A 72,089-nucleotide genomic window follows, 5' to 3' on the forward strand; every position below is an offset into this window, starting at 1 on the left:
TGACTGGTAATAGCCTTGCAGAGATGGGAGTCCAGGAAGGGTGGGTATTTCTCAAGGGACTAATCCTGCAGGCACAAAAAAAAGACTATCCCAGTCCACATAAAGGGGGGCAAAAAAGCAAAGAAACCCTTTTGGCTGAGCAGGGAAATCCAGGAGAGCCTGGTGAGGAAAAAAGAGGCCTATAGGTTGTGGAAGCAGGGGGAAGTCATCAAGGAGGAGTTCACCTGCTTGTCTCGAGCCTGTAGGGAAGCAGTGAGGAGAGCCAAAGCGGAGATGGAGCTTAGGCTGGTGACAAAAGTCAAGGATAATAAAAAGGCATTTTTAAGTACATAGGCAGCAAAAAGAAAGTGCAGGATAATTTAGGACCACTTCAGGATGAACAGGGACAACTGGTAACAGATAGGATGGCTAAAGCAGAGATTCTAAATGAATTCTTTGCATCCCTGTTCCTGGACACAAATATGAATATGAATCCCATTAGGACTTTAGACAAGCCCAGGATAGACACCAGCCCACCAGCAGGTCATGCAGACCTCGTAAAGGGGAATCTGGAGGGTCTGAATGTATTTAAGTCAACAGGCCATGATGATCTTCACCTTAGGGTACTTAAGGAATTAGCTGGAGTCATAGTGGACCCACTAGCACAACTGTTTGAGCACTTCTGGTGCTCAGGGCAAGTCCCAGAGGATTACAAAAGGGCCAAAGTGGTCCCTATTGTCAAGAAGGGGAGGAAGGAGGAACCAGGTAACTATAGGCTGGTTATCCTCACCTCTATTCCTGGCAAGACCTTTGAGAAAATAGTTAAAGATCACATTTGCGGGGGACCAGAGGGTAAAATAATGCTAAGGGGCAATCAGCATGGGTTCATAGCAGGCAGATCCTGCCTGACCAACCTAGTTTCATTTTGTGACCGGGTCAAAAAATGCTTGGATGAGGGAACACAGGTTGATGTTGTTTACCTAAACTTTAAAAAGGCATTTGACACAGTGTCACACTCAATTCTTATAAATAAACTAAAAACCTGCAGTGTAGATTATTACACAGTCCAGTGTGTGGAAAATTAGCTTATGGGAAGTACCTAGAGAGTGGTGGTAGACGGGTCAGTTTCTACCTGGAGAAATGTAGGCAGCGGAGTCCCCCAAGGCTCTGTCCTGGGACTGGTACTATTTAATATTTTCATTAGTGACTTGGATGCGGGATTAGTAAGAACCCTGTCCAAGTTTGTTAATGACACAAAACTATGGGGGGAGGTAAACACACTAGAGGGCAGGGAGCAAATCCAAGTGGATTTGGACAGGCTGGAGAAATGGGCAGACCAGAATAGGATGCAATTTAATGAGGATAAGTGTTATGTGTTGCACCTGGGGAGGAAGAAACATCAACACTCCTATAGCCTGGGAGGGACCACTCTAGGTAGCACAATTGCAGAAAGGGATCTTGGAGTCATAGTCGACTCCCAAATGTCACCAATGTGATGAAGTAATAAGTAAAGCTAATTGTACTCTTTCTTGCATAAGTAGGTGCATCACAAACAGGTCTAGGGAGGTGATACTTCCCCTCTATGTGGCATTGGTCAGGCTGTAGCTGGAGTTTTGGTCACGCCACATCAGGAGGGAAGTGGAGAACCTGGAAAGGGTTCAGAGGAGGGCCATCCATCTGGTTAAAGGCCTACAGAAAAAACCCTATGTGGACCAGTTGGGAGACCTGAACCTCTTTAGCCTCCACATCTTGTTGCCACCTACAAACTCATCTGGCGGGGGGGGGGTGTCAGCAGGAAGTGGGGGCTATGATGTTTACCAGGGCGACAGTCGGGGTAACTATAAACAACGGACACAAGTTAAAAGAGAGCAAATTCAGGCTGGACATCAGGAAAAAATTCTTTACAATGAGGGTCATCAAAATATGGAATAGGCTTCCAAGGGAGGTGATGCTATTCAAAAGGAGATTGGACAGACACCTGGCTGGGGTCATCTGACCCCAGTGCTCTTTCCTGCTCAGGGAAGGGGGTCAGACTCAATGATCTAATAGCCTTCTGACCCCAATAACTATGAAACTATGAAACCAAAATCAACAAGAGATCGCAGCTTCTTATAGACCTTTTACCTGTCATTAGAACTGAGTTATAATACCTCACTTATTTAGTTACCTAGCTCATCTTCTCTGAAATATTGTTCTATGATTGTTAGTGTTAGTTGTGAGAAATTAGTATTTAAGTGAGTATTTGCAACCCTAATGTGAGTTGATTTTTTTTTGCTTTGAATTCTACTGCTGATTTATTCTTCTTAGTTTCTGTGCAACATTAAATGGCACAATAAACTCATGGAGTTTTACTGAGTAAGTGTACAGAGGGTTTGCTTTGGTAAATATATCTTCAAAAGAGGGCCTTTTACATAATTAATATTATTGCAGTATCAATGCCATGCTAACATTTATTACTTAGAAAAGGTAATTGTAAATATTTTAATGGAAACCATAGCATGCTTTCACAAACAGTTAACGTAGGTAGCATTATGTTTCATTAATCATTGACGCTTAGGATGAAAAAACATACCTTTTGGCCAAGATTTTGACAAATCCAGTGCTAATTAACCACTCTTGAAATGGCATTGCTGGTTTTTATAGCAATAAATGGCAAAATATTCAGACATAGTTAGGTGTTCTTTACTTTCACATGTTTGACTTGATGTATCTTAAAGGGGCTTTATTTTCAGATTTTTGTAAAATAACATTTCTCAAAAAAACCTGTAAGGTATAGCATGTTGGTCACAGAAAAATAATGAAGTACCCCAAATTGCTTGCCATTTTGAAAGTCCCGAGCCTTTATAAAACCCATTCAACAAGCAATGGCATCTCTGTAATGGCAACTTATCACCGTATAACTTTCAGATATCATTAGTAGAAGGGCAGTGTAGGGGCAAACGTTTCTAGGAGCAAAATAATGTCATTCTAGCAGTTCCATCAAATTTCATAGGGAATGGTGTCCCTTTGGTACAGATTTTAAAATAAGTCATTCTAATTAACTTTTCTTTTTAGGTTGTTAGACTATTATCTTCTGAAGTAACAATTAGAGGAAAGTAAAGTGAAGCTAGTTACATAGAGTGGGTGGAAGTTGATTTGGAAGGAGAACAGGGTTGGATACACTGACTTATCCTGGTATATGACATCTTTTTCATAATTATAGGCTTAAGTGTCCTGTGTATTGTCTGATTGAAAAGTGACCTATTGCAAAGTATTATCTCTTAATAATAATAACAAAATCATATTTTTGAATAATTTGGTTTGCAGCAGTATCCTCTGTCTCATTTAACTCAAATCACTAAGATACAGAACCATGAGTAATAAGCTGGTGTAAACAATAAATCCTTTTAGACAAATGTTACTGCTTTTTTGCTGGCTTTATAAATAAGTGGATGAAAGAAATTCAAGTGATTTAATGTACTGGATTTTAGTAAAACACATGATACTAAACCTCAGGCATTCTGATCTGGAAAATTAAATCCCATTGGCTTCAGTACAAACACTGTAATATGGATTGAGAACTGTCCAAAACAAAAATCAAAGGCCAATGGTAGATGTATTGAATTGTGTTTAGGTGTCTAGTGGGGTACTGCAACTTACTTAACATTTTCAGTGATTATATGGAAGAACTCATAAACAGCATGGTAATGAAACATGTAGATTAAATTGGGACAGCCAGGACAAGAAAGCCACACAAAAGGAACAAGAGAATTACGGACAGGGGCAGAGAATAACAATATGAGGGCCTTGTTATAGGGTACTTTGGGGAAGCTCCTGGAGTTCTTAACCCCTGGATTGTCTGGACATTAACACCTTAAAGTGGTTTTAAGCACTTGGTACAGAGCTCAAATTTATGCCACTCCAGGGCACGATTATCTCTGATCCACGCTACCCAGCTTCTGTTCCACTCCTCGCAATTGTGCCGCTCAGGTTGAAATCCTCCTGTATCCCAGGATCTCTCACACCTCTGCCCATAGAGCAGGGATAGAAGCCTATTCTGGTTTACCAGCCCTCTTGTGGCAACTCACAGGGACAGCTCCTAGTCCTGCCGCTGCTTACCAGGCCTCTAGTGGCAAGTCACAGCTGTGCAGGTGGGGAACAGTCAGAGAAGGTTTCTAGACTAAAAGTGTGACTGCTCCAAACTCCAAACTAACACCAACACTGATCAATATTTGTGCAGCTGACAATGTAAGGTGTAACAAGGCTCGGAGACTCAGCTTTATAATATAAGTTGATATATCTAGGGGAAAAAAATCCTCTGAAGTGCATATCCTTAAGGGTAAGGACAAGTTAGAATACAGGGCAGCAAATAAGTTGGTAACTGCATATGGCAAAAAAAAGATGAAATTCATTTTGGGGTGGTTACACAAACATACAATGGGTTGGGAACAGGGAGCCACTTGCATATTTTTACTTGAATTTTGGCAAAACCACATTGAAAATATTGCATGAAATTCTGTGTACCATATTACCAGGAGTATGAAGAACAGGAATCAGGTTGCTAGAAGAAATCATTAGTAGGGAAAGATTAGACGAAGAAAATATTGATAGTCTATTTAAGAAGTAACAAAGTTTAGGATGTGCCAGCAGATATAGTTGGTAAACAGAAACCTCCAGGGTGAGGAGGAAAAATTGTGTGTATTCCATGGTATTCAGGACATTTTTTTGTTGTCCTCCAGTTGCTGGTATCTGAAGCACCAGCTCTAGACTAAAACATGGATTTACAGTTTAATTTAGAGTTCCAGATAGTTGCAAAATTTAGCAGCCCTTCAGGATCATTTTCATTTTTTTTACAGGTGATCTAGAGGTTTGGAAGAAAATGCTGGATTAAACATTAAAGCGATTCTTTTTCTTTTGTTATATTTGCAGCATATAGTGGTATTTATCTATATATTGATGCCACAGTCCTTTATTGTGCATTTATTTACTTATTTGGATTTAAACTATGCCTATACTGCAAATGAGGAACAGGACTGTAGTGTGAGCTAGGTTTTTAAGCAGGCTTGCTTGAGTAGCAACAGCATTGAAGACACAGTGGGTGTGTCCACACATGCAGACATGTGCACTTGTAGCAGCTCAAATAGGCACGGCACAAATTTGTGGCAGGGATTTTTGCCTCAGCACATGTGCCTAGACATGCACATTGGTGTGGGGCAAGTTGTGCCACTTGGGGCAAAATAACCCTGCCCAGCTCCTCTTGGACCTGCAGCCAGGGGGAGCTAGATCCTGGGGCCAGCACCTGTGCTGGCCCCAGCAGTAAAAATAACTGCCCTGGTAAGTAGCTGAGAGCTACTTGCTCTCAGGAGCTTCTGGGGCCCAGCCAACTGGTACCAGGGGACACTACCCCTTGTGCCAGCTGGACTGCTGAAGCAGCCCTAAGCTAGAGTTCTCTGCACCCTTTATCCACTGCAGTAGTCTGGCAATGGTGGCTGCTGCCTGGTTATGACCTGCTGCCACCTGCGACAGCATGTGGACCCAAGGCTGCATGCCTGCTACACCCAGACGGGGCTGCATGGCCACAGCAGAAGCATCTGGACCTCTGTCCCAGCTGCCAGTGGGCCATGGCTGCACATTTGGCCTTGGTTGGCACTGCTGCCATTTGTGTCCCTGCCCTGCCATCTGGGCAGCTATTGCCAGGAAGATGTTATCAGTGTGGTGGCCTGCTTTGAGCTGTCAAAGCATGTCCTCCTGGTCCCAAATGGCCAGGCATTCAGCCACCTCATTTTCCCTCCAGCTGGGCCCCAGGTGCTAGCCCTGAGCAGGCATCTCTGCCTGGGTCCTGTCATCTGCCTCACTAGTGGCAATCCTGGTGTTCCCTATTTAAAAACTGCAAATTCTCTGATAAAAATATCCCAAATTCACTCCTTAAAATACCCCAAAATTCAGGTTCTTGCAGATTAAAACAAAAGGCCATTTTTAATGCACTGCAGCAATGCATCACTGCCTGACCATCATGGCGAATGCATCTGGCTGCCCCAATGTGACCAGGTCCACCAAGCTAGTGCATGCCTTTAAAGAAGAGTCACGCATCCCAGAGCCATGCCTCCTAGTCCAGGTTGGGTCCATTCAGCATGTACAAAGCCCACATCAGGCAATGAAGGGCCACCAGGGGCTGCCAGCCACAGCCCACCTGGCTGCTGCCTCCATCATGGAAGGAGGTGGGTGGGGGGGCAGGTGTGTGGCATCCCCCACTCACCCCCTCCATAGGCCCACCCACAGACTGCACTTCCCCCCACACCTCCAACACCCCTCACACTCCCCCACACCCACCCACACCCATAACCCCCCACCTCCACATCCCTAATTTACTTGGGACAGCGCCCAGGTTCCAGGCATGCTTCATCCTTGCCCCACTGTTCTGCTTGCCCCATCACACTAAGGGTGCATGCCCCATGTGCTGGGGCAGCAGAAGCACCATAGAGATGCTCTGGCCAGAAACCAGAGTGTCTCTCTGGAGGACTGGCTTCTAGCTTACCTCAGGGCACAGTCCAGGACTGTTCCTTGCCCTGCTTTTTTTCTGCATGTGTTTTTTTTATCCCCGGGTTTCCAGGTATCAAATTTTGATCCCACACTGCAAATACGCACCATGGGGAACATTTTTTTGTTTGCAGCTGGTCTCAAACTGGTTTGGGACGCTGGAAGAGGCATGCACCCACTTGTCTGGATGTGCCCAGCGGCATGGATTCAATGTGAACAGACTACTTAAGTAGGCACCAAGAGATCTAGACAGGCATGTACAACTGATACAACCATGTCTTCATTACTGTTGTCCCACAAGTTATCTAGATTAAAGGTGGTTTAAGAATCTTTAGAAAATTCACTGGAACAATGGTGTACAGCTAGTTTGGAGCATGGGTCTCTTTCACAATGCAGGAACATGACTGTAACTGCATTTAAGGGTAAAAATCAATACACATATAATTAGAACAATATAAATAAAACCCAGAATCAGGAAAAGAGTATTTTTTCCGTACTGGGAAAATGTTTATGATTTCAAGAATTTTTCCTGCCCCAAGCAGGGACCAAAAGTTAAAGGCTCAGAAATTTAGTTTGGTTAGTTAAAGATTTTGTTGTAAAAATTGCAATCTTAGCATTTTTAAACTTAAAAAAACCCTAACAAACATTTCTAAATAAAAAGATTGAATTGCACAACTCCAAAAAATTACTTAAAGAAATGTTGAAATTTGTCACTAAGAGAATTTTGAAATATTTTCCAGTTTTTGAAATACAAAGTTTCATTCAAACTCAAAACAGCTTCCTGTAAGAAGTTTCAGGTTCAGTGAACTTGTATTTCCCAAAGAAACTCACTTCATTAAAAAAAATCCTGACCCAGTTTTTAAGCCACTTTTTAATCAACCTCTTTTTAAAAATGGGACCTATGGCATCATGAGAAACACTATGAGGGCTGCTAACAAGGAAAACAGAAAATTGTGGAAGTGCTGGTATTATACTTCTCTCTCACCATTAAATATTGTATTAGCATTAGAATGAAAGAGAAATGCTAGCATTGTGGCAGACACCCGACTTCCTTTTTCCTACTTTATTCTATTTTTTCCTTTTGATTGTTTTCAAGTGAATGTGTTCCTTGGGAAAGGTGTTGGCAGCCCAGACATTAATTCCATAGAGCAGGGATAGAAATAAGCAACAGCAGTATCAGCTTTCTCACTTAGCTTTGCTAATGTAGGCAAATTTGACTTCTACTGATGAGCAGATAGTTCACTGTCCATGTCCCTCTCAGACATTGGTTTTATGAAATAAGAGAGCATTGCCCTGATGGTTGCATACCAAATGTGCACAATACAAACTGAACATGTAAGTACGAAAGGGCATTTCAACTGATCTTTTATAGCAAGAGACCCATTTCTTAAAATTTGAGTTAGGGTGAGAGAAGAAATTTATAGACCCGCTTTAATGATAAATTAAAGTGGAATGGCAATTTCGTTGCATTAATATCTAAACTGCCAAATCACCAAAATAATATAAGATATAGAGGGTAGACCTTTGGAAGTGGCTATCAGTTTGATTGGATTAAATTTAGCTGTTGGTTCAGTTTATGTTCTCAGTGTTAACAATGGTGATTTTTCATTTGGACATTCCCACTTAGAGTGTGTATTTTAGGGGGACAAGTAGAAGTAGTGAATTGAAATATTAGATCCAATTTTAGATAGATCTGGACCTCCATATGACAACACTGGGATTAATTAACACATAACGTAGGATTAAGAGCTGCCTGGAGAACTGTCCCTCTAAAGGTAGAAAGATATACCTTTTCCTTCTAGCGATAAGATATTTTTCCTTACAATTTTTACCTGACCGCAAACTCTGCCATTACTAATATAAGTGACTGAGATATTTTTGCTCCTGGAATCATCAGTTCACTTTCCTGTTAACTCTGTCTGAGGTGGCAAAGAATACAAATGACTATCATTTGTAAAAATAAAAATAAAAATTTCTTATCTGGTGTAAATTGGATCAGGCCGGTAGTCTTAAATTTCTTACAGTGAAATGTTTAGCAGGAAATTTCAGAACGTTTAGAAAAGACAGAAATGTCCAAAAATCGAGAGTTGGGGTCTATGTGCAAAAAAGGTACCCATGAGAGGTCATCCATTTGCCGCAATGGGGCATGAAAACCAGATAACTTCAAACACAAATGATTCTTTAGAAACCTAAAGATGCATGTTTATTTGCGCAATGAAATAATTTTCACAGGCCATTGAAGTAATGGTTCAGACAGTCCTGGATATACTTTTGCATATACAGGGCCAGCTTCTGTCCCACCCACTAGCAGCTGATTGACTTAGAGTGGGCAAGCAGGGGCAACTTTTTTAAGTCCCTGGAGCAGGTAAGATATTTCTCCTCCCCTCTGTTCTCAACACCTTCTAACTGCAGCAGCATCTCCCCTCCTTTTTCTTTACCTACTAATACCTCTCTGGACTTAGGCTTTCTACTCTATTCATCTTAGCCGTAAGGCTTAGTCACAAAAAATGGACCAAGGGGGAGAAGACCCACACATCTTGTGCAGGAACAATTCTCCAGGAACTTGAGCAAAGTGGAATAAAATTACACATAGGTGCCTAATAGGTGGACTACCATCTATCCCAGGGGTCAGCAACCTCTGGTACACGTACTGAGCATGGCACAGAAGGCCATTTTGCTCAGCACACCACTGCCAGCCAGGTCTCTAAGTAGTTGCTACCAGCCACGGAGCCCAGGCTGCTCCCAGCAGGCAGCTGGGAGGCTGCAAGCCCTGCTGCAAGCAGACTCGGCTCTGTGAGCTGGCTGCAGCTGGGTGGCTGCAAACAGCTGCTCCAGGCTTCGGCATATCAACACTCTGGCACCTTCCAAGGTAGACATTGTGTTTTTTTCAGCACTCCGGCCAAAAAATGTTGCCTACCGTGGTATATCCCATACTTAGTACATTCAGAACTTTAGAAAAGGTTGCCTTACATCTTACAGGCATTTTTGGTTTCTTCTGCTTCTTTATAAGTCTCTTTCTTTGACATGCTGCTGGCAATACAGCTGAGATGGTACAGTATCTGGTATCTTATGAGTAACGCACCTGCAAAATTCAGAATCTAGTCTAAATTAGGCCCACAATTTTTAATGAATTTTGAATCACGTAGTTAATCTGTTTTTGACTTTTACAACTCTTTCATTTTAAAAGAAAAAAAGAAATGCAAACAGACAGTCGAAAAATGATAGCTAGTTATTGGGCCACATGTGGTAGAACGCTGAGATTTTATTTTCTTCTGCAACTACTACCTCTTATAAACCTCATCCATCATATGTAATGAGAGCTGTCAGGAATATTTAGCTGAGAAATAGCTACTTGATATGCTAATGGTGGTCCCTTAGTGAATTCATTTGGTTCTGCTGCCTGACATTAATGGTTTTCATAATCTAATGAATGATGTGTGTAATAGAGGTAAGGCCACAGGGAATGACATTCTGAAGCTAGGGAAGTACTATATATGTATTTTATAAACATACATATTTTACCCACACACACAAACACAGCTACTCACACACACAAAGTTGCTTTTGCAAGGTGGATCGAATTAAATACAAAAAATAAATTAACATCTTTTGATGTTAATGTTTCAGATGATAAATTCCAAAATATATGTATGGAATGGACTGCATAAGATATGTAAAAGTATGATAAATTAGCAGGCAAACTTCTCTTTGTTTTCAAAGCCCTTTGGCCTAGGCTGGCACTACCTAGCATGTTTTATAGGTTACTGAGATGCCAGTAGTTGACTCTGCTCTGTCAATGCTAGTAGCCTTCATTTCCCTCTAGTAAAATTTTGACACAAGCATCTTGATGCTTGCCCCATTCAGCACCCCCTGCTTTGGAGGAGTTTCCTACAAACATCTGCAAAGCTATCTTGTTCTTTTTAAGTCCCTCCTTAAAACCTTTCATTACTGAGATGAAAATGAAGAACTTAACAACAGCTAAGCTAAGGCCACTGTTCATCATGATAACCAATATTGTCTCATTGTTCTCTGTCTATATCCACCAGTTGTCTTTTGTCTTATGTGTAGAGCATAAAGTGTTTGGTGCACAATCTGTCATGATGATCCCTTCATTAAATCTTTTGGTTCTGCTGCCTGACATTAATGGTTCTCTGTTCAGCATAAAGCTCAATGGCATCCTGATTCTCATTCTGGCTCTTCCAGCTACTCCTGCAACACAAATTATTAATAATAATGAAGAGATAGAGAGAGCAATATTCACATTGTTTCAAAGGTTCTGACTATTATCTTGCAATTTAAACAGTTGCAATGGAGAAAAATGTGATATTAGGACTATCAGACAAATCATATCCAAGCCAGTTTTTGATATCTGAACATACATACCAAAAATGGAATGCAGAATCTTTGATGAATAAGAAACACATCAAGAAGCCTGGGACTTAACAAGCAGCTACAAATACAATAGCTGTGAAGGATCAACTTAGTAGGTCATTATAAATAGTTAGAATTGCTTAGGTACAATAAAGAATGAGGTATGGTTTGAAAGGTGAAAAAAACATTTTCAGAATATTTTCCAAATTCATATACTTAAAATGGAAAACTGTTATCCTACGCAATGCCTTCCCAAATCCCATTCTCCATAGTACTATAGCATAGCTGAAGCCTCAAATAACGTAATAGAACTGAATGCCTGCATTTTCTGTCATTCCTCCCTCATATCCATTCTCCATGGCCTTCCACCTCCTTCATACAACTGAACTGCACTGGTAGGCTCACTCTGAGGCAGTATGGATCCTATGAATGAAGCAATTTCCAGGCCTCAGACTTCAGAGTAACCACAAACAAGCAGTAGTATAGATTTAATGCTATATTTTCCAAACTCAACTATTTTTAGGACAGAATTATAAAATTAGGTGCTGAAGGAAACAGCAAATGCAATATATTTGGCTTTTAGTGAACATTTGATGCACCTCAGATTTTCCTCCCAAACAAACTGAAATCAGCTTATATATACAGCACTCTGAAATGGACTAAAACCTGGCTGAAGGCCTGAAGCAAAGGTTAATCCTTAAAAGACAATGTGTGTAATTGCAACAGGATGTATGTTCGATCCCTGCTTCTATAATACCTTCTTTAATGATGGATAAAAGGGGAAAGATGTGCAATTAATGAAATTTGCAGAAAATAGTCACGTGAAGGGATTTTCAAATAACAATGAAGATAGAAACATTGTAGAAATGGTCTAAATAAAGTTATAAGTATGAGCAGAAAATGACACGAGATTGAACTTGAGAAAATAAAAGATAAATAGATCTAGAGGCAATTAATCCAAAAGTGATTCAATAGGAAGGAGCCCTAATATTGTAAATAGCTCAGAGGTGATAACAGGATATTAGAAATGGATCTACAATATGCCTGCGGAAAAGGTAGTGTTCTCAAGTTACAGAACAGCAAAGCAAGGCTGAGTCTCTAGGGTGATTGCTTATAGGTGTGGTGCACCTAACTAGGAAGAAAGATCTTGCTGAGTTGGAGAGACTTCGAAGAAGGCCCACAAAATATTATTAATGGGATGGATGTACTTATATAGAAAGATTAAAATAATGAAATATGCATGGTTTGGCTGAGAGACAAGGGAGGACACTACAAATATTTGATGGGTGTGAACAACAAAGATGGAATTGAATTATTTATTATGCTAGAAGAGGATGTAAGGGAAGATACAGAATGAAATTAGGAAAAGTACATTAGGAAAATCTTCAGGGTGTTGTGATTTATTAGTTGTGAAATGGCTGTCCAATGGAAGTGATGGAAACCACATCATTTGAGAAGTCTAAACCTGGATTGGATAAAGCACTATAAAAGGTTTTGTAGGGAATAATCCTGCTCTGATAGAGAGATTAGAAACTAAATGACCTCATCCCTCTTTCTACCTTTCATACCTTGGATTCTGTGACACTGGATATTTCTTTTGGTTTCCTTTACATCTCCATTTTTGTGTCTGTAGTAGGGCACTAAGGTGCCTGCTACTTGAAAAGCAGTAGTATGGGCTCAGGTGCTGGTTGCTAGGGGCCACCAGGAGGAGCTAAGGGCCCACACCTGGTGAGTCAGCTGACCGGAAGGGGCAGGGCTGACTACTATAAGACCCAGGCTGGAGGCTATGAGTGCTTTCACTCTCTCTCTTTGCTGGCCAATAGGAAAAAGGAGTACTGCTTGAAGGTGGGAAGGAGAATTAAGCCAGAATGTACCTGCCACTAGTTATACGGGTGAGAGGTAGTGGGGTTTGGAGGATGTTTAGCCAGGAGGTTTAACTTTGTGTTAATGTCCAGGGGCTTGTGTTATTGTTTTGTTGTTGTTGTTACACCGGATGACCGGGTGAGGCTATTAGGGGTTGGAGGAGGTCTCATAGGGGGTCTACAGTAGTAGTAGTGTGGGGACCCTGGTGACAGAGAGGGCACAACATTCAGGGGTGCATTGACCCCAACCCCAGTGCAGGCAGTTGTGAGAAGCCCCAAAAAGGGGACAAGCCAGAGGGCGCAGGCTGCCAGACAAGCCAGGGGGCGTCCGTGAGGGCGCAGGCTGCCAGACAAGCCAGAGGGCGTCCGTGGGGCACCCAGAGGGAAATTGACCAGACAACATCTGGTACATCTGCAAGGTTTAGGGCGTGGTGCAGGGATGGTTGGAGCCACACATAGCCCATAAGGCCAGGGTGCACTGAGTCACCCAAGATAGCACTAAGACTGAGACACATTAGAGCACCGTGTCAGACAGGACTAAGGGCAGCCTCCCTTAAACATTATTAACATTAAAGACATGGCAGGCGAGATTGTGAGGGTGCTTTTAATAACACCTTGGCATGGTAGGGGGCACTAGGGGAGTTCACGGCCACCCCTAGGACCCCACTCTGCTACAGTGTCCTTTCTCTTTTTACTTTCTTCATGATGTGGAATCATATTTGTCAGGTTTCATTCTTTGCAGATTTCTTTTACCCAAATGAACTCAGCCTGTTGCTATTTATTAATTGTGGGCCTGGTCTGCAGAGCAGGGGACCTTTGCCCACTCACCTTTCACTGTCTACAAAAATGTTTGTGAGTGCTTAATGCCACATATAGGTGCACAATCTGATGTCTATTAGGGTTTATAAACCCTTCTCTTGTATCCTTAGACTCCAACACTTTAATTTCACCGTGCTGATGAAGGCCACAATCTATAAAATGGATTTAAATCTAATTTAGGTACCTAGATCCCAGTGAAATCTATAGAAGTGCTGTGCCTAAATGCCTCTATGGACCTGACTTGAGGTTTCTTAATTTAATCAGTTCATAAAAACACTGTGGAGTCACATTAAGTATCAGGTATCTCATGCTGAGACTATATTTTGCATGTAAATTATATAATTACAATATGCTCTTTTTTATAAAAAATGTCATGGTAGTAATATCAGTATTTATTGAAAAAATAACTTTCTACTCAAATTATTATTAATAATCTTATTAAAATTACTGTTTCTCCACCTACCTGGCAGATGGACTAGTACAGATGGTTCTGTATTACATCATGAATACTTTTAATAAATTTGAATAATAGTCCTAATTTATATATCACATTTTGTCCCTGTTGGATTCATACTAAGTAGCTTATTATTTAATATTTGATATGGTTCAAAGGAACTGCAATATTCAACGCCTCCTCTTTTAGTCTTTTTGATATAATCTATAATGCTGTTAATTTGTTTAGGTGAGGCCTGATTAGAAGAAATACAAGACACTTTTTACTCTCTGGTCAAGTTCATCGAAGCTATCAGTATTCAATACCTCTCTAGCTCAAGGCCCTGATCCTGTACACTGCAATTAGTGGGAGAAGTGATTTCACAAGGAGTTGGAGTGGGATACAAGTATTTTTCCATAGACTTTAAATGCTTTTGTTTATTTTAGAAATTATTTAAGAATATGTAATATGCACCAGGGAAAACAGACTAAATCTTAGTTCATCTGCAGATGTAACCACTAGAAAATATCTTCAGCATGACCAGAGCAAGAATAGAGGTGGAAAACGGTGGTAATTTTAGCCAATAAGCATAAGAAAAAACCTGGATCAGAAACAATGAAAAGATTTTACATAAGAACGCATATAAACAGCTATGAAACATGTTGAGGTCCTTAGTACCACCCTTAAGGTGGTGCACAACTTTATAACTTGTATGCTCCCTCATGTTAGACCCTCAGTTAAACACTCTTACAATTTATTCTGAAGTTGAATAAGCACACTGACTGTGTGGGAATTTCCTCAGGACAACTCATGCCTAAAATAAACACATGTTCAAGTACTTTGTTGGATCAGGCATGTAAAACAGATGCCGATTAGTTTTAGTGTTCTGCTTTATATATAGTATAGGTCCAACATCTCCACTGGAGTAGCACCGTGCATTTCAATAGTTATGGAATAGAGCATTGGGCCAGATAGAAAAACAGAATGGAAGAAGATGGGGTCACTAGGTGAAGTAAAGTGAGAAACTTGTGTATCATCCTTATGCTTACTCTTACACCCTCTCATACTCTTCTCTGTAACATTTCACTCCCTTCTGGTTCTTTCCTCTTGCAGTGTAAGCATCTCTTTAGACGCACTATATTAAAAGTGAGCCTTAAGTCACTTCTCCAACTACTGCCTTGTCTTCCTTCTCACTTTTATCTCTAAGATTATTGAATGCACTGTTTACAATCACTGTCGTCTAATTATCTAATCTAATTCATCTAATCACTGTCATCACTGTAATCACTCCTCTCTAATTCCACCCTAAATCCTCTCCTTTTTGGCTTCTATCCCTTACACTCCACTAAAACTGTTGCCACTTAAGTCTCAAATGACCTCTCCTGAGATAAATTGCAGAACAATTCAAATGCACCTGCATGACTTTAAGGTGCATTCAACACCATCAGACATGCACTCTTCCTTGAAATACTGTCCTTGTTTTGACTTGATCCTCTCCTCTTCTAGTCATTCCTAAAGTATATCCTTCAGAGACTCCTCCTTAACTTCCCCCCACCTCCAGCTTTCTGTCAGGATGTCCCAGGGCACCTATTGCTTTGTATCCTTCTATTGCTTCCCCACTCTTAACTGCTTCAAATGTAATACTTACCTTCAAGGCTCGTATAATCTATCCTCCAGTCTATCTATTGTCTTTCATTCATTTTGACATGTTGGCTCCCATCTGATCAGGCCAGGAAGCTAGCTGTCACCTACTTGTTGAATTTTCAAGCAAGAATCTTTCAAACAATTATTTCACTCATGCATGGAGTGGTATCCCATACACACTCCCCTCTCTCATTACCAGGCCATCTCATTAATCTTTTTCAAAATTCTTTAAAAAATCTCCTTCCTATGATACTCACAAAATCCCAACCAGACAAATCAAAGAAACAAACGAAAAACCCAAAACAAATTAAACAAAAAAACTTGGCAGCAGATAGGCTGCTCATGCAGCCTACTGTAGTTCAATTATCTTGTTTTTCTTCTATTCTTCCTTTAATGCCTGCTGTCTCATGTTATACTTAGATTGTAAGCTCTTTGCAACTAGGATTGCCACTTTTTCTTCTGTATTTATACAATGCCCAGGCCCTAATCCATGACTAGTTCTCTTAGGGGATATCAATTAGGCAAAGGTCCACCTGAGCCATGCTGGCCCATTAGACTCACTCAAACAAATTATGTTAGTTTCTGTAACCAGTGGTACACAAGGGAGTGATGTGGCTAGCAATGTGCCCCAGTTCTTTGGATTCCTTATCCCAAATGACCAACTACTTATAGCTGGGCTCACTGGATCCTATGTGCTGGCTCACCCTAGAAATTTGACCTTTGAAGAATGATGGAAAAATTGGGTTTGTTTAGTCTAGGGAAGATAAGGCTGAGAGGTGGCATGATAACAGCCAGTAAATGTATAAAAAAAAATTACTGTAAAGAGGAAGGTTATAAACTGTCTGCTATGTCCACTGGGGATAGAACAAGTAGTAATGAGCTTAAATTGTAACAAGGAAGATGTCAGAAAGAATTTTCAAAAGTTCAGAACTGAAAGAGATTATCTTGGGAGGCTGTTTAATCTCTATTTCTAGAGGTTTTTGAGAGCAGGCTAAGCAAACATCTACCAGAAATTATTTGTATAGGACCTAATTGCCACTGTATTACTTAATTTTAAATTGGTTTCAATTCTTTCATAAACCAGCATAAAACTTCAGAGATACAGAGGCAAATTAGCCTATGATTTCATCCATCCACTCACCAGTTTCACCACTCCATTCCTTCTCTTCTGTAGGACTTGAAGCAATTTGTAAGGGGACAGAATTTTGAGACAATTTAGTATATTTTGTATATGACACAATGTTCTCTTAAATGTGGCCTCAACTCCCCAATTCCCATTGTAAAATGAGAAGGCTTGATATGCCTGCATCTTTTAAATGCTGCTACTGCTATGGAGAACTGAGAGGTAAGGCTTGTCCCCCTTTCCAATCCCCACCCCAGTCTCCCTATTTCTTTTCCTGCCTACCACCTCTTCCCACTTTGTCATTTAGCTTTAGCTTGCTGGAAATTCCTTATCTTATCTCTTTGCTAATTCTTCAGTTGCTCAGATACTGCCAACTATACTCAGGAGATGCAAAAACAGGATATTGAAGGTGTGCAAAGCAAGCCCTATTTGATTTGGATTCAGATTTAGCCCAAATCAGGGACATTCATTTGATTAGTTGATTCAGATCTCTGTCTCTGATTTGATTCAGCCGAATCCAAATCTGAAGATTCAATGCTGAACTTGAAAATCAGTGACTTGGACATAGGCACAGCTTTAAAAGTTTTTTCTACCTACCTTGAGGTAGCAGGTGCAGCTCTTGATCTCTGTGATGCTGGGGCACATGAAGCATCCCTCAGGAGTGTGGGGTGGGGGGGTGGCCCTCCACGTGCTTACTTCTGGTCCACTTCTGAGTTTGCCAAGAAGTGCACTTCCCCCCCCCCCACCTTGCACCTCCCCAGCTCAGTGTTTGGCTACAGGGGGACCCTGGATGCAGGAGGCACCAGTGACCAAGTTGGAGGCAGGGGGCCTGTGCACTTCCCAGCAGACCCAGAAGTGGACCGGAAGTGTTTCTGGTCCACGCTGAGCATGCTGGGGAGCCCCCCATGCTTCTGTGGAACACTCCATGTGCCCCAGAATCACAGCATTCATGAGCCCCTGCTACCCAGAGGTATGTAGAAAAAACATGTAAAGCTGTCTCTATGTCTGAATCTCTGAATCTTTCCAAATCTCTCTGAATTGATTCGGAGAGATTAAAAGGTCCTCTGATTTGACTCAGATTCGGAGATGTGGCCACCGAATCAGACTGAATCTCTGAACTGAATCAGGGACTGAAGCTTCACATAGCCCTAGAGGATATGGCTTACAGCAGTGGTGCTCAATATTTTGGTCCGGGGGGGGGGTAGGGTTGGGCCCTGTGTCCCAGATCTGGCTTTGCATGACTCAGATTGGGGCCTATGGATCTGATTTGGCTTCACACTGCCTGGACAGGTCCCGCATGCCCCAATTTTTCCTTGCACTGCCTGGACCAGGCCCCAAACCATCCCAGTCCCATATGCCTGATTAGGGTCCTGTTTTGCCCTGGCCCTCTGCTCCCTATCTAGCATACAGGGCCATACTATCCCCCCCCCCAGAGCTCCCCATGGGCCTGGAAATGTGTCAGTCAGGGAGAAGCAATAAAGACTGCCACAGCTCCCCTGCTGCCAAATGTTCTGGTCTGTGAGGAGCCCTGTAGATGGATGATATGGCTCTGTGGGCTGGATCTGGCCTGCAGGCTGGGAGTTGAGCACCCTTGGCTTACAGGATATGGAAACGCTTATGCTTAAGTTTTCTTATCCTTAGTCTTAACACACAGAGACACTCTGCCTGCGAGCATTGTCTTGTTATGAGTAGCTTATCCTTGTTTTTACTTTGGACAAGAGATTCAAAATAAATATCTAAGATCTATTCAGGTGAAGCCTGAATTCAGTGTACACTTGGCCAGCATTTTTGTAATGTATAGCAAAGACACTTACAGGGATGAGTCAGCCTTGTGCATTCAGGTGTCTTACTCAATCCAATCCCTTGATGCTATGCAATAGCACACCGAGACAGTCATTGAACTTCCAATCACTCCCCACAACAAGCGACGGGCAGGTAAAGGAAGCTTTAATATAATTTCTTATTTTTCCAGGGCCTTAGGAATGATTGACAGCATCCACTGATTGATTCTAATGGATGGGGAATGAAGGGCTGCATGAAACAGAGAAAATTTTCTATAACACACATATAGGGAGCATGTGATGTAAGTAATAGAGGCAATCGGATTTCTCTGTGCACACTAATGGAAGTTGCATACAGGACCAATAGAACAAGCCATTTGTCCTGAGTAGAGGTACTGAAGAACTGCAAGTCCTATTCAACAATTAATGGGAATTGCTGGGATTGTTATCACTCTGGGGATTAAGTCCAGTATTCAAGGTTTTTCATAAATATAATTTTCAGAAAGGTGGTTTGCTTCATTTTGTATTTTGAAACACAGTAAATCAAAACAAGTTGTTATTCTGTGGTCATACATCTGCTGTATACATGACAGTATAGTCTAAGCTAAACCATGCTACATATGTCTACCTCTACATGTGCAAATAAATCTTTTAAAAGGTGCCCAATATTGTTCTATTGCATACACTGTAGAGCAAATTTTCAATACAAGTTGTGGAGATAAAGTCACCCAATTAAATCTCTATGCATTTTGCTAAAATATGCTCCCTGTCATTAGCAGTTAAAGCTAGGAGATATGACAGATAGAAATTTTAAGTAAGTGACTTTAGTCTTCATTGGCTTTTAAAATTGCAGCTGCAATTCATACAATTCAACTCTAATATAAACAAATTAATTTTCACTGGGTTAGATTTTTTGCTGGTGTAAAATCAGCATAATTACATTGAATTCAATACAGAGATGTTGATTTGCATCAGTTGAGAGCCTGACCTGACTTACTTCAATGGAGTTAGTGACTCCTATTATTTCTCCTTTTAATTTTTTTGACGAGTGCCTAGACTGTAGGCATCCTTGATATACATTGATATTCCCTGAAGGATTTTTTTCTAGAATATTATAACACTTCATAAATTAGTGTTGGTACTGAGTTCAAATCCAGTTGTGGAATCATCTTGGAGAGCATTTCAATGCCATGTTGAGGGGATCAGCAGCAGCAGCATTGGAATTTGCCTAGCCACTGTTCGCATCTATTTCTTTAAGAATTAGTTTCTGATTGCCTTCAGGAGAGAATGCAAGAATCATCCTTTCCCACAAGCATTTGAAAATGGGGTTCTGGCTGCTTACAGATAGGGGGGACAACTCTGGGAGCAAGACAGTTACGTGTTCTCTTGATTTGCCTACTTTGTGAGGAGGAAATTATATTAATTTGTACTGTTGGACTGTGCATTCTTTTCGTTGTATTTTATGAATATATCAAGTGTCTACAGAACATGAGCTGACACATTTTTACTATTTGCATAAATTCAAATAATGAGGAATTTGAATGATTAAAGTGTTGTGACCTATTCTTGGCATAAAAAGGGAAAAAATACACATATGTCCTCCAGATTGTCTCCAACTCACTTCTTCCCTCCTGAGAAAAAGAAAGGCAAGCTGAAATCTATAGTGATTATCTCGTACCATAAAACATTCTTTGCCCAACACTACCAGGGCACCTAGTTTGTGACGTATAGGAAGATACAACAGTTATTACAGGTACCTGATGAAATCAGTGGAATACAGAAAGCAGAATGGTCTTTTGATAAAAGGACTAGTAAAAAATTCAGAGTATCTGGGATGAATTACCAATGTATCCATAGCCTTTGCTACGGGATTTTGTGATTTTGTGAGTTGTTGATCCTGGCTGGGGTTTTTAGGCATATTCTATTGATTCTATCATATGCTATTTTACGTGCAGTGGTCCTTGACATTAAAATATTTACAGTACTTAGCTTTTATAGAGAGATTTTATTTTCAAAATATTTAAAAATTTTGTGAGTAAATGGAGAGGAGAAACACACTCTTAAATAGACCAGAGAATTAGCAATTATATTTCAACTCTGGGAAACCAAGTATGAATATATTACAGTAAGGAGAAAAACCTTGCAAAAAGTCTTATGCAAATGAAAGAAGCAAACCAAGCCAAATGCTCTTTCCAGTTATGTTCATTCTGATAGTGTCTTAAAAACAAAATGAAAACAACCAGTCCCTAAGCAAACTGGGAAAATGCTAAGAGCCTGATCTGGTATTCAGAGCTAGCGTGCTGGAACAAATAGGTAAGCACTCTAAGGGATACATTTACAAAGCAATGATTGGGAGGTACGTGCAAAAAAAATCTCATCAACAAATAATGGGACTTTCTTTGGAAATACATGTTTTCTTCGGAAAACAACTCCTAAAATGTACAAGGGACAGATAACCACGTTCTTAGGTCGCTGCAGGCAGGAAGTGAGCTTTTAGCAGTTCTTAATTTGGAGTTGTCCTCTCAGAGCTTAGTGGTCTGCTTTATAAAGCTTTCTGGTTTTCCATAATGGCAGATTTGTCTGTAAGAAGGCCTGCATCATGAGCATTTATATATATATGTCAAATACTAGATGATGCCTTACAGAACAGTGTACTTCTACAACACTTACTACAACCCCCATCTCACTCAGCAGGCTAAAAAATCAAACTCTATGGGAGGGATGAAAAATAAGAGCAATGCCTGATGGTAATAAGGAAATGGAGCTAGTCGAGACATGAACCAATTGTGACACATCTACTGTGAAGAAAATATACTATTACAAAAGAAGTGTCATATATGGTTTTAGAAAGTAAACAGGAAAACAAAACTAGCAGCACAGGCTATGAATTTGTTATTGCAGTGAGAGCATTATTGTATGGCTTCCTAAACTAATTTGTTGTTACCTGATGAAGAGAAAAAAACCCCTATTTCTAGCATGTCACCTTTCATTAAAATTGTGTTTGTCTGAGATTTTGTTATTTGCAGTTGCTCATCTGTTAAATTAGAAGTTTTAATTCTTCACAGTTTGTCACCTTTTTAATTTTGGCCCGTTGACACACATTTTTCTATAATGTAGAAAAGGTTGAAAATGAAATTTAAAAGAAGAATTAGCTGATGTAAAGGTTGCTTAATAAAGCATTAGTCCTTTGCTACCAAAAAACTGCTCTTTAAGGCCATACATAAGGTGAGTTTGGGAGCCTCAGCAAAAAGGAAGCCAACAGTCATTACCACTATGGTATCACAGCTGTTTCTATGTAACACATTTTCTGTTCCAGGGTACCACGTATAACCAAATATGTCTTAGGATTGGATAAAGAACATCAAAGTAGGTTTTACTTTTAGAGTTCATCCTGATAAAAGGCATGCTGTGGATCTGTGCTATTCCACGATGGAGTCGTAATTGAGACTTGTTGTACCTTTAAGAAGTATAGCATACTCCCTTTGTCAGGTCAACCTCTGTACTTGACAGGGCATTTTTAAAACTTTCCACTAACACATTTGCCTAACATTCAATTCATTATATACAAAATGTCTTGTTCCATGGAACAATATGGTATTGTATGTAAACTGGGAGAAACAAACTGCTCGGTGATGTTGTTCAGTGTCCAAAAGGTCATGTTCTTATATTAACCTCCTGAGACAAAAAAAGGAAGATGGAGAAGCCATGACAAAGTTTCTCATGAGGTTTGTGGTATTTCCTGCTTCCAGGATATGAATAACAATATACATTTCTGAAGTAGGGAAATTTGTAAGTTGTTTCTGGTCTAACTTCCTGATATGGCAGACAGGAACAAGGAGCTCCTTGTTGTTTTAGCAAGTACGGTCTGTGCAGAAGATAACATTATTACCAACACAGCATGAAAAATAAATTAAAAAAGAAAAGAGCAAGGTAGGAAAAAATGTAGATAGTTGCTTCTATAGTGAACTGGAAGAAAAAAAGGAGTAAATAGAAACCTAATTCAAAGGGCTTTGTTTATCATAACACTTTCCCACTAATACATTGGATGGAAGACATGAAAAATAGAGCTCTCTTATTAGGGCAATTATTTCAGGAAACAATTTCCTTACAAAGAAGAGCATGTGAGTTATTAAAGGCTTGCTTCCACATATAAGTTGCAATAATGCTTAATCTAAACCAGTGGTGCTCAGATTTTTGGCCCCATGGGGCAAAACAGTAGTGCAGAGCTGGTCCATGGGCCATATCAAATGCTACATGCCAAAATTGGACCCTCTTCTTGCCAGGATTGGGCCCCAGGGCCCTGGACCTGTCTGTCCAGTCCTATATGCCAGGATGTGGCCATAGGACCCTGCACAACTTCTACCTAGTCCTGTGTGCCCAGGTGGAGCTCCAGATCCCTGTGCCACTTGCAATTGGCTTCACATGCTGGATTGGGGTCCCAGGCCCCACACTGCCTCTGCCTGGTCCTGTTTGCCAGGACCAGGGTCCCGAGACTTTGCACTACCTTTCCCAGCCTTGTGTGCTGGGATCAGGGCCCCAGGGCCCTGTGCCACCTCCCCAAGTCCCAGGTACTGGAATCGGGGCCAGAGCCCTGCCTTGTCTCCATCTGGCCTGCTTGCCTGGATTGGACCCCTGTACTCACTTATCATACCCTGTGCATTGGGATGGGGCTCCTTGTTATTGTGCACAGGGCCAGATGACATGGTGTTTTGGCCAGAGCTGGCCTACAGGCTGGCATTTGAACACCTCTGATTTAAAAGGTGTGGCACTATGTTGACTGATCTATAGTAATGCAGCTTCTCTTGTGGATGCACCATTGACTGATGGAAGCATGGATTAACAGGGGCAAACTAAACCATTGTAATCCAGTTTCAAAGTGATGTAAGATGTTTCACATACAAAATTGCATCAATTTCATTAAGTTGGTAAGCAACGCTTTCTTAATCCAAGTGCAGTAACTTTCTGTGTAGATCAGACCTAACTATTCTTAATAATACATCAAAATCTGAACTCTTTAGACCGGAAGCTCTCATTGACTTCAATAGGAATTTTGCTTGGGGAATAAGTTTGATTACTCTGATACTACTCTAATACTAATGTAAGGTTCTTAATATAAGAACCTGAATAGAACAGAGCAGAGCATTTGTCTTGGCTTTAGCATTTAATTATTGTTTTTGAGAGTGTCAGCATTCTGAGGTGGCAGAAGATTGAGTTCTTAATTTCCTTTTGCTATTGTTTGACAAAAGAAAAGGGCACTGACTTTAAAAGAGAGCTGAACATCACTTTACATGTTGGTGTTTCTTTTTTCACAAGAAAATAGAAACTTAATTACAAATTATGAAGAGACCTGGCAGTAAGACTTGATTTTTTTTGTGTTCGTGCTTTTTAAAAATTTCCTGACAGTACTTATGGCAGCAAAGAAAGTTAAAACAGGTGTGTTTATGAAGGAGGAATGATTTTTTTTAAAGGTACTTGTTTTAACATTAGAAATTCTGGACCCCATTGAGACCAGAGCATATATCAAGCCTGAGGTCTAGATGCATACACTCCTGTGTTGCTAAACATTAACATCATTCAACTAAATTAGTCATTCAGTACTGAGAATGGTTAATACGCCCATAGAAATATCCCACACGTGTATTCTGATGGTATAACAATGAAAGTGAGGTGCTCCTTACTTAGTGAATACTTTTTTTTTTCTCTCCTTCATAATGAAGGATTATTTTAGGCATCAATTTGCCTAAGGATATATACAATAGAGAATTTTTCCTGCGGCATGTTCTCTGTCTATATTACAAATTGGCTACAGGCAGCTGTACAGATTTGACCCACAGGTGTTTCAACATATACACAGTTTGTGACAGTAGGTAGCTAGCTATCACCCAGATGTTTTCTGTTCCTGTAAAAAAAAAAAAGGAGAAACATTGTTCATTATAGTAGTAAGAACAGCCTTCTCCCATCACATGTACAGAGTCTGAAAAAAAATAGAAAGTATAAATGTATTTGAAAGGGCTTATTTTTATAGATGGATAGCAAATATTTTCCCTTTTATGGAATTGTTATAAAGTAGTTTGAAGCAAGTAGTCATGATTAAAATACAAAGAAAATAAAAATAATATATTTCAATTGCAGTCTCTCTAAGATCTGTTGTGTAAACAGGGTATAGAATTGTCCATAGAAAAAATATCTGGTAATCAAGGCAAAATGATTATTACATTTGAGATAGCTTAGATCACTCCCTAATATGTTACTAAGCCATTATTCAGTATTTCAGTGTTTAATGTTTGTTTTTTAAATTTGTAGAATACTTAACTGAATTTTCTTGGTGAAAATAATTGTCTGATGAATTTAAGCAAGAAATGTCTGCAACAGATTACTCCTGTTTTTATTTATTTATAGATTTAAAATAATAAATGATGCACATCTAAGCTCCTAGGCACCATGACACAATAATATTACAAAATCCCAGTGGTATTAAAATAATCCCATCAGCAGGAACTCAGGCAGACAGCCTCCTACACAGACTCTTTCCTATGGTACATAAAGCAAACCTTAAGTATTTGCAATCACTGTGGTTTATCTTATGTGTCAGGAATTCTACTGGTCACCTATAGAGGCCAAGAAGGAATTATTTTTCTCTGCAAATCCTTTATTATTTTGTGGTAGTTGTAAAGGGGTACTGTCTTTCTCTAAAGCATTTGACATAGCTCAATTATTTTCTTGAAGTCTACAAAGCACCCAGACCTCCTAAATTGCTTGCCTGTTCACATTCTCTTTGGATTCTCCCCAGCTTTCAGGTCATCATCTTTCCTTGTTTGCTCCACCCATTGTCATGCTTATCTCCCTCAGCTTCCCAGGAAGTCTCCTGGGTATTGCTGTCATCCCCACCTGTTGATGTGTTAAATACCTGTAGATGGATGTCTCTTCTGTTACATAGGCTAGCAACTCTGGCTTCACCGGGTGCATTTACACAAGATGCTTTACTGTGGAGCTGGCTAATAAGTGCCACTGTCTACACATGTGGAACTGTTATGCCACAATAAATGAATTAACATTGCTGTAGGATAGTACTGCCCAACAGAAGTACTGTCCTACAGTGGAGTAGTTATGTGAAGTGAAATGCATGTATAGACAGTGATGGGGCTGGCTGGGGCATGAGGATGCTACAGTGAGGGGCTGCCTGCCAGCTAGCCCTACACTGTAGCACCCTTGTACCCCAGCCAGCCCCTCTGCAGCATGCTGAGCTGGGTCGGCGCAGCCCTGGGCTGGCAGGCTGACCTCCTAGGTCTCCTGGAGCCCGGAGCTGCAGTGCCCTGGCTCAGTGTGTTGCAATCTGAGACGCACATGTAAATGCTGCACCCAGGAGTAATAAACTCCAATGAACTGCGCCAGAGTTTATTACATTGCATTAATATCACTTGTAGAAGTGCCCACTGTCTCTTAACATATTCTTGTCTCCTTGTACAAGTTAGCCAGGGAAAGCAAGTGCATAACATAATGACATGAACACCTTTAAAAAAGAAATATTACAACAAACCCCATAGCTTATCACACTTTGTATTTAGAAACATCTCAGACCCTGGCTACAGTCTTGCTCCTCTGTCAGTTTTAGGTCAGATAGAGTTTTTGCTCAGTCAGATTGTCAAAGATTGTCTTTGCTTTCTACTGAAGAATGAGGTGTAGGCTTCTGCCTAGGATCCTTGGAGCATATATTAACTCTCTGCTAGTGCAGTGGCAGGTCACTGGCAATATCCTTGTCTTCCCTGCTTTTAAAATATAGTACATTGAAGGGAATTTTGGTTCTGTTCTCACAAACAAGCACACACTATGGTGGCAGTGTGTGAAGGACTGGAGTAGAAAAATTTTAGTGGTTCCCTGAGAATGTCAGGGACTGAACTCAGTGATCTAGTATCTCTTCAGATATAACATTTTAAAAAGTTGTGCTTAAGGATTTCTGTCATTTGATTGTACAGTATTTGTGTTTCAGTAATAGAGAGATACCAATAATAGCATTTGTAAAGCTAGAGCTAGACAAATTGATAGCTATGTAAAGACCATGCAATGGCACAGTGCTTTCGCCTAGAATAGAAACTTCTGAACTCATTTTTTAAATACTTATTATTGAAACTAGCATAGGCCCCTGATAGTCCAGTTAGTTCATTATAGTCACAAAAAGATGATCAGAAGGTTGGGATTAGGGGATGGAATGTGAAATACTGTATGTAGACAAAGTTATCATGTCGATTTAGTACCCTAAGTGTGTCAAAGAAAGGATGAAACATGCCAGTGATATAAATGCAATCGAATGAGCTTATTAGCTATTTGATTGCTGCTTTATGGCCTTCCAGATGCTTAGCTAGAAAAGAAAAGAACAGTCTGCCAAACTGAGTAGAATTTTGGTTGCAATTTTGTCAAACATTTGGATAGCTTGTTAAAGCGAGGAGCAATGCATCACTTCATGAAAGCATTTTTTCATTTTATTTTAATGAAGTGCTTATGCAAAACCTTTTTTTCCTTCATTAGTAGTTCAACATCAAAGTTGTTCATAGGAGGTCAGTCTGTATTTTCACTGAGTTTACCTTTTTAACTGTACTTATTATAACTTTACACGAGTGCAGAGCTACACTACTGTTGATTTATCATATTCATTTCCTTGAATGACAAAACTTAAATTTCTTTGTAAAATATATGTAATAAGCCAACTTGTTTTAATGAAACATCAGTAATGGTTGCAAAAAAGAAAATTCTGCAATACTTTTAAAAGTTTCAGATAAGCATTTCAGCATTTCTAATAAATATGACCCTATCAGAATAGGGTTATTTTTTTTATGGTCAAAGCACTGTAGAGGCATTGACTGATCAGTTTTCACAAGGGAGGTGCATCTATGTTTTTATTCCCATATTACAGGTGATTTAAATGAAATGGGGATGTAGGATTTTCTCAGTGCCACATATATGTTAATAAACAGGGCTAGGATTGGCACTCATTTTTTCTTGCTTTTCATCTATATTCCTCCAGGTCACACTGTCCTTGTGCTACCAAGTTAATGAATTATTGTTAAAGCAACATACGATCAAGGTTCCATGTTAGTTTATAGCATTTCCATTGATTTCAATGAAACTTCCATTGGGCCTCAGATAAACAAATGTTGGTCATTTTCTTTATGAATTTTATTCAGGGAGGTTGGAGACTGATGATAAGTTTCTTAGTGTTAGTCTTGGAAAAAGGAGAGGCAGAAAATCTAGAATAAAATGACTTTGTCAGATGCATTTTCTCCTTCATTTCATCAGCATTTCCCTGCCCTCCCATCCTACTCTGAGAAAAACTGCAGCAAGTTAACCTCAGCATAGTGCTCACATTTCAGTTTCCTTCTACTGTACTTCTAGCACTTGCCTAATTTTTACTGTCTTCTCTCACTGTAGGCTAAACCACAACTGTTTTGTTAATCATCATTGTTCATTTAACGTCCTGCTGATCACTAGATGGTGGTTTTGCTGCTACCTCTCTACAGTAATAAAGCGTCATCATTACAAAATGTGGTGCAAAATATAGCAGAATTAAACAGTTGGGGGACAAACAATTTTCTTAGTTACATCAGTTCAATGTCATGGACTAACCAAGAGGAAAATTTTCCATCTTCTCACAGATGGTCTTGTTTGCTGAGAACTTTGTAAGGAGTTACTAATACAGTTTTTTAATTCTGACCAAGTTGGTCTTTCTAAAGTGGTTTTCATATGCTCTTCGTAATTGTTTGCCCTTTTATATAAACTTTGCTAATGTCTCCTTTTGTATTTGGCCAAATTCAGTTTTGAGACTAAAAACAATCCATGTATGTTAACAAAGACTGATGGCAAACTCCATGGATGAAGAAGAAAAGGAACACAAGGAAGGGAATATATCCTGAACCATTATTTCCTTTCTAAACTCTTCCTAATGTGCCTTAGCCCCCAATCTGTGCTGAACCTAATGTCTCAGTTGAGCCCTTGGTGAGTAATTCTAGTTAACAGATGAATTCAAGGAAACCACAATCTGCTTATGGAAAACTGGTGCACAGAAAAAAGAGAAAAAAGAAATAAAAGAAATGATCTGTTGTGAATTCACTGAACTCTAACTATGGTCCTGGTAATGATTATCCATCCCATCTCAAATGATTTCCCAAGGTATTTAATTCTTGAAGGAGCTCTGGCTTCCATTCATGGTATTAGTAATGTTTTAGGGAGGGGGGAGGAAGTGCTACACAGTACTTCTATCATAGTCAGCACAGCCTAGAAGCATTTCAAGTGAATTTCAAGTGCTGGATCATCATGACACCTGTGGGAATAATACACCAGGGGATTCCATTTCCTCAGCAATATAACTTGGTAGATTCTGAGTAGAGAACTCCTCTAATGGTAGTGTGGAAGCCTCCTGGGCCACTTTATGGAGCCATTGCACTCAATCTATGCCTAGAAAAATATTGCTCTCTTGCAAAGCAAATAAAATGAGAGAAAAGCTTATAGTGAGACAATAGATCATTTTTTTCAATTTGCAATGCAGATCAATACAAACGATCCAAGTTGACTGTACATTGTAATACTTTTTGCCCAACCCAAATCAAAAGTTTAAAACCTAATCGTGAGACAGTCATCCAATCTTTCTGTAAATATCAGCTTTTTTTCTTTTACTACATTATTTAATCATACAACCTAGTTAGTTGATGGGAACCGTCTTTTAGATTTCCATTTCCAAAATATGTGACAGTTTGTTGGCTCAATATATACTTGGTGAATTTTTTAAGTGACATTTTGATGACAGCACTGGATGAGATTTTATCCTGAAAATCTTTCTTAGTTTAAGTGTATAGACCCCAGAGAAAACATTCGATCTTGTAGAAATGCTGAGGTTAGTAGTGAACAAGCAGTTGTGTGTATATTATAGGACCCAGGAAGAAAGGGCCCTTGCCCTAAAAATATTATTGAAAATAGAACAAAATGTTTATATGCCAAGAACCATATCACTCACAGAAGATTTCATTTACTTTACATATTCATCTCTGATGCTTCTGATATACCATTGGTTCCTGAATAAGAGAGGGTTGCAGCCTGAAAAATAAAAATGTAACTGTTTAATTTGAAAAAAAACTGTGGAAAACACTTATATAATTTTTCTGACATTTTGGGGGAATCTCTCAATACGAGTATTTATCTATGATTTGTCATCATGCACTTGTATAATGGGAAAGTAATTTGCAAAGATAGAAAGAAAGAGAAGTTACTGAGCAGTTAGGAAACATGGGGCCATGCTTTGCACAGGATTGCAGTACTACTAGAGGTGTAGCAAGATATTTCAGTGCTTGAGGTTGGGGGGAGGGTGGTAGGAGAATGATGCTGACCATTGGAGAGCAGGGGAGAGAGTTGGGGAAGGGAAGCAGAATCTTGAGCCCCTGCTTCCTGTGCTCCAACAGCAGCTGCTATGGACATGAATGACTGGTGCCTCCTGAGATGGGGTGGGGCACAAACTGTGGGTGACAGCATCAGCAGTGTCCCAGTGGGGTGGTGAGTGGTGACCACCCACAGAAGCTGCTGGCAGTAGTGGCGGGGGTTGTGAGTGGTGATTGGCAGCCACCCACAGAAGCTAGCAGTGGCATTGGCGAGTGGCAACCACCTGCAAAAGTCAGAGGCAGCAGCAGCGATCAGTGACTGCCTGAAGAAGCCGTTGGCAGTGGCAGCCAGTCTCAGAGGGGGGGACACAATATGCTCCTCCTGACCCCCACCTATGTGTTGCCTATGGTTTCAGATCCTGTTGTAACAGCATGAGCTTGGCAGCTCTAGGTGATGGATAGGCTTGATGCACACTGGTGCAGCAGCCTGGCCAGTACACACTTCTTGGGGTTGCTCCTCATGCCCCATTCACTCCCTCTCCCTCCCCACAGATATACTTTTGGGTACACTTCTGCATATCCCCTGGCAAAACACTGTGGGGCATGGGGTTGAACCTGCCCAGCTCACTATGCCAGGCTGCGCCTGCCATGGGAAAGACTCCTGTGGGTGTGCCCTCTAAGTTGGTGCCTGTACTGCAGTCTGCTGTTTGCTGCCATGTGTCCTGATCCAAAGCAAATGAAATTTGGTTAGAATCTTTCCATTGACTTGAATGGACTAGGTCCACAGTTAAAAGAGAGTGGCTATGAGTTATGTAAGCTTGCCACACTTTCAAATTTTGAAATTGTTTTAGTTAAATGTTAGTGACTGGCAACAATGAAAGAAAAGGCTCTCTCTCTCCCCCACCAATTGTATCGCAACAAGAAATCCTGTCTTCAAGTTACCTGACCTTCTCTCTCATTCCACCTGTCTAATCCTCCCAAACACATGCAAGTCTGGTTCAGCTATATTTTTATAGCTTTCCTGTTCGGGTAAGCTATAAACTACACTTAATAAACTGGAATGTTTCTGTATCTTTAGAAGATGCACAGGTCACTCAGGGACAAGGGCCTAGAAACAGATCCAGAAGGATCTCAGCGTTTTATCTACTGAGGTTCAGCAGAGCAGAAAAGGAAACATCTCTTCCAGTTGCCTGAGGGGGAGTTGGAGTGAGGATGAGACTTTCAGGCCCCTTGGAAGAGACAGCAAAGAATGCTAGGACCCATATTACATAAAGAGAGATGACCTTACTTGATTTCTCTAATATTTTATTTTAGCATCCTGATATTTTTAGCTACTATATTAATATATTAATTCCGTCTTATTACATACCTCTTATAATAGATAGGCACACATGGATCTGATATTCAGAGATCTTTGCTTCTTATTTCTTCAGCTGGAATTGTGGGTATTCCTGTCAGCAACTCAAAGTCAAGCATTTCTTTGAATGGTGAAACCCCAAACCCTCCCAGTCTTGCTGAGGAAGATTTATGTCATTAACAGTTGAGGAACTGCCCAGCTTCCCTATAAAAAAAATCTCATTAAAAACCTTATTTAAAAGCCTCAATTAAAAGCTTTCAGGAACAAACTTGCCTTTCATGGCACCCTGTTGCCTGATGAAGTACCCACCAGAGAAATTTGTGGCTCAAGGGCTGCAGAAGCACACTACAGCTGATGTTAATTGTCATAATGGCAAATCCTTATCTTTTTTCTGGTTTACATTTTATGGGCAATGAACACTGGGAAATAGCTGCAGCTGATTATAATGGAAATGCTAAAACCTCTTAAATTATAGTATCAGGCAGGAGCAGCACTGCTGTAATTACTATGCTAATGACCAAGTAATATTTAAGTACTCCTAAGTGATTTCCTAGTATTTTTAATACCTATCTCTAATATCCTGCAGAGGGTTTAAGAACTGTTGCCACTCTCCTGCTGTGTGCCCATGCAGAGAATTTGAGAGCTGTCACTAATTCTCTTCTTGGTCACACTACAGGGGCCTAGAATCCTGCAGAATTCCTCTCTCCCTGTATGTTCCCATGCATAGTGGTGAACCGTTGCCTTTAATCCCTTCCTTGGGCCTATTATAGGCACAATGGAAAATTGAATTCTTAGGCTTTGGGTCCCTTGCAGGAGACAAAAAATCTGGTGCTGATCCCTCCTTCCAAGTCTTACTGTGTTGACGGTAGGCCAGGAAACAGCGTGGGACAGAGGAGTTGGTGCTGACATTCTTACAAAGGTATGAGTGACCAGACAAATTCAAATGTATGAACATTTGCCAGCAGATCAGCTTTGTCAGAAGTTGCAATGACAAACCAGCAGTCTTTAACTAATAAGTAATCTATTTGTAATGTGCAATATCAATATGCCTGTGTATTTTTTTGTGGGGGAAGGGATATAATCTAATTTTCATTTGAGTCTGGCAGCTAATTCCCCAAAGCTGCCCACATAAAATTTCCAATGGTCCTTCACCTAGCTGACAACTTTGACCCAGAGGCTAACAGTCATTTACTGGAAAAAACAGGGATAATAATCATTGTGCTGGAAATTTCAACTTTATTTTTTTTTCCAAACAGTGTTTATGAGAAGTGAAAGGTTGCAGATGCTGCAGTCCTACTTAAAATGAAACGAGGAACAGAAAACAACATACCAGAAAATCACTTCTCTTCAGGCATGTTGTTAAAATAAAGAGACAAGATGTGTTTCTAATTCCAGAGAGTGAATTTACACTTTCAATGAATTTGAAATGGATGAAAAGGCAAATCACCTTTAAAATAATGTTCTCTGAAATCTTGAGATTTGCTTCACTATTGCATTATATTTAGTGCTTATGAACACTATCAAGGTGACAGGGTGACAAAATCCTTTATGTCACCATAAGCACAGTACAAGTATTTTATGGTCAGTGGCAGGGTATTATGCCTCCCATGTATATATCAGTATGCCCAAGGCCTGAACTGGCAGAATCATGTAAAGCAGGGACAGCATATATCATTTTTCACACTATTAAATCCTTGGCCATTTTGCTGAGGTTGTCAAGCAGCCTTTTAATGCCAGTTGTGAGGATGGGTTCTGTCACAGAAGGTCTCTAAAACTATTCTGCATGGCCAACCCAACAATTGGCAGTTATGACATTTTGCTATTATTAGCCTGCACCCCACTTTCATTAGCCACCAGGAGTTGAATAATATGTATTCAGATGAGCTTTCACTTGCCTTCGAATGTATTTTTACAATGCTGTGTAGAACAGCCAGATTTTTATATTTTTATTATGACTATCCAATCTAGAACCAACACAGAAAGGGGTAGGAGAGGAGACTGGGGTACAAACCCTGGACACCTACTTAGAGGGGCTCAAGAAGGCAGCTACTGCTGCAGTTTACCCAGGCTCTGCCATTGCCTCTGCCGCCATTGCTGTCCAGGGCACAGATCAGTAGATAAGCTTCTGCAATCTGGGGTAAATCCACTGGTTAGCAACCTCATCCAACAGGGGCAGAATCCAGCACTTCAGACCAAGGGCTGCTGTACAGGCTGTGAGTTAATAAGTTGAGAAAAGGTGGCATTCTGTACATATTCCTAGTACAAGGCCCATTTACCTGAAATTTGTGAAACAACCCAAAATTGGGTCTCTACAATTCTTGCTCTATGGTCAAAAAGAGAGAAGCTAAATGCTGAGTTCTAAGGTTTTCTTACCCAGTCTTCTTATATGTTATAACTTGTGTTGCAGAATTATTTACAGGCCATAGGCCATTCAATTAACATGTTATGGAGCTTTCCTGGCCAGGATGTTACCAAGTGACCCACTCACTTTACACACTTCAAATCTGGAAATTCACCAGTGAGTCCACTCAATGGTCTTCCCCAGTGGCTGTTCATTTAAGCTTGACAGGAACCAAGGACTCAAGAGAGGCAAAGAGGCTGTTTAAACTTGCCCTGAAGTTGCCTTACCAGCAATTTCTGAGCTTGGAGTGTAAAAGTGGGAGCAAGTAGATGAGACATTGTGTACAGTGATGTAGGTTTACTCTTAGTCATGAACCAGGAACCAGGTGTTCTATGCTTTGTTCAAACATAGACAAAAAGATAGTCCCTGCCTCAAAAAGCTTACAGTGTAAGTACAAGAGAAGAGACAACAAATAAATATAGACAAGGAAAAAATTAGACAATATTAAGTGGTGGTATCAGCATATTGGCATTCTAACCTTTGTCAAGTTTATGTAGGCATTATGGCAAAAAAAAGAAAAAAGATATTAAGAAACCAAACCAAGCCATCACCTTTGATTAAGAAAGAGACACATAAGGTCTGCATGAGATCTTTGTGTTAATGAACATTACCATGGAAATATTCCTGCAGGGTGCCCCAAGGCCTGTCTGCCCTAACTTGCTTGGTTTTATTCTTTGTAATGTATCTGCCTGAGACAAAAAGAATATTAACAGAAGTAGAAATATTACTTTATCACTAAAATTAAACTGAATCAGTCAAAGGAATGGCGGAGACCCCCTGTGTGAAATAAGGAATAGCAAGGAAAGGAAGAAGACAAAGTAACAGAATTATACTTAGAGGCAGAAAGATCAATAACATTAGCACTAATGTGAGAAAGGAGGAGAGAAAGAAAAAAATCAATAATAATAATACTTAGGCTTAAAACTTAACTGAGGGGAAAGTTAACTGAGACAGTTTAGGGGTTTAGTAAGAAAAGAATCTAAGTGGCTTTCTTAATACCCTGCATCTATGAAAGACTGAAATTTGGCTTTAATCTCCCTGCAGAAGTATGTTTTATATGTCCTACCCATGGGGCTGGCCACACCCCCTTGCCCACAGGTCCAGGCTAATTCCCCTTGCATCGCAGCCCATGCCCCCTCCCCACCAGGGGCCAGGCTACACCCCTTAACTTCAACTGTGGGGCTGGGTTGTACCCCCGAATCTCTCTGCATGGCTGGATGGTGCCCGCAACACCCATCCTGGGTGCTGGATTGGGACCACCAGCTGGATCTGGCCCACAGATAGACCAGGTACTGCCCACCCGGCCCACAGGGGGAAAAAATTTGAGCACCACTGGGCTAGGAATAAGGACAGAAACTGTTTTGAGTCAAGGAAGAGTAGTTCAGGGACAGCTGTGTTTGTTCCTGATAAAGTTGCGGAAACTAAGTAGATGCATTGTATTTTACTTTTCTTTTTGGTTAAAATTCCTGAAAAACCACAAAATTCTTGTCTTAAAAATACTTGCTACCTCCACACTTAGGGAACCCCATGACTTGACAGCCTGTTCTCTCCCTTGCCAGTAGTAGCTCTGCATTTTAAATTGGTTTATGCCCAGCCCAGATAGGCTGCATGCAGGGTGATGAAAAGCCAGAGGCACAGGGAAACAGGGAAGCGGACAGCCTCCCTGACACTGGGTCCTGACTCCCCAGCTTTTCAATTGCCATGTGTGCTGTCCAACTAGGCAACACACATGGCATTTAAAGACTGTGGTGTGTATGTGAGTTTGGGGCGGGGGGTGTGGCATTTAAAGCCTGGGAGTTGTGATCTGGGAGCAGGGGATGGGGGCAATTATCCTGGGTCTGGAACCTTTCTGGGGATCTGGGAGGAGTCCAGCTCTGGGCATATGTGCCTCCCATCAACTGACTTGTCCCACTGCAGAAATTCCCCCATGGCTCTGGGAGAGTTCCCACTGCACAAGAACACCCCTCTCAGCCATCCTGTCAATCAGCTGATTGGTAGGATGGGAGGTATGAGAGGACATTTTGCTGGGGCTTGAACCCAGGAAGTCTCTAGCCTTGGGCACACGTGCCTCCCACCATGTGAATCAGAGAAAATAGGGCTGGAAGGGATCTCAGGAGGTCATCTAGTCCAACTCTCCTTCAGAGGCAGGATCATCCCTATCCGAACCATCCTATAAAAATCCATTGCCTAACATATTATTAAAACTACACAGACAACCCTGGCACAACCACAAGTCATAATACCTTAAATTGCCACAGGCAAAGTAGGGGACAATGGTGGCCAATGTCCTGCCGCTGTGAAGGTTGTTAAAATATGCTTGAGAGATCTAGGCAAAAGGGCCTCACCCCCATTACAAAGGAAGACAAAACCATGCATAATCTATATCATTCTGACCTGGGGTAAAATTTCTTCCTGACCCCAAATATTGCTGTCAGTCTGACTCTAATCTGAGGGGTAAGACATGCTAGTCAGAAACCTCCACGTTTGAGTCCCAGCAGGAAAGTTGTTGGCATGTCCCCGTCACAACCCCCAGCCTTGGTTGCAGTTGATAACCGATGCTTCTGGGGAAGGCAACGCTTCACCAGCCTCCCTCCTCAGGACTTGTAGGGGGCACGCTGAGCTTAAAGTCAAGCACTGTTTTTTTCTTCATGTCTGTAAGTATCTATCATTTCTTTTCAAGTGATGAAAATATGCATGGATTTATTGATTCTTATAGGACATATAACTCATTATTTGAAAAAAAAAGTACTCCCTGCCTTTTACAGTTTAATATTTGCAGTTAAGAATGATTTGGTACAGCAGTAGTCCTTTCAATCTTCAAATGTTTTTGGGACTTGGACCTTGCATTACTACTTTAAACAGGAATTGCTTCTTTTCTTTTTCTTCAAATTATGTTGTTTGAGAGTTCAGGCTGCACAATCCACAATTGCCTCAGTCTGCATCCCAAGTGGAGTTTGAGCTTGTTATTTAAACTAGCATTTTTGAGCTTGCTATGTAAAGTAGTGTTTGAGCTGTCTGAGCCCAGAGCTCTGCAAGGTGAATGACTTGAAGAAGGATTCACTGAGGCTCATTTCAATTTACCTCCAGTCTCCCTTTACCAACAAAAATCAGTTTCACTATCAGAATAGTTTAGTCTTTAACACAGTCCCCCAAAACTCGGCCAATTGAACAACAACAAGAAGAAGAAAGAATAATTTTTTTACTAGGTCTCTAAATTGGTGCTTCTGTCCAGTCTTAAACTGGCGATTTGAATCCACCAGGTAATACAAACACAGGTCATGCAGATTGGACAATGTGAGTTGTGAACTGTAGTTCCACTGTGAGTTTGTATCTTCCAAGACTGGTTAAAAAAAGAAGGGTTTTGGGCATGCGGAGCGCAGGTGTGGAGGGATGAGGAAAATAGACTTTATAAATAACAGCTGTCAGCCTTAATTTGGTGTGCACAAGAGATGTCAATGAGTTGATTTCAGCGGGCTTTGGCAAGATTCCACTGACAACAGTGGGGCCAGCACTTCATTCTACTAGGTTACTTGATTTAGAGAATGGGCTTAGTTTCATTTCATAAGTCTCCCAGGATGGTACAGAAGAGAAACACTGGCTTACAGTAGAACAGTCTGCAGTAATGGAGACAATGGACGTGTATACATGTTCATCAATGTGCTGTAACTATAGCGCATTAAGTTTAATACTTGTAATGACAGATACTAACTTAATGTGCCATAACTGGTGTTACTGTGCATTAAACCAAATCTACAGTGCATTAGCATGTTCCCGTCACACTAATGCACAGTAGAATTAATCTTCTGTGCATTGTCTCATGAGGACCTGCCGAGCAAGTTCTAACTATTCTCAACAAGTGATTTAACATCTTAGCTCCTCAGATGGAAGCCAAAGAAGAACCCAGTGATAGGGTCTCCATTTTGAGACTGGCATACTGAGGAGGAGAAAATATTTTAAATTCTTGTAGAGTTAGCAGAGCTTCTTGTTTGTTGCTGGATGCCATCCATGGAGTCTCAGGCAATGAAAATGCATGCAAATGGCCTGGTGAACCTGCACAGGCATCATTTGAAAGGGATGAAAATATCTCACCGTGGAAAGATTTTGAATGCATATATGGCTGATGCAGTTATCTCTGAAGAAAGGCACAGCCACTCTTGCAAGATTAAATCCTGTGCAAGATACAAATGCTAAGTCAGCTCTGGTTGAGTTTTGCTCATTTTCACTTATGAGGGGGTTAGATGTTTTGGAGGAGCTCTGGATTGTCTTTGTGAGCTGAAAAGAACATGAAAACACCTGGATCTTACAAAGTAGATCAGTGGATACAAAACCATTTTACAAAAGGAAGTCATTTTCATTAGCCTCATTTTTGATGGTGAAACTGAGGCAGACACTGGCAAAATAGGCTCAAATAGGATGTTGGCTAATCCAGAAATGGAACTGAGGTCTCCTGAATCACAGTACACTATGCATTCAGTATTCACTATGCATGTTGCCTCTACAGTCTGCCTACAGTTCCTTACATATTAGGAATATAGTTAAAATACTGTGGCTGTGATGCTGAAATGTGCAGTGAAGTCAATGTAGTTTACTGGACAAAGGAAAGAACTGAAGGCTTTCAGTCATTCCAGTGTTCTCTCTGGGTCCACAGCTGGGTCAACAGTTCTGCTCAGAAATGTTTAAGAAGATGAAATCTATCTGGAATAAATACAGAAAAGGGATACAGTGGAATATAGAACATATCACACAAGAAAAAATTCAGAGTTTGGATTGTTTAACCCAGAAGAATGAAGGCTCAGAGGAGATACATTTGCTTTCTCTAATAGCAGCAGGAAGGGAGAAGGACCATTTGAGATAAAAGATAATGCTGACACAAAATAAATGGATATAAACAAGTTATGATTAACTCTGGACTATCAATGGAAAGGGTTTTAACTGGAGTACTTGGGTTCTAGAGCCACCTTTCAACAGGAGTGAAATACAACACCTCATTAGTTTTAAGATGGAGCGTGATACTTCCATAAAACTGATTATACAGTTTCATTGCTGTAATTGTAGAGAACAGTATTCCATGACTCAGGGATCCCTTCCAATCCTTGGTTCCAGGATTGAAAGTGCTATATAGAGTTTTCAGGTGTACATAGGGTTGTGCATTTGCTAGTAGATGGGACTTGAACCCAGAAGAATCCCAGAATCCCTACCTATTTGTACAAATGTCATTTACAACACTTTTTTGTACATTGACAAATGTGCACAGAGCTAAGTGCAAACTGCTGGGCTTGTACTTATCCACGCATCAGGGGACTTTGATCATGAGAAACTACATCAGATGTTTTTCATTTACAGATACAGTCATTACACAAAAGAAATCTGTTAAATTTTGGCTCAATGGCAAATGGTTATCTGGTCAATTCTCACAAAAATCATGAGGATAGTCCTGCAAATATGGGGAGGGAGGGGTCCATGAGGGAAATTAATTCATTTTAGCTCAAAGAAGTTGCTGAAAAATGTAGAAATGATGAATGAGACTGGTTCTGCACAGGAGAGGTCGTTAGCTATGTTAGTCTGAAGTCAGGCAGAAGGCAGGGTAGTGTTGCAGCTTCTAGACTAAATCACACGTGCATAAGTTTTCATAATTTCATCTGATGCTATGACGGGACTTGTATAGAAAGCCTCAAAAATATACTGCAAAGAATGATTCTCAACCAGGGTGCTATGGCAGATAACGACAGGCTCCAGTTTGTCCGGGCCTGGTTGATCCTCTAGACCCACTGCCTGGCTCCCCTGCAAGGAAGTAAGCACTGTCATATATACGTTAATTTTTTTAACCTGGGTGCCACTCAATTCACAAAAGTTTTGGAGGGGTGCCTTGAGACCAGAGAGCCTTTCTTCAGTCCAGAAAGGTTAAAAACCACTGGCATAGAACATTAAACTAATATGACTGGCAAGAATGTGCCCATCTCTGAATATGATTTTCTGGTATTTGAGGTAATTGAGATTATTAGATGTGAATGTCTAAGATCTGTTGCTGAAGGCTGTTCTCAAATGTGGGATCCCATCTCTGGAATTTTTTTCAAGCCCTGTTTTATCAAATTTGGAAAGTGCTAGCCTTCAGTACACAGGTCATTAGTTTATGGAAGCTTTTGACTGAAGCTGTATTTGGGCAAGTTTATAATTTGACTTGTTATATTTTGTTCATTTCTTATTATTTTAGAATTTGCCTGCTGCTTTGTGTGCAGAAGAAGATGTGATCCCTGCTCCATTCATTAACCATTTTGTTATTTCATTTAAGTTATGCAACACAAGATAAAGTGAGGGGGATATTTTTAGCCACAGAAAAGGAAATAAATCACATCTTGAGGGTTAAAATGTTATTTTCTAAAAGTTTAAAAATATCCCACTACAAACTTCCTCAGGATGAAATTTGAATAGAGACTTAACTATCCTTCAGTTCTAGAGTGGCCACTTCTGATCAGACTTCAAGGTGCTGGCAATCAGGCAGCTTTGGAGAGAATGTAGTGTTTTTGTACACTGTGCTTGTGGGTGAAGACTAGGAGATTCCAGATGTGCAGTGCTTCAGATTTATGCATAAATTATCTCTTAGGATTATAGAGCTATTAAGAGCAAAGAATTAAAAAGCAAGAAAAATACGTCTATTAAGTGTCTTTGAATTTCACTATTCTGAGCCTTCCCTTTTGTGTGAATGTTTTGCATTTCATCATACTGCCAGATAAATGTCCAAAAAAAGGCAAAAGTCATTTGACAACTCTGAGAACAATAAATTAACAACCAGTTATTGCAAAGTTAAACAATCCATTGTGAAAAAGCAGGTTTTTAAAAAGGCTTTACCCTTTTCCCCAACACAAGATATGAATATATTGAATCTATGCTTCCAACAATCTCTGTATGACCTATACATACTGCTTTACTTAGTGGGCACTTTCAGTTCAAGTAACTGGCTACAATTGTTAGCAAAAGGGATGTGGATAGTGAAGACACAGTCTGGGTGGCTATGGGGAAAGTTCACAGGGAACCCAGGCAAAGCAAAAAACATTCTCTCTGGGGCATTCATTGTGTCTGCACACTTCTTGTTTGTTCAGAATAATACAAAGCATCACAATCCCTAGCCATATTCCCTACATGTAGTGTAAAAGTCTGTAATCTTAAAGCAAAAACAGCCCATAATCTATGCTGCTTTTCTGTTGCTAGGCTCCCTGACCTGATCTTAACCAACAAAAACAACCTATCAGCTTGCAGCAACCCACAGTAAAATCCTATCAGTCTTCACAATGAGAAGAAACCCTTCTATCACCCTTCCTTTTTATAAGTTTCTGAGCTCAATCAGATTCAGATGAACCCAATTACTCCAATGAAAGAGAGTCTCTTAGCTGCAAATCTGAAATCTCTGCTAGGATTATCACCCCCCTACCCCATACAATCTCTTAACACAGCTTCTTCCTAGTGGCAAAAGTGGAGGTGGTGCAGTAGGGCTGCAACACTCCATACACGGAGCTACCTTTATGATATGACACCCAGGGATGAATGCAAACAAATTATGAAGAAAGATTTGGATGGAAGCTAGAGCATAAAAAAGTATTTTTTGTACGTCTGAATTTACCAGACTGTGTCTAGCCTACACCTTGGAGCATTACCAGACTATAACTTGCTATAAGAGAAGGGTTCAGAAAACCCACCTTCACTTGAGAATACTCATTTGAGTCAAAGTTTTGGTAGCTTGTACAGTCTTCCTGGCAAGTTTTGAGTTACAACATCAAATAACACGTGTCTAATGTATTGAAGGTTAGCGAGGGAAATAATAAAGGCCTTTTATTGATTAGGTATGTGTTTTGTAATGACTATTTGCAGTCATCTAAGTAGCAATGATAGTAGCAAGGGAATTGCCAGATACATAATGCCAATGATTTCTAATATTTACTGCTCCCTATGGGAGGACAGATATACTAATATTACTGGAATTTGCAGCTTAATGCTTCACCAGCAAAGCAGTCCAGAGTCCCAGATCAATTCTTATCTGTCTAGTTAGAATCGGGAATATATCTGATTGCATTTAAAAGACTATGAAAGACTATACTACTTCTTTCTGTAATAAGAATTGTGAGAGGTCTTTAATAAAAATTATCCAAAATCTCTTCTTTTGCCTTCATGTTCTGGAGAGTCTTATTAAATTTTGAAGTCTTAAGAGGGACTTCTGAGCAAGAAATGGTACATATTATAATAGTAAACAACAGGATTCTTACATTAAACATTAGGGCCCAAGTCTACACTCAGTGAAGCATAAATCTAGTATAGCCTCATTTAAAACAATAAGGGTTATTCTGGATTTTCACCGGTGTAACTGAGAGTAAAGTTTACCTTGAATAATTGATGTCAGCGGCAACCATAATTGCAAAAGCTCTCCTGCAGTAGTAAAGTATCTCTGACTAACACTTCCGATCAAAGAGGTGGGGATGTATATGTGACTGACTTTTTAAGAATCTACAGTTAGAAAGGAATGATGCCTGCCATCATTTACTTCCACTAAGAGTCAAACAATCTTGTGTTTAATGCACAGGAAAAAGGTTTGGGATATTGTGGCAATTTGATCAGTTCCTCAGTTTCCATATAAGCAAAGAAGGAAAATAATATATATTCACCAAACATGTGCAACTCATAAATTAGTGGCTGTTACTCCAGTTATGTTTCATGGCCAGTGAGGAAAGGCCTTTCCCTGCTTGGATTTCCCTTTTCCTACAAGGAAGGGGCTTGTACTAACTTCAAAACAGCTGTGAGCTTTCCTACATGAAGTCACTTGTGCTGGACCACTGTGAAGGTTGAGCAATGTGTGAGTTTGATATTTGATGAGTATGGCATGTCTCAGAAATTTTGTAATAGGTGATGCAGATAAACATTCAGTCAATGGCAACATTAATCCTAGCAGAGCTATGAGTTAAAGGAGTCAAAGGGAAAGTAGTTGGGCAACAGTGGGGCAGCTGTCCCAACCGAATGCCTCCTGACTCTTCACAGTCCCTTTTTATCAGTAGTTTCCACAGTATAGTCTCCACGGTCTCCACAGTATTCACACGATGGAGGTTGTGTAGCCTTTATGACCTTTGTCTTTCCACCACTGGAGGGTGTTATTAGCTTTCTTCGGAGAATGTTTTTCTACTCCTTCATGACCTGCTGACAAATCTTTCTTTGGGTGGTCTGATTTGATCTGGAAGATCATTGGGTCATAGACAAGAAAGGATATAGGTGCTTTAAATCAGGGTGTCAAATTCACCTTCTGCCCCAGGCTGGATACAGACGGCAGGGCTCCTTGGGGTGGGATCCAGCATGGAACACAAAGAAGCAGTGCCGGTAGCAGTGGACCATGCAGTGGCAGTAGAAGCAGCAGAACATGTGGCAGCAATGGCAGCAGAGCTTGTGGTGGCATTGGTGGTGGCAGCAGAGCACACAGCAGTGGCCCCAGCCCCTGCCACAGGCCTTGTGCTGGAGGTGGAACTGCTGCCACTGCATGTCTTGTGCTACAGTGGCAGCTGTAACTCCAGATCCAGCAAGGGGGGACATGGCAGGGACTGAAGGCACCACTGCACCCTCTGTTGCTTCCACCACTGGCACCACATGCTCTGCTGCTTCCACTGTCATCACCACATGCTCTGTTGCCTTTACTGCCACTGCCACCACATGCCCCAAACTTCTAGTACCCTGTGGATAATCCAATGGGCTGAATACTGTGGTTTCACAGGCAAGGTCCACCCTGTAGCCTGTACATTCAATACCCATGCTTTAAAAATAGCTTAGGTAGACTGCAGGTGTGTATAATCCAAATTTACAATCCAAAAAAACCTTGCTGCATGGTTGAATTTGCAGGGTGGCTGTCTAACCCTGTCTAGCTCCTTCTTAAGCCAAATTGGGCTGTGCTTTAATCAGAATGGCTCAAGAGCCACTCTAATTAAATTGCTACTGCATCTCCTGTATCAGTGTCCTCACACTTAAAAATGGTGATGGGGCACTTAAACTAAAGCTGGTTTAACAAGGTTTAGTTCAAGTGGCCCTACTACCATTTTTAAGTGCAGGGACATTGATTCACAAGATGCAGGAGGCTGGTGGAGTGCAACAATTGCTTGATTAATCACGTCTGCTCATTCCAGTGTATTGGAGCAGCCTCAGCACTTACATATAGGCACCCTCCAATGTGAGCTACTAAAGAAATGCATGTTAGGCTGCCTAAATGCACAGTAATGAATGTGCATGGTTTTAAAGTGATCCTTAATGCACAGTAGCCTATTTTACTATGCATTGGCATAATCACACTTTTTATGTGATGCTTTAATGCACAGTAAAATAGGTTACTGCACAATAAAGCATACATGTAGACATGAACATGGTGTGCTAGAACCTAGTGGGCTAAGCCTTTCACAAAATAGAGAGAGTCATGTTTCCTTTTAAAATAAAATAGTGTTGCTGCTGTTCACTTTTCCCTAATGTTCTAGTGTTTCAAGCACATGTCCAGGAAGTGGTTTTTAGGTCCCTCCTTCATATTGAAGGAGTCCTGGTTTCTAGTCCCTGCTCCCATTACCATTTAGGCATTTGGCATTTAACAATCATTGGATGAAAACATTGAGAAATTATCTTGGGAGCTAGACTGCCTTCTCACATCACTGTATCCTAACAGTTTGAAGTACATTCAGGCTTGCTCCTCTGCTTTCTTTTTCTGGCCCCATTAATCTTGCATTCCCTGCTAGACTGTAGCCCAGTTGTACCAGGAAAGCTGGAGAGAGGTTAGGGATGCTCTATAGGAGGTGGGAAATGTGGGTTCAAACTTAGGTTTTTTATTTCTTGGGCAAGTACTCTAACCAATAGCTAATCTATAAGAAGTGAATAGCAGTGATGCTACTATCATTGTTATGTTTTCAAAAAATACTGAGTTTTGAGATCTTTGAAAGAATAAGAGTACATGCCCAACTCCAGGAGAAAATTTGGGGTGGGAATTCAGACACCTCTTTGTCTTCACGTATCCTATTGATAAACTCTAAATAGTTCCCCACTCAGCATGCAGATTTTTTGGATCACCTTCCTAAAGCACCAAACTCTTTCCATGCACTGTATATGGAGCTGAGGTGCTTAAACCTGGCGACCAAAGGCACCTATATATGAGCTTGGAGGCTGCTCCAACATACTGGAATTTCAGTGCATTGAAGCAGACTCAATTAATCAAGTCCGCTGGAGTGCGGCAATTATTGTGCTCTAGCACAGTGTCTTGCATATCACTGTCTCTGCACTTAAAAATGATGGTTTGGGGTGGGGGGTGTTTGAACTAAAGCTTGTTGAATGATACAGGCACTGATACATGAAATGGGATGGCACTTTAATTAGAGTGGCTCTTGGAGTTGATCTAAATAAATCACCGCCCCCTCCACCTCCCTCCCCCCAACCCTAGACCATGTGTAAAAGTGCCTAAAAGATAAGTATTGCAGTATTATCTTGTAGTCACCTATATCCTTTAGTGGACCCAGCCCATTATCTGATCCTATTCTTTCAAGTCTTTTCACAAAGATCATTAAACAATTAAAACTCATTTCTTCCTGAAGAACATTTTAATTATTTTTCCGAGATTACAAATGCTCATAAAATTTTTCTAATATATTTTATTTACAGTAAAATCATACTCCCTTATTTCAACTCAGGTTTCCATTCAGTCTTGCAATTCCAAAAAATGATGAAGAATTAAAATAAAAATAGATCAATCATAATGATATACCATAAACATAACTATTAAATTGACTGTGCATGCATCAGTAATGCTGATAAACAGCTCTTATCCACCATGAAGCAACTATGGCAAATTAATGACCCAACTACTGCATTACAATATTTTGGTTGAGGCATTTCTGATCAACCGAGTCAAATAGTTTATCTAATTTTAAATGACTTAATAAAGGCAAAATTCTTTAATACATAGATGACTCACATAATGCGTTTTCTTTCTTAGAAAATAATATGATTTTCATTTCAGAATCTATTCATGGAAGGAAATTAATACAAATGTGACAACTATGGGTATATTTTACAGCAAGATGATAATATAAAATGTCTAATGAAAATTATTAATATTAATACTATTTTTCTCAAAATATTGTTAGAATTATATGCCTTTTAGTATTGTATGCATTATGAATGTGTGTGTGACAGGCACATAAAAAACTAAATTCATTAAGCTGACCCTAATTTTACCCAAATAATATATTTTCTGAAATTGACATACGCATGCTCATTTATCTAATCTATCTTTATTATTTATTGTATATTTAATGCAACTATCCCTATGGGATTAAGACAGCAGTATTCTCCAAGTATTATGCTTTGACAAGCAGAAATCAACTTTATCTAAAGCAGTTTTTTAAAGCCCTATAAGATATGAAAACTTTTCATTAATTTTGTCATATATATACAATTCTATATATATGACAAAATTAATGAAAAGTATATATATGACAACGTTAAAAGACTGAATATATATTCAGTCTTTAAATTGTGAGGCCTAGACAGAACTGTCACCTTTAGATTTGCTTAGTATCTGTAAAATGGTTATATATATATATAGCCATTTTACAGGTACTATGCATTTTGCTAATTTACTCTGCAGTACTCTCAGATTATCACTGAAGCCAAACTTTGATATTTAAGAACAGTTTGTGGCAAGACAAAGTGGGGAGTTATAAATTGCCTTGGAGGTACACAGGAAACCAGTCTGCCTACCAGAGCTCCCAAGCATATTTGTTATAAGTGGTGTGTTGCTATATAGTTAACAGACTACACTTGATTGATAGAGGGGGCTGAGTACATGGAGCTCAATGAATACACAGCACCAATGGAACGGACCAACAGAACTTTTTTAATACACTGAAAATAGCTTCCTTTCTTCAGTTGTTTACACCAGCTCTTGCCATGGAAGTAAAGTGTTGCCCCATTTTAGGGCACTGTAGATTCATCTACATGTGTGCTCTACTGTGTGGTAGAGTAATTTACTGTGCAGTAAACCGTCACCATCTACATGTGTACGGCATATAGGTTGGTGTAGATTAATTTACTGCACCGTTGGATAGTCCCATCAGACACAAGTATTATTTGATATTGCTGTAAGTTTGATATTGCACTTAAATGCAGATGTAGCTGGGGATGGGACTGACTGGAGCATGAGGGTGCTTCACTGTGGGACTGGCTGGCAGGCAGCTCCCACACTGGAGCTCCCTTGTGCCCAGCCAGCTGCTCCACAGCACATGGAGCCCCAGGGCTGCGGATCTCCATATGCTGCAGAGGGGCTGACAGAGGCATGAGGGTGCTTCAGTGAAGGGCTAGCTGGCAGGCAGCCTATTAGCCCAGGGCTGCTGATCTTGCCTCATTCAGCCACCCCCATGTGCAGCAGGGAGGTGGCTGAGGCATCAGGGTTGCTCACTCACAGCCAGCGATTCAACAGCATATGGGGCCTCATTGGAGCAGCTGCTCTGACAAGGCTCCCCATGCTGTGGAGGGGCTGGCTGGGGCATGAGGCTGCTAACTGGCAGGCATCCCCCATGCTGAAGCACCCTCATGTCACAGCTAGCCCCTCTGCAGTACATGGAGCCCAGTTGGAGCAGCTCTGGGGTGACAGACTGATCTACTGAATAAACAGTGGAGCTAATTGCTCTGGAGTTTTTTGATCCAGGGTGAATGTTCAAACCATGCCCAGAAGCAAAAGAATTCCAGAGAAATAAGCTCTGGAGTTTATTTGTATGCATTAATTGCATGTGTAGACACACCCAGTAAAAGTAGTGAGGAGAGTAGTTCCTAATGCTTGCACAAAACTTTCTCTCATGCGTGATTGACTGGCTTAATAATAATAATAATAATAATAATAATAAAATTTGGCTATCAATAAATCACAGTTGACAGAGATTTAAACTGAACTCCCCCCAAACTTCTGGTTATATTTATTGCTTATCCCTTTCTTTTTATTGTGGCTTTTATTGGGAGAGAATAGCTTCCTTTACATTACCCCTGAAATTTTTTTTAACTGTTTCACTGTCAGAGGAAAATCACTGGGAGATGAAAGAGGGGAATAAAAACCTTGCAGAAAGCCTGGGTAAATGTCCTTAGAAAATGTTCCAATGTATTCCAAAGGGAAATGTTTCCTCCTCAGGAGCATTTTTGTGATGGATAGAGGCATAACTAGCAAGGTTTGTGGCCTGGACAAAACCTGATGGGAAGAAAGGAGGTGTTCAGCCTGGCACAGGGTGCCAAGCATAGGAGAGGGGGATGAGGGCAGGAATCGTACCTGCCCTGAGAATTCAAAAGGCCTGACTGCTACTGTTGCAGCATGGTCTACTCATCCTGGATGTGGGTGCTGTTGCTGCTACAGCAGCAATGCAGTGTCCTTGTACTTGGTTGTTGTTGCTATGGTAGCAGTACCAGGCAGCTGCTGTTGCCATGGCATAGACTCTCCAAGGAAGCTACTATTCTGGCAACCCCTCTAAGTCACCAGCCAGGGCTGGTACCCTATTCATCCATTCCTTGTTTTACTACTGCTGATGAGTAAATCAATCCATACAGGGATGGTTGAACTCTAAATTTGGTAGGGAAATCACTCAAATCTTCTTGTCAGACGCATAGAAATTACAGCGAGGCAAGAATTAGCAGATAATCCCAAAATGACTGTGCTATACAGTACACAATTAATACCACATTCAGTGTAGTTTTAAAAATATAATGTTTTAGGGCTTCCAATTTTCCTTCAGAGACCACTCTGTAACTTTCTCTTCTCCTTCTCTTTTTCCCCATATAACCTGCATTTTCTTTCTGTTGTTCCACTTCACAAAGCTGTTCTGGGGGTTTGGTGTTAGATATTTCCCGGCTGTAGTAATCACTGGACTAGGTCATTTTTAGGAGCATATACTCAATAAAAGTTATATTTTCAGGGAGAGATTTTCTGAAGTACTTAGGGAATTAAGAAATACAAGTTATATTGACTCTCACAGTTAGGTGCTTGTGAACATCTCCCACTTTCAAATACGACAAAGACTAAAACAAGTGTTCTTATTATATACTATAGGAAAGAATAAATAATAGCTCAGATTTTATATTTTATTCTATCAAACTACCAAATTGTGACATAACTATTATATTTATTGTAATATGGGTGCATCTACACGAGACACTTAACTTCACATTTCCACGTGCACATGCTTACTTCTCAGTAAACTTCGCTAATCCCAAGAAAATCTGCTACCTGCAAATGCTAGTAGCAAATTGACTCAGGATTAGTAATGGTGCTATAGTGCTTGTGTAGATGCCTGACCTGGAGCAAAATCTGCTCCTGGTCAGCTGTCCACTAGGAGGTGGGAGATAGTTCCCTGCCCCTGGCAGCTGCCTGCTGCCAGGGTAGACTCCATCCCAGGAGCTTGGGTGGGGACTATGTCCTTCTGCCCCAGAAGCAGGGAGCTCCAAGCTCCCTGCTCCCCAATTGCAGTCAGGGAGCAGGAACTAGGAGATCCTTATCTCACATCCCCTGCTCTGCCATTGCAATCAGGGAGCAAGGGGTTGGGGTTGGGAGACCCACAGTTGTGGGGCTCAGGCTCGGAGACCCTTATTTCCCAGCTTGATCTCTGCAGTCATGGTCTCCCAGAGATAAGGGTCTCTTAGCCTGAGCCCCATGACTGCAGAGCTCAGGCTGGGAGACAGGGATCTCCTAGCAGCAGCCCCATGGTCACAGAGCTGGTGCTGGGAGCTCCCTGCTGTCGGGGGCTCAGGAGCTTATTCCCTGTCCAGCTTCATGAGTGTAGAGCTGCGGGGATTGGGGAGGAGGAAGCCCCCCATTATGTTCCATCTCCCAGCTCTGCACTCACAGAGTTGAGTGGGGAACAAGCTCCCCAGCCCCTATCCTGTGTGCCTGGGTGGGGACAATGTCTCCCTGCCCCAGAAGCAAGGAGCTTCCAGCTCCTAGTCTCCAATCATGATTGTGGAGCTGGGGCTGGGAACAGGCTGAGAGCTGGTTCCCAGCCCCCACTCTATCAACTAGCTCCCCACCCCCCACTTTGTGGTTGCAGAGCAGGGGCTGGGAGTTCCCTGCATAGAGACAGTTCTCCACCTAGCCTGGAACTGGCTGGGACCTGGCCCTGACCAGGACAGTTCCCAGCTAGCCCCAGGCTGCTCAAAAAAGTACATGCAACCTGGAGGTGGCTGGTGACTGTTCTGTTCTGGGCAGTCCCCAGCCAGCTCAGGGCTGCACATGCAGACTTTCCCACACAGCCCTGGACTGTGTGGAACTGTCCCTGTCACCAATTGGGTTATTGAGGGATGGGGCTTGGAAAGAGCTGCAGGGGTGGGGTAAGATAGCTGCCAGATACCCCATTGGCAGATCAGAGAAGGGGCTAGGACCTGCCTTTCCCCTGAAGCTCTTTCCACACCCTGTGTCCCTGATCAGGGAGCCAGGGCCAAGAGATCCCTGCTGCCTGGGCAGGGGAATACTGTTCCTGCCCCAGCAGCAGACAGCACCCCAGGGCCAGGAGACAGCTGTGGGTGCTCCCTTTCAACCCCTGGGCTAGCAAGCAGGGGGAGCCTGAACCTCCCCCTGGTGGTGGCAGGGGCCCATGGCAGGGCTTCAGGAAATAGTGGGTAAATCTGCTTCCTAATCTCTGCAGGTGTAGAGACCTCTCCAAAAGGTTTACACCAGATTATCATATACCAGTGGAAAATTTAGGCTGGAGTAAATGCATGTGTAGAGGCACCCTGTACTATATTCTATTTACTGTAGAATAGCTTATTCTAGTGACACACTTTTGACATAGTTAATATATGAAAAACAATTATGAACTATCCAGGAATATTCCTTGATATTTTTAGAGCTAGGTCTGAGAATGGGTCACCTTTTTCTCCTGCATAATTGTGACTTTCAATAGGGTAATCTGACTGAATGGGAGTCACTATACTTACTTAAGTAAGGAAACATAATTTAAGCATTTTATTAGGGAAGGGGAAGAGAGCCATACACCTGTCTTGCAATCTGAATGGTTATCTGTTTTTATATCAATGATTCTCCCATAAGGTTTTCCATTGGTATCCAATATTAAGGTATGTACCACATCCAATACTAATGGATGTATCACACATTGAATGAGGCATCCTACTTTAAAGACGATGGGGTCGGGGGGGAAGAAAAGGAGAATAACCCCAGAATATAAGCTATAACATTTTAATGAAATGTTTGAAATAGGATATTGTAAAACAATTTAAATCCGCCTGTCCAGCTGATCAGTATTGCACAAAGCATCATTGTAAGCTTAACATTTCTTTTACATACATATTTTTACTGCAGTAAGTCTGATCAGCCTTTTAACGTTTTCCTAAATTTGACGTGGAGGCCTCTTTTTTTTTGGCTTTTGTTCATATGATCTACTAAAACAAACAGATTTTCTCATTTCTGAAATGTACTAGTGGAATTTCACTAGTGGAAGCAGTGGGGGTGGAGATGGTGAGGAATAGAAGTGGGATAGAAGCAGTAGAGGGCAGGTGATGGGGAAGACACAGAGGGGTGGCCAATGGGGGTAAGTGGGAGAAGCAGGAAGCTTGCCCCCTGCTGCCTGTCCCCCTCTATTTACCCCCTACTTGTGCCTTTTCCTCTGCAGTCTTAAGCTTCTGCATCCCCCTTTCCCCATCTCTCCCTCCCCCTTCCCCCACAGCCTATTTCCCTCCCATGCCACTCCCCATGGGTGACTGGTGCCACCTTAGTTGTGGGAGGCATGTGCCCCCCCCAGAAATCAATCAGCAACACAGGAGGGGGGGGGTCCACCTGTGCCCAATCGTGTTGATGGGGGGGGTCTCCCCATGGCACTCCTGGAAGCACCTGAAGTGCTTCCACTCCCCAGTCGGCACTCACAGGAGGGTACCTTCACTCCCATCTGCCCCACCCTGCCCATCTTCTGAGCAGGCAGCGTCACCTGTCACAGGGTGCACATTGCTCTCAGAGGGTGCACGTGCACCCCTGTGCACCCCCTGCGCGTCGCCACTCCCCCACCTTATCCTAGCTCTGCACCTACAGACATCATCCCCACTGCAGCCTGGGATACAGAGCTCAGCCCCAGTCTGGCCCTGTAACAGCCTACTTCATATTTGATACTATGATACATTTTGTAAGTGGACCACAAATAATCTGAGACACATAACATGGACCAGATCTTTAAATAGAGGATCAAGAAGTTTATGGAAACATATAAAAAGACCTGATGCTTTGTCTAAAATGTACTTAGCAGACTTGGCATGACAAGGCCTAAGGTTAGGAGTCATATAAAATTAATTCTTGTCAAGTGAAACATTTTTTTTTTACATCAGCAGAAGCTGCTCTGTCAGAAATATTTTGTGCTTCTTAGATGGTGTCATAGGAACACTACTGCAGCTACAGGACCGTGTAGTCTCTGTTTCTCTCAGAAAACTGTTGTCATGGCTTCAGAAGCCATGAAACACTTGGCAGCCTGCTACAACTAACAGCCACAGGTTCTTCTATATATTCTAAATAAGTAGTGACATTTCAAAGGTGGTTACATAATTCATTGGTTCCACTATTCTGGGTGCTGGTGGTAGAGATGAAGGGTGAACACAAAGAGTCTCTCATTGCCAGCTACATGGGGACCTTCTGTGAACAATGCATAGACATTTGTATATGGTAACAAGGTGTTGGAATAAATGAAATGGGACAGCTTGGCAAATCAACTCTCTGTGGAGGATACAGGAACCAAAGATATAACTGAAATCTTCAGGTTAAAGTAAGGCTGTCCAACTGGTGGCCTGCTGGCTGCATGTGGCCTGCAAGGAGTTAAATTTTAGCCCCCAGGCTCCTAGTGGGTTGATAGTCTTCCCATTGCTGTGACTGCAATAAGACTTCCCTCTCCCTCCTCCAGCTGCTGCTTTCTGCCCTCGCCACATGGGTAGGGGTAGTGTGGCAGTGCAGGGAGCTGAGGGTAAGCCTGGGCCATGCAGGGTAGCAGGGTATGGGGGAGCTGGAGGGCATGCAATGCAGACAAGGATGGAGGGAATTGAGAGAATCTCAGGTGCACAGTGCAGTGAGGGGCAAAGGGGCTGAGGGGATTGTAGGTGCTTAGTGAAGCATGGGAACACCCAAAACTTTGTGTGGCATAGCAGTGGCTATAATTCATGTGTACGCAGTACAATAGTGGGGGGGGAAGGTCACAGGCACATGGTGTTGTGGTGGGGAAGGGTTGCAGGCATGTAGTGTATCGATGGACAGTGGGGATGGGAAGGGTTGTGGGCACACGATGGGGGCTAAGAGAACATCCATGTGGTGTGCAGCCTAGAGAAGAATTGTGGCTTGCCCTGGCGCAGCCCACAGGGTGTATACTCCCCGGGAGTGCAGCCCATGAGGTATGTGGCCCTTGGCTGCTTGAAAGTTGGATAACCCTGAGTTAAAGGATAGGATTCTGCTCCACATGACCCATTAAGAATGTTGTGTTGTGGTATTAGACTTATTTTAGGTAAAGAAAACAGCTGAAAGATAAGGAAAGTGAATGGATTTGGGATGTAGGCCTGCTTTACAAAGAAGTCACTCCAGTGAAAATGTTCCTTCAGTCTCATTTGACCAAATAATTTTAAATTAATTTTTGTTAGCGTTCTTTTTAAATGCATTATTAATTAGCCATTTTTATTGTAATGCTTTCCACCTGATTAATTCTCATAAAGACAGGAAATTGAAAGCAACTTTGTTTTTAAATAGCCTTAAAATAATTCTATTTCAAACTATGAGCTAAACAAGCATGTACACTTGATTGGTATCCAGAGAAACATTTCTATTGATTAAATTAGATTAATCAGAAGTAATGAACATTTTCAATTTAATGATTTTTCCAGAAATTATTATTCTTATTAAATGGCTTGCTTTTACTGTGTCTTGGCTCTTTTGAGCTCATTTTCCTAGTGTATTCCATGAACAAGTGTGCATGAAACTTAACCAAGGGGGAAGCGTACAAGAAAATATTGAAAAATATCTGCAGAATTCATAAAACAGAACAAAAATTAGATTTTCTCTAGAAAGCTAATTCTAAGCTGTAATCAAGGGCCAAAACATATCAAATTATACATGCAAATTTGCAAAACTGCTAGAATTTTAATTGGGTAATACTTTACTCAAAGCAATAAATAGTTTGTAATAAATATATTAGCTGAGACATTGCATAAAAATGGTTACAGCAAATTTAGGGCAGGACCTGAGAATATTCAAAAAATCAAACTGCTTCATTGGGAAAGTGTTAAATTCAAGAAGGATGTTGAGAAGCTTGAGAGAGAGTCCAGAGGAGACTTTCACCACACACATGATCAGAAGGCTAGAGAATAGGCCCTATGAAGAGAGGCTGAGAGCCATGGGATTCTTCAGTCTGGAAAAGTATAGGCTCAGGTGGGACCTGGTGGGCTTCCTATAAGTAAGTACACAAGTGGTGTTCATCGGTATCTGGGAGAACATCTGTTCACCAGAGTGCCCCAAGGTAAAACAAGGACCAATGGTCATAAACTCCTACAAGACCATTTTAGACTGTACTTAAGAGAAAATTTCTTTGTGGTCTGAGCCCCCAAGACCTTGAAGAAACTCTCTTCAGGGACCTACTCTAGACTCATTCAAGAGAACGCTTGGATGCTTATCTTGCTGGGGTCCTTTGACCCTAGCTGACTTCCTGCCCCTGGGGAAGGGGGCTGGACTTGATGATCTTTGAGGTCCCTTCTAGGCCTAACATCTATGAAATGTTGAAGATCTTTGCAGAGAAATTCCAAAATGTTGTTCTCTGTGGAACTTGAAGTTCAGAGGTATATGACTAACCTGATTGCCATCAGTAAAAGCATTAAACACTGCTATCATCTCAGTTTCCACATAAAGAATTGCTATAGGTGCAGCAGATACACTATGTAGTTATGCATAGGAACATACAGGCATACCTCGTTTTATTGTGCTTCGCTTTATTGCGCTTCGCAGATATTACGTTTTTTACAGATTGAAGGTTTGTGGCAACCCTGCGTCGAGCAAGTCTATCGGCGCCATTTTTCCAACAGCATTTGCTCACTTGGTGTCTCTGTATCACATTTTGGTAATTCTCTCAATATTTCAAACTTTTTCATTATTATTATATTTGTTATGGTGATCTGTGATCAGTAATCTTTGATGTTACTATTGTAATTGTTTTGGGGTGCCACGAACCGCGCCCATATAAGACGGTGAACTTAATTGGTAAATGTTGTGCGTGTTCTGACTGCTCCACCGACATAATGCTATTGCACACGTAATAGACTACCGTATAGTGTAAACATAACTTTTATATTCACTGGGAAACCAAAAAATTCGTGTGACTCACTTTATTGCGATATTCGCTTTATTGCGGTGGTCTGGAACCGAACCCGCAATATCTCTGAGGTATGCCTGTACATGATTATGAATGGGTATATGATTGTGAGTCTACACAATCATAAATGGCCCATAAGCAAAATCTTTGCATCAAAATGTTGCCTGCAATGCAAAAACATGAGAATCCTTGTTTCTAAGTGGTAACAGGATCATAGAAAATTCTGGTTTTACTCCTAGAGAAACATTGTTGTTCTTTATAGCAGTTGCCTGTTAGTGGGTACTGTAATCCAGACTGAAAACACTTTGTATTGCCTTCACACCTTCATGAAGCACATTTCTTTCACGCTGCAATTTCCATTCTCCATCCATGCTGATATTGATCTTTTTAGGTATGAACAAAAATAACTTATCTGTATTTTGACTATCAGGAGAATGGAAATGCAGACTTACACCCATTGTAAAATATTCATGTAACTATTTCTGAACGCCTGTTCACCAGAGCGCCTCAAGGGATGACAAAGTCCAGGAGTCATAAACTCCTTCAAGACTGTTTTAGGCTGGACATAAAAGAAAAACTTCTTTACTGTCCAAGCACCAAGGCCTGGAATAGGCTCTCTCCAGAGGTGGTGTAAGCACCTACTCTGGACTCCTTTAAGAAGCATTTGGACACTTATCTTGCTGGGATCCTTTGACCCTAGCTGACTTCCTGCTCTTGGGGCTGGACTCCAGCGCCTGAGGTCCCTTCCAGCCCTAATGTCTATAAAATCTATGAATAGTTCTGTATTCAGAATGGCTGCAGGTTGAAACTAACAATTTGACAAGGAAATAGACTTTGCCCAGTAGCAGTGCATGGTTTTGCTGTGAAAGTAATTAATTCTGATTAAATCAATATGGATAATGAATATCAGATCTTGAAAATACACAGTACACTTATTGCTCAACTCATTTGGTACTTACTATACATACACACACAGTTAAGTACATGCTTAACTCTCAGTTATTCCCAGTTAGCCACAACACATTTAGCAAATATTGTGGGAGATTTTGATCTGATAAAAAGGATTTTCTTATGCTTCATTTTCCAGAAGAAGAAACTCCTGCTTTAGGGAAATAGAGACAGAGTTAAAAGCTAGAAGGGTCGAAATTCCATTGTTTTTTTCTCCTTACTGGACTTAATGGTTGCTTCGCACATCAGTCTTAGTAACTGATGTCTTATCTGAAAATTGGTTGATGTAAGAAAATATAGCAAGAAAAACTTATTTATCAGGAAAAGGTCTAATGTTTTCATCCAAGTTTAAATGCAGTCAAAAGTCAGGACTGGAAAAAGAAAAGCAAGGGTGGCCACTGTGTTATTAATTATTTAAGGAGGGTAGAATTTGCAGTTTTAACAAACACATTTATAACTGCAGACATATCAATATTTTCAAAGGTCAAGTAGGATTCTTTATATTCTGTGTAATTACAGTCATTATTTTATAGGGATCATAACTTTTGGTGATTTCACTTAGTAGCCTTAAAATTGAAGATCAGTTTCTTGATACAACATGCTGGAAAGACCCTCTCAAAAGATAAATTACTATATAATTTCAGCTGATCAGCTATTTAATTTAAAGTGTTATTATTAAGGACAGCAAAAAGCTGTTTCACAGGCAAGTGGGATACAAATAGCTGCTTCTTTTTCTTTTAGTAACTTAAGTATTTTTTCTGTAGGCCTATAGCCTCTCTTTCTCTTCTGGAAGTGGGAAGGGAAGTCATGTGTGTTCAGAAGGAGGAAACTGCTCAAGAACCAGTGATATTTCATACTACCTAAATTTTCTTCCTTCTGTAACCCAGAATCATTGATATGATTTCTGAATATGGATGGTTTCCATTTGCTTTAAGTTCTCATGTATCCTATAAGGATCCAGTTCTGTTTAGCCCATGGTGGGCAACAAATCTGTGGTGGGTCTTTGTCTAGTCCACAGCTGGTCCCTGGGTCCCCTGGTCCAGGCACAGTCCAGCCGTGGCATGTCCTGCTGCCCCCTGGGCATGCAGTGGGGTTGCAGCAGCTTCACAGCTGGACTGCCTTTCTAGGCATCCCAGGTGGCAGGCAGCTTCTTTCACCTGCCACAGAGCTGCCAGCCTCAGCCCTGCAGTGACATGGGGGCAGGAGTGGGTGCTGACTGGTTCAGGGGAGCATGTGCAGGGGGTTCCATGCACACCCCACCATACCCACAACTACACCCTCCCCCACAAACAATCGCACATCTCACAAACACTGCATCTACCCACACTCTCCCCAGCACCTCCCAACCCCACCCCCCACACCCCCCGTGTGCCTCTGGGGGGAACCCCACTCACTACTACATGCACACACTCCACTACACATGCACCAACACCACCCTATGCACACCCCCCCACACAGCCACCCTCCCCCTCCACAGCCCCCCCATGAACCCCATACCCACACACACCCATATAACCCCACAAAAACTCCCCCCCAAGAACTGTCCATACCCACCCATCCACATCCATACCCTGCCCCCACACATACCCATAGGCCCCCACATACGCCACACGCACTCCTCCATACTGCAACCCCTCCACATTCCCCTGCAATATACCAGAGCAAGACTTCATTTCAGCTAATGCAGTCACTTCTATACACCACACAAACACACACAAATCAGGACAAAAATATTTTTTAATAAAATTAAAATGTGTTATTGTCAGTGTTTGATTTTTAGTATATAATTTTTTTTCTGGTTCCAAGATGGCAAAAACCCTTCCCAAAAGTAATACTCTTGGGGGCAAGGGGAGGGACTTCCAGTGGCAAAGGTCAGGGGTTAGACAGTGGGACTTCTGGTCCCAAGGTGGTGACCAGGGGGAAGGACACCTGTCAAAGGCCAGGGCTATCTTTGTGGCCCTCAACAGCTTGCTAAAACTTGTTCAGCGCTCCTCCACCTGAAATAATTGCCTGCCCCGGGACTAATGTCTAATGAATAGTTGCTGAGTGAAGCAAGAATAGTGGCTGATTGCTGTGCAGAATCCTTGCTAGAACAACAAAGTATGAAAATATAACTAGGAACTGGACTGAAGTCTTCCAAATTGCTTGGTCCGGTGAAATACCAGGACTGGGGTATCTACCTCCTAATGTAAATCTCCAGGAAGAGAAAAACTTTTTGGTAAACTAGAAGACTTTTAAAGTTAGAATCAAGAGATTCAGAACCCTGAACATATTGCATGATATAGAACATATCCTAATGGTAGGAAACATGAATCTGTGGAATTAAATGACAATGTCTGGGAAGATTATATGTCAGCTGTTTCAAATTGATTTTACCCAGAGGTGAAGCCAAAGGCTAAACTTAGCTCTGTGGAGCTAGAAGTCAGGTACATATGGCTCACATTTGTGGTCTCTAATTACTGTGATTAGATTACAATTTATGCCAGTTTCTCTTTGTAGACTTTTTCTGATAGAGATGTAAGAAAAAGAAAGTACTACTTTTAAATTATTCCTTTTTGTAATGCTTTTGTTGTTATTGGTCGGCAATGTGAATGGTTGTCTGAGAGCCATTTCAGTGTTTGAATAGAGACAAAAGTGAAAACATACATGATAAAAAATTAAAGAAGGACATTTTAAGGATAAAAATTGAAAATAATTAGCAAGTTCTGATATTGCTACTCACACTGGAAAAATACTCTATTCCATTTTCAGTACTACTGATGTCAGGGACTTTTAATGGGCTCCCAACAGCATTAGGTGCCGAATTCAGCAAGCATATTACAGTCTGGTGAATACAAAATTTGTCATCATATTGGCATGTTTACAGTTTAGTCTCTGATTTTCACACCAATCTGAGAATATTAGTAGTACTTGTAAACTTCACTGATGTTTTGAGATGGGGATATTATTATTATTCACTGCAATTAGTTTGATGTCTGATTATTTTCTCCAAGTGCACTTCTTGGCTTTGTAACTTTTCTGGATACAGTCAGTACCAGTAAGTGGTACCTGGCTGAACAAAAAACATTTGCAAGCTTTTCTTTCTTTAAAGTGTATGCTTCCATCTTTGTTAGGGTGGTAGCATATATATCTTCATGCAAAATTAAGGCTAGCTCATTTAGCATTAGGTTAGTATACAACTGAGCATAATGCCATCTGTAAATGTGTGTGTGTGTGTGTGTGTGTGTGTGTGTGTGTGTGTGTGTGCAATCTACATCTCACTGTCTGTCTTGTATGCATACCAGCCCAGCCTCTGGCTTCTTTACTATTCATTCCATCCAGGAAGAGCACACACCAACTGCTGAAACTTCCTCAGCCTGATGAAGGGTTTTTGAACCCGAAAATTTGCTTAAAAATTGTTTTCCAACAATTTAAGTTGGCCTAATAAAAAATATCAGATTCACCCAAAGAACCTTGTCTGCCTATGTCTATATTCAAATCTTATTCCTTCAGTTATAGGAAAGCTAGATCCAGTTCTCAACCAGCATGTTGCTTAAGCTCCCTATTAGTAAAATGTCTGAGCACCTCAAAAGAAGAGGTTGGTGTGCACTATGATAAAAAAATGGTAGAGCTGCATCTTCCTGTGTCCCAATGACATAAAACCACAATATTTTTCCACTTGTCAGACAAACAAAACATAATGCTCTAATAATGGGCAGTAATCAAACTCTACCATAATAGGCAGTAAAGTCGCTCTTCTGCAGTTCCATGTTCACCGGAGGCGATTTCTTGACAGGTTAAGTCTGATGGCTTCCAGTTGCTCCAAAGTGCATCTCCTGCCATTATTGTACATGGCTTATTAAGTTTTATAAAGATGATTTGCAAGTGATTTGTGAGAGAGAGGTATTTTATAGCTTGCACTTCATGTCTGGAGCCAAAATTCATTTATCTCACATACAGTATTTTCAAAAGTCAGGAACTAAAAATATAAACAGGAGTAGCTTTGGCAAGTTAAATGCTACAAGTTCTACTAAGTGAAAATGTAAAAATAAACTTAGATTTTTTTCAAGGTCATTATAGTCCTCATGGATCCAATTATAACTTCTTTACCTAATGTTGTAGAAGATTGAGTTAAGGAGGCTGGTTTAGGCTGATCTCAGAAGAAATGCATAAAAACACTAATGTTATAACCATAAGTACAAAATGCTTTAAAAATGACAGCATAAACCCACAGCATCAAATACTTTCAGAGCTAAGGTTAAAACACCCCCGATGGTAGCTTGTGCAAAAGATGCAATTACAAGTTATCCTGAGACGCCCTAATAGAGAAGAAGTAAAGCACATTGTGGTGGGGTTAATGATGATATGGTCCTTAACTGTGTGGGTTATTTCTTATATAAATATCAGCAAGTTTTCTAGCAACTCCACCCATGACTGGACCACGGGTATAGAGGGCTATACCCTGTACAGGAGGGATCGTGTTGACAAAAGGGGCAGGGGTGTAGCTCTCTATGTGAAGGAAAGCTATATGTCCCTGCAAGCTGATGTTGGTGACCGGCATGGACAGCTAGAGACCCTCTGGGTAAAAATTCATGGGAAAAATGGCACAGGGGACACAACGGTGGGAGTCTACTACAGACCTCCCACTCAAAGTCCTGAGCTTGACCAGGAGTTCGCCCGGGAACTGACTGAGGCCGCTTGCTCCAGAACCTTGGTTGTCATGGGCGACTTCAATTACCCGGACATCTCCTGGGAAGATCACTCAGCAAAATCTGAGTGGTCACAAAGCTTTCTCTCGTGCGTGGATGACCTCTACCTGACTCAAGAAGTCTATGGGCCAACGAGAGGCAAAGCGCTGCTCGACTTGGTACTGGCTATGGGGGAAGACCTAATCAGCGACCTAGTGACTGATGGGAAGCTGGGTGACAGCGACCACGAGCTGATCACCTTCACCATCCGCCATAAAGCTGGCAAGTCAGTCAGCAACACAGAAGTCCTTGACTTCAGAAAAGCCGACTTTGACAAGCTCAAGAGGCTTGTCAGTCAGGCCCTCAGGGACCGTGACCCCAGGGAGATGGGAATTCAAGAAGAGTGGTTGCTTCTCAAGGAAGCGATCCTCAATGCACGGCTAAATCTATTCCAACACGGAGGAAAGGCAGCAAGAAGGCACAGCAGCCCTCCTGGCTCTCTAGGGACCTAGCGGACCTCCTGCGGCTAAAAAGGAAAGCCTACAAAGGATGGAGGATGGGATTTACCTCCAAGGAGGATTATTCTGCGCTGGTCCGGTCCTGCAGGGAGCAAACCAGGAAAGCCAAGGCTGCAACTGAACTCCAACTAGCTTCAAGCATCAAGGACAACAAAAAGTCCTTTTTCAGATATGTGGGGAGCCGGAGGAAAAGCAAGGGCAATGTTGGACCCCTGCTAAACCAGATGGGGCAACTGACAACTGACGCCCAGGAAAAAGGTACCTATTAAATAGGTACTTTGTGTCAGTCTTTCATCAGTCCCGTGGGACGCCCATGCCTGCTATGGGACAGAGAGATCCGGGTGATGGGGATCCCCTACCCTCCATAAATGCTGACCTTGTGAAGGAACACCTTGAGAAGCTGGACACCTTCAAGTCAGTTGGCCCTGACAATCTGCACCCCAGGGTACTCAAGGAGCTGGTGAGCGTCATAGCCCAGCCCCTGGCACGGATCTTTGAAAACTCCTGGCGCTCTGGTGTAGTGCCCGAAGACTGGAAGAAGGCCAATGTGGTGCTGATCTTCAAGAAAGGGAGGAGAATAGATCCGGCTAACTACAGGCCCATCAGCCTGACTTCTATCCTGGGGATCTTAGAAAAGTTTATTAAGGAGGCCATTCTTGATGGACTGGCCCAGGCTAACATCCTAAGGGATAGCCAGCACAGGTTTGTTGCGGGTAGGTCTTGTTTGACCAAACTCATTTCCTTCTATGACCAGGTGACCTATCACCTGGACAAGGGAGAAGAGATTGATGTCATATATCTTGACTTCAAAAAAGCTTTTGATCTGGTATCTCACGATCACCTCTTGGCCAAACTGGCCGGTTGTGGCCTTGGCTCCACCACGATCCGCTGGCTGGGAAACTGGCTCCGTGGTCAGACCCAAAGGGTTATAATCGATGGCAGTCACTCATCGTGGTGCCCTGTGACCAGTGGGGTCCCTCAAGGCTCTGTCTTGGGACCCATACTGTTCAACATCTTCATTAATGATGTGGACATTGGAGTCAGAAGCAGACTGGGCAAGTTCGCCGATGACACCAAACTTTGGGGCAAAGCATCCACGCCAGAAGATAGGCGGGTGATCCAGGCTGACCTAGACAAGCTCAGCAAATGGGAGGATGAGAACCTGATGGTGTTTAACTCCGAAAAATGCAAGGTGCTCCACCGTGGGAGGAAAAACCTGCAGCATCCTTATAGGCTCGGCAGTGCTACGTTGGATAGCACTACAGAAGAAAGAGACTTGGGGATCATCATTGACCACAGGATGAACATGAGCCTCCAATGCGATGCTGCAGCTAGTAAAGCAACCAAAATGCTGGCTTGCATCCATAGATGCTTCTCGAGTAAATCCTGGGACGTCATTCTCCCCTTGTACTCGGCCTTGGTGAGGCTGCAACTGGAGTACTGCGTCCAGTTTTGGGTTCCACAATTCAAAAAGGATGTGGAGGAGCTTGAGGGAGTCCAGAGGAGAGCCACACACATGATCAGAGGTCAGGAAAACAGATCTTATGATGACAGGCTGAGAGCCATAGGACTCTTTAGCCTGGAAAAGCGTAGGCTCAGGGGTGATCTGATGGCCACCTATAAGTTTATCAGGGGTGACCACCAGGATCTGGGGGAATGTTTGTTCACCAGAGCGCCCCAAGGGATGACGAGGTTGAACGGTCACAAACTCCTGCAAGACCGTTTCAGGCTGGACATAAGGAAGAATTTCTTTACTGTCCGAGCCCCCAAGGTCTGGAACAGTCTGCCAGCGGAGGTGGTTCAAGCACCTAGATTGAACACCTTCAAGAGTAAATTGGATGCTTATCTTGCTGGGATCCTATGACCCCAGCTGACTTCCTGCCCTTTGGGCAGGGGGCTGGACTCGATGATCTCCCGAGGTCCCTTCCAGCCCTAATGTCTGTGAAATCTATGAAATCTATGAAACATTTAAGATGTTGTGTCAGCTTAATATATTAGCTCTTTCATTACATTTTAAAAAAAGCATAGAGGTAAGTAATATAATATCATGCCAAGTCTACAGATCTTTCTTCAGGAAAACTAACTGGAGTTTCATCTGCGCATGAGGATTGGGCCCGAGATTAGCAATGAAGCCTGTTTTGTTTAGTACCAAGGCACTTTAAAAAAGTTAGGCTTCATCAGTAGAATTTGGTGAATATTTATCCTCAGTACTAAACAAGCATAACTGTTCTAATGAGTGGTGGTCAGGGGGAGTGTAAATATATTGGCAAACAGATGCTGAGAAGACTAAACAACTTTCTGCACTATAATCACATATATCAATTGCTTCCAGTCCTGTACATTGTTGGTTCTAACCTTAAAACCTCAGAAATCTGTATATTGTAGTACTCTGTAACAAAAATGCGGTATCCTGATTTTGAATAAATTTGAATAATTATAAACAACCAGTCCCTATTGATTTCACTGAAGCCAAGCTGACCTTACTAGCTAAGAATCCAGTCCATTTTTATTTAGGCTGAAAAATGTACAAGTTTCAGCTTGCTGTGATTTGAAATGGCTGAGAAATGACACTTCCTTAAATGAGGGCTGTAGCGAAAATGGCTGCAGGTCCTCAACTGTAACAGCCCTAGCCTGCATTCAGTGCATCTAGTATACTGCTTTCAAATCAAAATGACTGTTTAATTACTCTATTTAAATATAAAAGCAATTCAGATTTTATAATGAGCTGCATGCCTGGGACTTTATTTAAAACCCCTACATTCTCCTTTCAAAGGCAATGGTGGAGGCTACAAAAACATTCCTAAAAGTTTAGCAGTCACAGCAGGAATATGCATTTGGTACTCAGCACAGGCACTCTTATTCTTTGATGAACTAAAGAGTTCTACCTGTCACAGCAACTGTGAGGGATAAGGCAAAGGTCTAATAAATACAGTAGATGAAATGAAAGATATGAGTATTAAGCATCAAGGACAAACCTAACCATTTACATTTTTCTCTAATGCATTTTTTATATTCCTAACCCATTGCATTTTACTATATTTACTCTCTGAACTAAGAACTTCTGTGTGTCAAAGTAAATGTGAGGGATAAGGTGAAAGTCTAATAAATAAAGCTGATGAACTGAAAGATATGAGTATTAAACATCAAGGACAAAATCAAGCATTTACATTTTTCACTAAAGCCTTTTTGTATATTACAAACTCAAAGGTTCTTTCTATTTTTTCAGTCTAGTATTTGTGGACTACCTCCTGATTGGTGAACTGTCATTGGATGCCTCACATGTTGCCACACCTATAAGAGAAGTACTAAATATTTCAACAAACTTACAGAAATATTTTAAAAATAAATCTTTCTCTGAGTTTTCATGAATAATACTTTTTATGGTATAAAGAAAGAAAAAGTTTAGGATCTAGATATAAAACTCCACTGAGAATTTAGAGTTGTTCAGGTTTGAAGTTCCAGTTCTGATTTCCAGTCTAGACTCTATGTACTGAAAATATGTTGAAAAGACAACCAAAAGGGAGAACTGACAAAATATGCATCTAACATTAAGTTCATTGCACAGTCTTTCATTGTTAGAGCCTTCCTTATTGGATTTGCTTCCCTTTTCTTTGCCAGTGTGTGCACCATAAAAAGTAACACATTAAATAATAATGAGCCTTGGGAGGTGTTGAACCTTGAAATTGACACTTAAAATAAATGGCAATTGTAACTAGTGATGTCTTTTAATAATGGCCACTGTGACTTAAAAAAAAGCACAAATGGAAGATTTAGTAATAATCCAATATCGTCTATGGGAGAAGGAAAAGATGAATGTACAACACAGCCAATAGATTATCATCATGGGTTGTCACTTGGAATTGAATCTGGGACTTCTAGTGCTAAAATAATGAGTCTTTAGTGCAGGAAATGTAGGAGGTGGCTCTCTAGCAGACTTATTTCTGTCTTATATATGGACCAGGTATTTAAGTACCCAGGCTAGGGACAGACATTCAAAAAGCCTGAGCCTGAATTGATTCAATCTTTGCAGGTTAGTCTAACCTGGCTTGGCTAAATCAGTTTTGTAAGTGGACAGACATCCCAGAAATGCAGGCACATGTCTGCAGTGACTCAGGCTAGAAGCCGGAGGTGGGGGGAGGGGGCACTAGAGCAGCCCTCCCTTCCTTCCACAGCATGGAGCTGAGGGGGGCCAGGCTCTGGCAGAATGCTGTGATTAGCTCAGTAGGGAATTGATAACAGTGTTTATTCCCCAAGTAAGAAAACAACAGAGGGACATTACTAGCTACTTGCTGATTCTGCCTGTTGATTCAGCATGGATGTAGCCAACATGTGGTCTGCTAGCTAATCCACAAGCACCTCCTCAGCAAGGCAGCGGGAGGGGGAAATTCCTGCTTAACAGGGAATGGTGAGGAGGAGTGGGGGGAGCTGCAGCCGGGGAGCAGAGGGGAGGGGCCAGCCCTGCTGTGGAGCAGAGAGCCATGCCCAGCCCAGAGAGCATGCCGAGATGCTGAGGGTGCCTGGTTTTTCTGAAACCAGCAAGGGGTCGAGACAGACATTACATAAACCGGATTGAACTAAATTGGTTAAGTCTGACACTACATTCAACCAGGTTTTTCTCAAACTGGTTTACGTGCACTGAACATCTGTTCTGTTACAGGTTTAAACCAGCTTCTGATCACTTAAAACAGTTTGTGTGTAATGTCTGTCCCTAGCCCCGGTATGTGAGAAGACATTTACAGGCTAATTACGAGAGGCAAGGATTTGTGTGGATGGTATCTTTTATTGGATTAACTGCAGGGTTGGGGTAGACTTAGGTTGGCAAATGGAACACATTCTTCTTCAGGCTAAATGATGTTTATATATAGCAAACACTACCCAACTGTGATACCCTTGATTCATTTTAGTAATACCTTATACCTTGAGTAGTCTTACTGATGCCAGTGCCAATCCCTTGTTGGGGAAAATATTAGTCAGTTTGAATGAAACCCCTCCTCCCCCCTGACAATCCATTCCAGTAAAATTAAGTTAAATTTTAAATAGTGCACTATTTGCAAAGTGATTTCTTTGCATTTTTCTTAGCATTTTATTTACTCACAAATTATAATCAGTTTCTCCTGGATTCATTCAGTACACATGCAGTGTAAACTATAAAGAACTGCGGTTTATATATAACTGTTGGTGAAGAAACTTCTTGGGAAATTTGCCAGACTGGTAAAGGAAAAAGATACTGTAGCAGGATATAAAAATAGATAAATAATAAATTGCAACTTTGCCTAGACTGTGGACTGTGATAGTATTTACTGTTTTGAAAGGTTTTATGGTAAAAATGTTTTATTTTTTATGTTTTGAAATATACAGCAACATAAAAATGTAATGGTTGGCTTAACCTATAAAGAGTTTTCTAATCAGTTAGTTCCTGACAGAAGGTAAAATTTGTATCTCAGTGGAAGATTTATTTTTTTTCTTTCCCTTTTAATTTTCTAAGTCTGGGATGCCTTGAAGTTGCTTGACATTATGGGATACATTTTCAAAGCTTCATGCAGAAGAGACACCAGGACAAAAAAAAATAAACCCCAAAAAACCACACCAAGCATACACTGAATTATATGCATTCATCTCCTGTGCTGTGTTTTGATATATCTGCATGAAGACAGGAGTTGCAAATAGAATGAAATTATGGGCTGAGTGGGTTATTTTCCTTCTTTCGTGATATGTGGAAATTAATAAAGTCATTAAATATTACATTTACTGTTCATTGAATTACTTGGTTGTTTGGTAATAATTAGTGTGATTACAAAGTGACATAAACAACTGTGTGGCTTGACTCTGCAATTATGTTCAGTATATCCCAAGCTGACACGTACTGAACACATTTTGCTGATTTTGCAGGCAATTAATAAATACTCTTACAATGCGACTTTTATAAAAAGCTATAAATAATGTATCAGAGTCTATTTTCTGTTCAGCATGCACTTGTGCTTGCACTGAAGCACACAGTTACAGCTCATTAGTGAAGTCAAACAGAAACAATTTAACTAGTTTGCTGCAAAGGTAATTTAAAAGGAAGATAAGGACAGCTTTGCTCATTCCTGTCTTACTGATCTGCTATTTTTTCCTTTTGTATTGTACTTGCTAATAAAATCATAGTTAAAGAACTGAGAAAGTTTAATTACAGCTTTCTGAAAATTCTGAATAACCACAACATTCTGAAATATCAGAAGCACATCTTTATTTCATTGCTGTGCCCTATAACGCTCTTGCATGAATGCATTACTTTTGTTCTTTCTTATTTAATTATTTTCCTACTATAAAATAAAACTAACTGCGAGTGACTGTAACAGGGGGCTACCAGGGCTGATCTCCATGAGGCCCGCCCACCTGTTCTTGGGCTAACCGCCCACCTTCTCTCCTGCCACGCCTTGGTCTTAATTGCTTAATTAATAGCTGTAATTAGGCAGGGGCCATTTTCTGCCTCACTGCTAGGGGGTGCCATCTGTCGCTCCATTCCTCCCCTACACCACAGCCCAAGCCTTGCTGATGACATACTGAAGTTCTCATATGTGCCGGTCCCACACAATGGGGCCCAGAATCCTGCTGTAGGACCCCCAACTGAGTTCCTCCCTTCAGATGGACTCTGCTGCTGTCATACTGGGCCACATATCTCCCTGCCACCGGTTCCCCTTCGGGTGTGTTCCCCTCACTGGGACCTTCATCTCACACTAGCCCCAGCCCACCTCCAGGCCAGTCGAGACCCCAGGCCCCTGGCTCTTGGGCATCCCTCTCGGTGGGCCTCCTTGCCCTTCTGACCCTCCAGGTCCTGGCCCCCATCTGGGCCACTCAGGGGAAGCTCTGGCAGGCCTTGATGTGTGACCCATACTCTTATCCCGGGGTCCCCATCTCTGGGTCCTCCTCCACAGACATGGGGAGCTGGGGTTACCTCACACCACAACTGGTACCTCAGGGTCTCATAGGGGACTCTCACTCCACCCCTGGGCAGGAGGTTGTGGTGCTACTACCGGTATTATATTCAACCTAAACTCTGCCTCCCCACATTGGAGGACTTACTGGGGTCAGGACTCAGCTCTCTCTCTCTGGATGAGCCCCCATTCACCCTTCACTGGGGGCTCCACATGCTGCCCCCCTCACACTGGGGGCTCCACACTGCTCGTAACACCCCCTTATGCCGGGGTTGCGGGGCTTCCCTTCACAGGTGGGCTCAGGCTGCCTTAGCCACACCTGGCCTCCAACTCTCCTCCTTGGGCCTTGCACCCTCACAACTACCTCCAGTATACGTGACCCATCCAAAGGTAAGGGCTAGGAGTTAAGGCACCCTGGCCCACCTTTCACCGGGGTGATCACTGGCCTGGCATTTCCTGGGGGCTCCCATGCCACTGGGAGCCCCACCAAGCCACCCACTCCCAGCAGGGTGCAGTTTCTGGTCATACCCAGGACCAGGAGTCTCCTACCATCCCCTACAGCTCCTCCCTTACCTCCAGATGAAACTCAGCAGCCCTCAGGCCAGGCAATGTTGTTGCCTCTTTTCCAGCAGCCAAACTGCCTGAGTCTAAAATGGCTGCCTTCATTAGGCACCTGGAGGCTGCCAGCTCCAGGGTCTTAAAGTGGCAGGCACACCTACTGCCCTGCCACAGTGACAATACAATAAGGTGACTCTGATCATATGAAGCATTACAGAGACAAAACTCATTTTTACTGAAGATTATTTAGAGCGAAAATGTTGTTTATCAAAAAGATTTAAAGGCTGGGACTTTCTAAGCATTCCAACTATTTGTATCTCTGGAATCATAAACCTGGTGTCTTGTAAGTCAGAAGGTCAAGAACTTTTGAGCAATTTTATGCTACTTCGGGGTTTGAAACATTAAAAGGAAACCATAAATATTCATACGTTCACTATCCGCCTCTGTGATTAATGAAAATTATTCACCTTTCATACACTACTTCAGCTGCACTGATGTTGTTGTCAGAGTTTTGGTTTGATGGCCAGACTCCATGTTAAAGAGATGTCATACTATATATGACAGAGGTGCCAGCAATAGATAAAGTATGAAATCTTGAATTGACCTGTTTTGACTCTTATGTAGCATGTGTAAAGCAAGTGCAAAACTCTTCTTTTCTTATTTGGTAGATTTTACATTACTCTGTCCAGATGCAAAAGGCTGTATGCAAAGTGGAATGCCATGAGAAATTTGGCCCTTTAAGGACATACATAATTCATTCAGGGAACTTGACCTACAGTGTTAAGCTCAATGAAATGGAGAGGCAAAAAAATAGGAAGTATAAAAATACAAACATTATTGTATGTGTGTGCTAGGGACATTTTCCTTCCAAAACTTTGGAACCTCTGGGATCAATTGACCTTGAAGAAAATCTTCCACCAGTGCAACAGCAAAGTGAGTTTGCTTTGCTCCAGGCTGATGACTTAAGCTTTGTGCTCTGCATTGGCTCAGTTGTACCCATAAATCTTGCACATTTTGCTGCTAGCGCAGGTTCAGGTGCTACTGCGGCTTTTGGTGTCACTATAGTTATTACTGTTTCTTCAGTCCCTTTGGCACTTTGAATTATTTCTTCAGGAACATGCGAAGACTGATTTATGAGAGTACTTGACTTATGCAGAGAAACAGGAGAGGAGGAAGAGAGAAAGAAAGGAAGCGGATTATGTGGCCCCAAGAATTTTATTTATGAAAATGCTCAGTGCCCTGTGTATGCAACCCCTGAAAAACCAATTTAATCCCAATTCTACCTTATAAATGTGAAACAAACTTTGTACCTTGCATGCATTCTAGAGGCAATATTTAGCTTTCATATGCGGCAACCTTAAATTCCACAGAAGTCTCCTTGAATGAAGAATTCTGCAGCCTTTTGGGGACAATTCTTCCTTTTCATACTGCAGATCTGCCAACCTACCATCTGGGATGTTCAGGGCTAGGAGTTGACACACACACACCCACACAACCACCTTGCTATTATAAATATATCTTAATTATACACTGTTGAATTAGGAAATATAAATGGGTATTAGCTTCACAATGTACATAGGTTAGGGTTAAGATGGAACTAACCAGTTTAATGAAGATCCAATCTGGTTTTATACCATACACATCTTAACAAGAAATAGTAGTCTGACTCTATTACTCACCACAATAAACCCAAAGCATAGACATGCTCTGTAATTGCTGCAGCTTCATAACAGCCTCCCCCAACTCCAGAGCTAGCAGTCTGACAGGTCAGGGAAGCAGTTTTTAATGAGGTGCAATTTTCCATAAAGGCAGTTTGCCTATATTGTGGGACCCATAGGATCAGTCCCATGGGGAATTCTAAGCCAGGAATCAGTTTTACTGGATATGATAGTACCACATTCAGCCTGGCAGTGCTCAGGTTTTAAGGTGGAAGTGTTATTTTTCAACTAGTGACTTGATGCCTGTACAGCTTACCCAAACATCCTTCTGTCTAGTTTCAAATCTCAGTTGAAAATGTATTTTCTTCTTTGTCCACCTTTTACATCCTTGCAAGGTGTCATCAGATATAGTTGATATGAAAAATATTATACAGTATAAGGCTATATTTAACACTTATAAAATATTTACACCTTGCTATGATTGTGGTAGTTTTTGCTAGCTTGTAAAGTGCTATGTACACTAGTGGTTCAGGGACAATAAAGTGACATTGCTTATTATAGAAGTAATATATAATTGTCATGAGCCAGGGGTTTGGAGAATCAGTCTGGAGGAAGAATGCTTTACCTCATAACATGAAGTGGGACAGAAGCCAATGTCACTTGTGTAGAACAAAAGAGATTTTAAACATTTCATTCGAGTACAGGTTTTTTGTTTGTAAAATCCTTAAAAAGCAAAACCAAATTCAATGTTTGGTTTTTTCCCCATCCACCCTGCCACCTTTTATTCTGTAAGAATGATAGCTTGATGTTTCTTGTTTCATTATCATAGATAAAAATGAAATGCATTTAGATAGAGCTTTTCTTAAATGTAGGAACAACTTGTTCAGTATTTAAAACTTCTATGCAGATTTCAATTGATGGGTGAGGCAGAGCCACGGGCAGACCTAGGATTTTGAAAAGGGCGGTGCAGGTGGTATGGTACATCATCACATAACACAACACATATTTTTTTTCTCCAATATTTACTAATATGCTAGGGGTCTAGGACTATAATGGTCTGTTTATGATCAAATATTAATATGAGTAAAAAACAAATATTACTGAGGTGTGGAGGTAAAGGCTGACTGCTAGCTCTGGTGTGGGGGGAGGCAGGCACTTGGTGCCAGAGGAGTGTAGCTGTTACCTCCCAGCTTGACCATGGACAGAACTGCTCCCTGAACCCCAGCTCATGGGTCCCCAAGATGCTTCACCGTGACCCCAAAGTGCCTCTCTCTGTCCTTTATGCATTGCCTCTGCCACCTCAAATGCCCCCTAACTCCATTGAGTCCCCAGTTATCCCAAATATCGTGTGTGCTCTGCCCTGGTGCTGCAAGCCTCATCTGAACCCACCGTCCTCATTATACCCCACTGAATCCACTGCCAAAATGAACCTACTGCACCATGCCCATTACTCCCCAGCTCCTCTGACCCTTCAGTATCCTCCTTATGTTCCACTGAGCCTCCTCTGCTTCTCCGAGCATTAAAACTTCAGTCCCTTCACACCCCTTGGGCCCCCCTCACCCACAATTCCTTTTGTTGTTACCACTGCTCAGACCTCATTTCAGCCCCACAGGCCCACCACACTCTTCAGTCCCAAACCCCATCTGCCCCTCACACCCCCGTAACACCTCAGACCCTCCTCACCCCACACCACTCTACACCATAGAGTCCCCTCCTGCCAAAATCCCTTTGGTGCCCATTACATCCCATTCAGCCCCACACAGTTCCTCCCAACCTCCTAGTCCCCCAACAATGGGGCAAGTGGGGAAA

Source organism: Crocodylus siamensis, chromosome 4 (assembly GCF_052110815.1).
Source record: "Crocodylus siamensis isolate JL-2025a chromosome 4, ASM5211081v1, whole genome shotgun sequence".
Classification (NCBI taxonomy): Eukaryota; Metazoa; Chordata; order Crocodylia; family Crocodylidae; genus Crocodylus; species Crocodylus siamensis.